At 49.1% G+C, this 69,460-nt stretch overlaps 3 protein-coding genes across 17 annotated transcripts in view; all 3 read left to right on the forward strand.

The window, feature by feature from the left end:
- The window catches only part of MOB3C (MOB kinase activator 3C), a 9,493-nt gene extending 8,421 nt beyond the window's left edge, over positions 1–1,072 (forward strand). For both annotated transcript variants that reach the window (XM_017881714.1, XM_017881715.1), the window contains one exon: positions 1–1,072. This exon is cut by the window's left edge and continues 872 nt beyond it. The gene's annotated coding sequence lies outside the window, so the exon portion shown is untranslated.
- Positions 1,073–4,144: 3,072 nt separating this feature from the next.
- MKNK1 (MAPK interacting serine/threonine kinase 1) lies at positions 4,145–51,054 on the forward strand. 13 transcript variants are annotated; one of them, XM_017881718.1, is made up of 16 exons: positions 4,152–4,546; positions 4,951–4,995; positions 14,480–14,646; positions 22,940–23,040; positions 24,074–24,421; positions 25,550–25,651; positions 28,261–28,358; positions 32,295–32,374; positions 33,935–34,008; positions 36,638–36,742; positions 40,324–40,379; positions 43,675–43,770; positions 45,635–45,829; positions 46,843–47,007; positions 48,177–48,220; positions 49,675–51,054. In XM_017881718.1, the coding sequence occupies exons 5-16, from the start codon at positions 24,322–24,324 to the stop codon at positions 49,898–49,900; spliced, it is 1,341 nt and encodes a 446-aa protein (XP_017737207.1). In that variant the 5' UTR covers positions 4,152–4,546; positions 4,951–4,995; positions 14,480–14,646; positions 22,940–23,040; positions 24,074–24,321; the 3' UTR covers positions 49,901–51,054. The 13 variants fall into 13 exon arrangements, with proteins under 13 accessions (XP_017737216.1, XP_017737207.1, XP_017737208.1 ...); XM_017881719.1 differs by lacking the exon at positions 4,951–4,995 and having other exon boundaries at positions 4,152–4,566; XM_017881716.1 differs by lacking the exon at positions 4,951–4,995.
- Positions 51,055–56,770: 5,716 nt separating this feature from the next.
- KNCN (kinocilin) lies at positions 56,771–62,785 on the forward strand. Of its 2 annotated transcripts, XM_017881698.1 has the most exons (4): positions 56,771–57,358; positions 58,403–58,471; positions 59,147–59,221; positions 60,594–62,785. In XM_017881698.1, the coding sequence occupies exons 1-4, from the start codon at positions 57,208–57,210 to the stop codon at positions 60,671–60,673; spliced, it is 375 nt and encodes a 124-aa protein (XP_017737187.1). In that variant the 5' UTR covers positions 56,771–57,207; the 3' UTR covers positions 60,674–62,785. The 2 variants fall into 2 exon arrangements, with proteins under 2 accessions (XP_017737187.1, XP_017737188.1); XM_017881699.1 differs by lacking the exon at positions 58,403–58,471 and having other exon boundaries at positions 57,208–57,358; positions 60,594–62,777.
- Positions 62,786–69,460: the final 6,675 nt, after the last annotated feature.

The following is a 69,460-nucleotide window of genomic DNA, read 5'->3' on the forward strand; positions in this document are numbered from 1 at the left end:
TTGGAGATGATCCCTCAAGTACACAAAGGTCCCCCCCTGGCCCTTCATCTGGGAATCATATACTCCAGTCTAGCTCCCAGAATCTACAGACCTGGCTCCTCAGATCTGAAGCCCAGCACAAAATAATCCCCCAGTCCAAGGAGCTTGTGGAACTTCAACTGGGAACTTTGGAGTCTTCTCTCCCATCCCGGGACATTGAGGATATAGTTGGTGAATGGACTCTTCCAGTATGGAGATCCTCCATCCTAAAACTACCTGCCTCCTTCCCAGCCATCCCTCAGGCATTCCAGACAGTTGGATCTCAGAGCACAGCTATCCACAGGGACTGGGATGTTCATTCAACACTCCATTACTCAGTACCTCCATACCCAGCCCTATGCTCAGACCCACAGGTGGGGAAACTGAGGCAGGAACAGGGTTCTGCCCTCCTAGAGCCTCCACTCTGGGAGGCCAGAATGGAAAGCCAGAAGGGACCTGAGAATCATCCAGTCTCACTGTCTCAATGTACCTACCAGGAAACTGAAGCCAGGAGAAGAAGAGGGAGAAACTGTCCAAGGCCTCACAGGGAGGCGTTCACAGAGCTGGAGAAACTAGGGATCCTGACCCATCTATTGCTACACAGAGATACACATAGAAAGAGGGTGTAACAGACCTTCTCTAGGACATAACTGTTTCTGCTTTGAGCAATAATTTCTAACCTGATGCCAACATGCCCCACTGCCCTGGGGTTGGCTGGGGTTGTTTCCTGAGCCAAGCATCCAATATCATGCCCCACTAAATAGCCTAGAAGCTGCCTGCACTTTGGGGAAACAGATGGAGCTCTTGGGGCCAGCCATCTGGGCCTGGGACTTCTGCCTCTGCCGCCCCCAGAGTGGCCCGGCAGCTTTGCCGGAGCTGTGGAGCGAGGGTAGTAGGAGATTTCCCCGGAGTGCTGTGACTTGCATGATGGATTCTAGGCTGTGGCAAGGGCTGATGTCTGGGATGGGGGGAGGGTGGGAAAATGTATTTTTATGAAACGGAGGGAAGACTTTATTGTTGTTATTTTTGGTAAAATAAAAGGCAAACTAAAGCAGCCACTGGTGGGAAGCAGTGATCTGGGTGCCACATGGCTCTTGGCAGACCATGGAAGGAACTGAGCCAGAATGGGGCTGGGAAGGCTTTTTGTCCTGAGATACTGGACCATGTGGAGGGCTGGCTGGTGTGGTCATGTCTGGCCCAGCTCTCTAGGGTGGGGACACCAAGATTCTCCTGGGGCTCTGGGAATTCTAGACCAGGCTAGACTGGGACACTTGGGGTGGAGAAGGCTGGCCCTTGCCTTCCAGGAACTCAGTCTGTAGGAATCGTTCCTTGTTTCATCTCAGGTTGCCTGGCATTGGCTATTCTCACTCCACTCCCTTAATCTGGGTGGTTTTTTGAGGTAGTAGATAAAAGGACAGAGTGGAAATACAATCCCAACACTAATTACAGGACAGGAGGCCATCCTGAAGAGGAAGATACTTGTTGCTGGCTGGAGCTACAGTTGTGGCAGGACACGGGCCTGACTCCTGAGCTTACTCCCCAGAACACACCTGCATCTATTTTCTCAGGTCTTGCTGTCATTCCACTGCCTCTAACCCACAAGCTGCCTGGACAGGAATTAAAAAGCAGCTTGGTTCTTAAGCATCAACAAAGGCCCACCTAGAGCTCTTGCCTCTTCCTGCAAAGGAGCCAGCCTGGCTTTGTGCAGAGGCTCTCCTGTGGAGGCAGAGGCGTAGGTTGTAGTCCCAGCCCAGCTCCTAAAGTTCCATTGCAAGCCCATTCCCCCTCTAGACCCCAATTCCCCATCTATTTTGTTATCAGTGATGGGAGTGAAGGACTGATTGATCTCAGCTCCTTCATTATATAGTCTATGAATCATTCACAGTCATCATAATAGCTAATGTTCATTATGTATAATGTACATTTCTAAGTGCTTGATATATAATAGCTTGTTGAATCAAGTGTGTCTTTGGCCAGCTGTCTTGCTTCCCTTCCAGCCTCCAATATCCCTCCCTTTATTCACTCTAGAATCTGGAAGGCCCTCCATTCTGCTGCCTCTTCCTCTGGCTCACCACAGGAGGCCCAATCCCAGCATTCTAAAAGGGTGCTGTTTGCACACCTCCTATGACAGATCGCTCACAACCTCCTCAGTCATTGGAGAGCTCAGATTGTTACAAGGCCCATGCTTTGGGTTCACAGTCATTTTGAAATATGACCATGGCAGTGAGAGTAGATTTATCTTAGAACTGTGTGACCCAAGACCTGCACCTTACATGGGAATATCTGTAAATACATCAGGAAGCTGACACAAAATTTCTTTGAGAGATTCACAGAAGAATGCTTAAAGAAGAATAGACAGAAAGGAAGAGAGGGAAAAGAAAGAGATGGGGCCTCAGCATTGCAGAGAAAAGAGCACACTCCCATGGGGCAAAACCTGGTAACAAAGGGTCCTGGGAGAGGTAACATATTGGGAGTGGCAGCTTGGTTGAGAAGTCAGGCTGGGCTTTGTTTTCCTGTTGGCTCAAGATCCATAACAAAGCTGGGCATAGTGGCTCTTGCCTGTAATCCCAGCACTTTGGGATGCCAAGGTGGGAGGATCATTGAGCTCAGGAGTGCGAGACCAGCCTGGGCAACATGGCAAAACCCTGCCTCAAAAAAAAAAAAAAATGCAAAAATTAGCCAGGCATGGTAGTGCATGCCTGTAGTCCCAGCTACTCGGGAGGCTGAAGCAGAAGGATCACTTGAGCCCAAGAAGCAGAGGTTGCAGTGAGCAAAGATGGTGCCACTGCACTCCAGCCTGGGGAACACAGCGAGACCCTGTCTCAAAAAAAAAAAAAAAAAAAAAAACCATAACAATATTTAGAGCAGGGACCTAGATAGTAAGCCATCCTCTCCAGCCTAGGGCAGAGCATCCACCTATTGAGTAAAGGATGCTGCATCACCCTCGGCTCCCATAAACACTGCAGCCTCTGAGGTTTCCTGTTGCTACTCTCCTCCCTACCCCACAGCAAGCTGTGGAATATGTGGTGAAATGAGCCACAGGCATGACTAGAGCTCCACCTGCTTTGGGAGAGCCCTCCTTCCTCTGAGCACCTCCAGAGTCCTCAAAGATGTTAACTGAACTTGGTTGCCATGTGAGGGACATAGCAACTTTGAGAACCTGGAACATAGGTCCTGAGTCTCTTGAGCTGTTGAGACAGGGAACAGGGAAGGGAACAGGCAAGCAGGGCCTCCGAAGACTTGAAACTTGGGTGGGCTTCCACGGAAGGTGATGACTGGGAGAAGTCAGGATACATAGGGGCTCTCAGGTTGGACCGCAGGATTCCAGAAGGGAATGAACACAGAAGCTTGATCTTCCCCCTCGCCAGCCTTCACCCAGATTGGGAAATGTAGCGAAGTCCTGAATGTTCGCTAATACTCCCAACTGGGACAGCCCTGACAAGAGAGGGAACAAATGTTTGTCAGGTGGATGATGGGAAGCAAGTCCTGGAGCTCTTTAACTAGCCTTGCTTACCAAATCCTCACAATAATCCTGAGACAGGCGGAGAAGGCATGTTTACCTCCATCACTCAGAGTCAGCACCTGAATTAAATCCCAGTCCACACTCTCATCCTTTCTCATCGCAGCTGCAGACTTGGGAAGGGGATGTGGGGAGGCTGGTTGAGGCATTAACCCATTTACAATTGTTTTTCTGAGACGGAGTCTGGCTCTGTCGCCCAGGCTGGAGTGCAGTGGCCGGATCTCAGCTCACTACAAGCTCCGCCTCCAGGCTTACGCCATTCTCCTGCCTCAGCCTCCCGAGTAGCTGGGACTACAGGTGCCCGCCACCTCGCCTGGCTAGTTTTTTGTATTTTTTTTTTTTTAGTAGAGACGGGATTTCAACGTGTTAGCCAGGATGGTCTCGATCTCCTGACCTCGTGATCCGCCCGTCTCGGCCTCCCAAAGTGCTGGGATTACAGGCTTGAGCCACCGCGCCCGGCCTATAAATGAACTTTTAAAAGTTTTAAAATTTTTGAACTACTGGGGATAATGTACTCAAGGAGAAACTCTTATGGTGAAATTCTAGGCACTCAGACCTTTAAAGAAATTGTACAGAATTGGCCCCCGTTTTAGAAAAGACTAGCAGCGTTTCCCCACATATAAAAGGCATTTTAAAATTCCTTCCTGGTCGGCAGAAGCGCTCAGTCCATGTTAATTACACCTGCCGCACGCGGCCTCCTCAGTTCCCTGGCTTCTCCACCCTCCATTCGGAAAAGAAAGCGCCAGAGGAGCTAAGCCCCACCCACTTGCGAGTAATCTCCCTTCTCCCCGCCTCTTGTCTGTCACGCCTGCGCAGTTCGCTCAACTCGAGCCCCCTTCCCCCAGGCCGCCCCGGGTAGCCATCAGGGGACAGGCGCAACTCCGCCCCCTCACGCCCCTCTCTGGTCGGGTCCACCCCCTGGATCTAGCACCGCCTCTTCCGCGTTCTCGGAGGAGCGAGCTGAAGGTAGGGGTGCGCGCGACCGCTCCCCGGCGGGAGCCAGCGAAGGTAAAAGCGAGACTTGCGAGGTATTCCTCCGAGCTAAGTGGGACCGGGGTCTGTGAGTTCGTGTGCCTGGAAGGGGGCAGTCAGGGCCTTCACGGCGGCCCGAGGTCACGACCCGATTCAGCTGCGGAGGGACAGCCTAAGGGGACGCTTTTCAGGACTGTCTCGAGCTGTCTACGACCTGTCGGGGCTCCGTCTGTGCCAGGGGTAGGGGCGCGGCCGGTGTCCGAGATGGCGCTTACTCTGTGGCCCGTTTGAGACTCAGTCTCTCCCAGGGATCAGGACCGAGGCTATGGCTGGGCACAGGGCTCAGGCAGTCCAGTGTCATGAATAGTTTTTCACATGAGGAATTTGAGAAATCTATGTACTGCGTTATTTTTAAATTAATTGTTTTCGTTTATTTTCAGTATGTGAAGGCTCCTGACTGTGTGGGTGGCTGTCCACAGGGAAAGGTAATAAGAGTGTCAGGTGCACCCTGTCTTCCTAGAGAGCTCCAAGCTCCCTGTCAGTGGCAGATCAGAGGCAGGCAGGCTCACAGGAATGAAGTGTTGTTAGAAGCGCTCAACTTCAGGGTCAGGGAGTCCTGAGTTCAGATCTCATCTCTTCCACCTCTTAGCTGTGTGTCCTGGGGCAAGTCCGCTTTCCCCTCACAGAGCTTCACTTTCTTCCCTAGGAAATGGCCATAATAGGGTCCATTGTGAAGGTTGAATAGGATTATATGGAAGTCACCGAGTATGGCACCTGTTATGTAATGGGTGCTGAATACATGGTAGCTGTGATTTCTAGGAGCTCGGTCATTTTGGATTGGGGTACTTTAGAAAGGCTCTGAGAGAAGAGTTGATGTGACCTGGGCCTTGAAGTCTCAGTGGGATTTACAGATGGAACTGACCCAGCAGAATGGGAAGGGCACCACTGCCCATGTGCCAGGCACATACTGGACAGTAGGTGTAGTGTCTCACTGGATCACCACCCATCAGCCGGGTGATTTCAGCCCACTCTCCTTAGCTTCAGCCCTTCATTAGAGGGCGGCTGGAAGTGATGTGAAGAGGAAATCTAGGGTTGGGTTTTATATGGAACTGAGCCAGCTAGAGGCTTTGGTGCCCCCTCTGCCCATCTGCTCCCACCTCAACGCTTCTCTGTCTGTAATCCAGAGAGTTGGTCAGGAGTTCTGTTACTCTGGTATTTTGCAGATATTGACAGTTGTGGGGGATGGCAGCTCAGATTGCATGAAACCAAGCCATGGGAGAGGGAAGCTCTGTGAGCAGGAGCTGTCAGAGCCCAGCACATGTTTAGGAAGTACATGTGGTCTCCTGTAATGTGGTCCCAGAGTAATTTAATTACTTGGTTCCTTTTGCATCATCTTCATGGGTGCCCCTGTGCTCTTCCTGAGACACTGCTCGGAAACCTTGGTGGGCGTCATTGCTTACTGTATAGAGCAGTGGTGTCCAATCTTTTGGCTTCCCTGGGCCACATTGGAAGAAGAAGAATTGTCTTGGGCCACACATAAAATACGCTAACACTAACAATAGCTGATGAGCTTTTTAAAAAATTGCAAAAAAAAAATCTCAGTGTTTTAAGAACATTTACGAATTTGTGTTGGACCACATTCAAAGCCATCCAGGGCCGTGGGTTGGACAAGCTTGATGTAGAGTTTGGACTCCAGCCTCAGACAAGTTCCTCCACCATTTGTCCCCAAACTTCTCCCCTCCCTGTTTCCCTTGGTTTTCCCAAACCTGCAACCTGTGGTCCAGTCAAAATAAACTACTTGTCTCTGTTTCTCCTTTTTTTGAGATAGAGTTTCACTTTGTCACCCAGGCTGGAGTGCAGCAGCATGATCTCGGCTCACTGCAACCTCTGCTTCCCAGGTTCAAGTGATTCTCCTGCCTCAGGCTCCTGAGTAGCTGGGATTACAGGCATGAACCACCACACCCGGCTAATTTTTGTATTTTTAGTAGAGATGGGGTTTTGCCATGTTGGCCAGGCTGGTTTCAAACTTCTGACCTCAGGTGATCTGCCTGCCTGTGCCTCCCAAAGTGCTGGGATTACAGGTGTGAGCGACCGTGCCCAGCCAAGTCTCTGCTTCTCAAACACTCCCTACATATTCCTACTCAAGCTTTTGCTTATATTCACTCTTCCTGGATTTCTCTCCTCCTCCTCATCTTTCAAGGTTTACCTCTCATGTGGCCTCCATGGTGAAGCTTTTCTGAGCCTTCTGCTGGATTACTTGTTCCCCTTTCTGTCTTCTGTAGCAGAGGCTGACCCTCTAATGTAACTCTCATCATAGTCTGCCCAGGGGTATGTACACTCCATATGTACTCTGAGTACGTAGGTGGCAAGGCACCATGTCTCTTTCCTTCCTCCTGTGTCCAGCATAGGGCCAGCACATAGTAGGCCTCTGCAGTGTTTGTGGATAAATGAGTCAGTGACATTTTTTATTTACTAGCTTTGGCCCTTGTTTTATGAGCTGTCAGGTTCAGAATGGGACTTTGTGTTTTTCCTCCTCTTTGGGCCTAAGGAGGGCCCTAGTTTAGATTGATGCCCTAATTACAGGCATCAAAAGCAGGAAAGTACAATAGTTCTGCACAAGCAAGGATTCTTCATGGCAGCCATTGTTTTCAGGCTCTTGTGTTGCCTTGACTGTGAGTTTTGTTGGAAGGTAGGTAATGCTCTGTTCAGAGACCTGCACTGGGTGTATTAATAGTACAGTTTAAACAGGGGAAAACTCACGGGTGGTTTTCTAATCAGTTACTCTGCCCTTGGCCTTGGGAAACAGTGGTTCCTCCCATCTGGGGACCAGCAGCTATAAATGCACATTTTCCTTGCCAACAGCCTCAGCATGTGGAAGAGAAAGTTATTTCTTGATCACAGAAAAAATATACATGGTTGAAGGTAGAAGGAGCTTGGGAACCAACCATCTGGTTCTGCCACTTTCATTTTATAGATGGGGAAAGGACTTGATCGAGATTGCACAAGGAGTCCAGGTGTGTGGCTCACACCTGTAATCCCAGCACTTTGGGAGGCCGAGGCAGGTGGATCACCTGAGGTCAGAAGTTCGAGACCAGCCTGACCAACATGGTGAAACCCCATCTCTACTAAAAATACAAAAATTAGCTGTGCATGGTGGCGGGCACCTGTAATCTCAACTATTTGGGAGGCTGAGGCAGGAGAATCGCTTGAACCCAGGAGGCAGAGGTTGCAGTGAGCTGAGATTGCACCATTGCACTCCAGCCTGGGCGACAGAGCAAGACTCCATCTCCGGGGGGGAAAAAAAAAAAAAGGAGATTGCACAAGGAATCCGTCAGTAGTGGAGATAGTTCTAGAAGTGAAATGTCATGACTGTTTTTTCCAGTCTACTTCGTCGTTAAAACAACATCTAACATTTATTGCACACTTGCTGTGTTCCAGACACTGTTTTAAGTGTTTTTAACTCTATGTTATAGCTTGGAAACTAAGGCAGATCATTCAGATCTATTTTCCAATTCCACAACTCTGGATTTTAGTATGGTTTTAATGGCAGTCACCTCCTACCCAGTGGGGTGGAGCAGTTCTCCAAGAGCTTGCTCCCAGATCTCCGTGAGTGAGAAATGGTGTCCCAGCAATGTCTCCTTGTATGTTGGAGAGAGATCCCAAGAAGAGTCCAGAGTGTATTGGAAGAATGGATGAAGGAATGAAACAAGCCCACATGAGTATTAGTGGATCTTAGTTTAGGAGTATTCATGTACTTCAAAAATTCCCTATTTATCAAGTCAGGCAGTAAATGCAGTTTTAGAATAAACTCAGTCCAGGATCTTTCTGTAAAGATTCCCAGTATAGGATGGAAAGATTCAATTCAATAAGCACATATTGAGCTCTTGCTACGTACAAGACCCTGGTATTGAGAAATACACACAGAGGAAAACAATACATTTCCTGCCCTCCTATAAATAATTGTCTTCTCAGAACCTTTTCCCTCCAGTATAGTTTGGAAGATAGATAAGTACATAAATAACTGAAATCAGACTGACTATGGTAAATGTAGTAAGGAATATAAACAAAGTGGGAGTCTGGGAGAAGGAGAAATCAATCCCAGCATGATCAGAGGATTCCTGAAGGTGGAGAATTTATGCTGGGCCTTGGAGGGAGTTTATTCCTGGGAGAAGGAACAGCTTGAGCAATGGTTGAGAGGCAGAAATGCACAGGTGTAGGGGTGTGTGTGTGTGTGTGTGTGTGTGTTGTGGGAAGGGAGAGGAGTTAGTGAGAAGAAGAAATAAGCCGAAGTGGCAGGTTTTGGCTAAAATGTAGAGAGCGGAGTAGGGAGCAGAACACTGGCATTTATCAAGTGTCTCCATTGCTTTGTGGCTTGCAGTATGCTGAATGCTTTACATACTATATTTAATTCTGTAATATAGGCCTATTTATCTCCAATCTAAAGATGAAGAAACCAGACCTCAGAAAGATTAAAGTGACTTCCCCAAGGTTAGATAGTTGGTAAGGGCACAGCTTGGTTCAAAACTAGCAGTGCTGAGTTCAAAGGCCCATGTTACCATCCTTACGCTATGAGACTCCAAATGCCCTGACTGGCGCTCCGTTTTCTCTGGCAGCTGGACGGAGGTTAGACTGGAGCAAAGATGGTCCCAGAATGGGGACATCAGTGAAGAGGCTTAAAACGGTGAATCACTGGCCTAGTTTGGAAGCTGCATGGACTAGGTCTGCTTGATGGGTTTAATAGGTGAGCATTTTGGCAGCACCCACAATGCCATAAATCAGTGCATTGCCATCCTTAGCTAGTAGAATCTTAGAACCAGTTTACAGAGGCTGCAGGACCCTGGTATTTCAGGCATGGGTTCTGATGGGAGATTGACAGTGCATTACAAAAGGGTCTGTTGCGGGAGGCAGCCCATTTGGCACATCCTGTCTCTTCATTTTCTCACCCTCAAATTCAACAAGAGTCTGTAAGTAGGAAAGAGCACTGATTTGGAGTCCAGAGGCTGGCGTTCAAGTCCTGCATCTGCTCATTTTCATCTGAGAGTCCTCAGTCTGCTTCTTTCCTTTGTTTTTGCTGTCAGATTATTCCCTCCTGCAGCCAGTTGTGGTTCACAGAGTGGTTGGGTTGCTTTCCAGAGCCACAGTTGATCGGGGGAAGCCATGTCAGAAGCTGGAATAACAGTTCCTAGTTATTGAGTGCCTACTGTATGCCAGGCACTGGTGCCATGAGCTCCATATACATTAGCTCACTTCATCCCCATGACAACTCTGTGATGTGGGTGTTATTGCCCCCATTTTATAGATGCTGATAATCAGAGGAGTATTTCGGTTCACTTCGGAAGCCTCAACTCTTGCTAATGTCCTGACTTGGGACTGTATGAGGAAGATCTGAGAGTATGAACAGGATTCACAGAGACTAAAGTTTATATTCCAGCATCTCATCCTTACAGGGAGACAGTAGTTAGGTTTATGGACACTAGAGTCAGACTACCTGGGTTTGAGTCCTGGCTCTGCCACTTGCTACCTGTGTGACTTGGGCAAGTTATTTAATCCTCCTGAGTTTCTGTTTCTTCATCTGTAAAATGAGAATACAAATATTACTTACCTCATGGGGTTGTTACGAGAATTGAGATAAAACAGCACAGTGCCTGGCACATAGTAGGTACTCAATGAATGTGAGCTTTAATTGTAATAATATTAACAAATATATGAATGCCCAGTTTGGTACTGTTTTTATAGAAAGTGTATTTATTAGGGCCATCTTCCCTTCCCCAGCATTGTTACCTTCTCTTTCTTTCCATTGCCCTATCAGGAACCTTTGAGATACTAGATTGTTCCAGCATATGGTTACAATGCATAACCTGGCAGAAAGTGCCTGTAGGAAATGGGTCAATAAAACTCAGTGCCTCTTTAGAAAATCTTACCTGACTTGTGTTTTCACCCACCTCTTTCCACAGTAAACGGGAACAGAGCAGCATATGTATTCCTTTTTGCACAGCCTTCAACAAAAGTGCCAAGCAAGACTCCTCCAATTCACTTGCCAAAGTTCAATAACAGTATCTCTGGAAAAGTGGTGCCTAATTTGGTTCTTCTTTCTGTCCAGCTTAAACCCTTTGGGCCTTAACTTAAGTCATTTCTTCTTGTTCCATTTTCCATAAATATGGAAAAGTTTCTTCTGATTATAAAGGGAGGATGAGATCAAGATTTTCTCATGAGAACCTTTTCTATACTTAAAGCCAGAATCCAGTTAGGCCTCCTCTTCTCTTCTCCTGGCTAAACAGCCTTGGTCTCTTTAACTTCACTCTTAAAACCTATTTTCCATTGCTTGGATCACATTGGTCATGCCTCTTTTCTTTCTCTTTGGTTTTTCTGCTTTGTGGCAGTGACCCAGACTGTACTCGGTCTTCTAATAAGAGTCCAGCTAAAACACCTTAAGGGAAGAATAACTTCAGCTGTTTCCATCCATTCATTAACAATTATGAATTGGTTGCCCCTTGTCAGAGCCTCTGCTAGGTGTAGGGGACCCAGAGATAAAGGAGACATAGTCTGTACCCTGTCCCTAGCTCACAGTCAAGGGGAAGATAGGTAATAAAATGTTACAGGTGATTTAATTATGCACAAGTATGGGAAGCTGGGAATTGGTTAGAGCAATCAGGTGGAAATTCAGTCCCTTTTGACTAGACTGCAGGTTAAGACTCCCATAGAGGGTTGGTCTGGGACAAGATGATGGAGGCCCTGAGTGACAGCACAGAAGCTTGGTTACTCCAGGGGCAGTGGACACCCATTAGAAGCTTTAGAGCAAAGAAGTGACAGGCCAAGATCTGGCTTTTTGGACCAAGGGTAGAGATGCCAAAATCTTAGCCTTACCTGTGCCTCCCTGATGTTTTCTTACTTGAGTAATGTGATGGATCTTTTGTTGGTATACATGGTGATTTTTTTTTCTTTGGCTCTAAAACTTTTGTAGAAAGTCTAGTTCTTAAGCACTGAAGAAATTTAATTCCCAGTACAGCAAGAAATTCATGAACAATTAAGAGAGAATTGGGTGCCTCACCAGGCCCAGCCTACTTAAGACCCAGCTGAAGGCCGATCAATCCGTGTAGGTTTGGTCTGACCATGGTCACCCTTCCCCACCGCAGCCCTATACCAGCAGAAGGTACAGGAATGAGGAGACCGCTGCAGGGTCCATCTGGGTAGTTGGTAAAGAATGCTAAGAATCTTTAAGGACTGTGAGAAGTAATTTTTGAGGAGGAAAAAGGGACTAGAGAAATTTTAAATGGTGCCAGAAGGAATTAGGGCTAACCAGGCACTTAGAATCCTGTGTCATGTTCCTGAAAACCTCCAAATTCTCTCTCTGCCTTTGTATTTGCTGTCAGTTTATTCCCTCCTGCGGCCAATTGTGGTTCACAGAGTGGCTGGGTTGCTTTCCAGAGCCGCAGTTGATCTGGGGAAGCCATGTCAGAAGCTGGAATAAGAGTTACTATTGAGTGCCTACTGTATGCCAGATACTGGTGCCATGAGCTCTATATATATTAGCTCACTTAATTGCCATGACAACTCTGTGTTTTAGGTGTTATTGCCCCCATTTTATAGATGATGGTAGTAAAGCTCAGAGAGGTTGAATTTTATGTGCAAGGCTGCCGGGATGGTAGATGGTAGGGCCAGAACTGGAACCTAGGACCTAATGCCCAAAAGCCCTGCGCTTTCTACTTCCCCAGCCTAAGGTGGCTCCATGTGGCGAAATACGCAAAGTCCGTAAGGAATTCTTAGGGTTTTTTTTTCTACTATAGGCCAAGGGTTGGCAAACTATGGCCACAGGCCATATTTGACTCACTGCCTATTTTTGTGTGGATGCAAACTAAGAGTACTTTTTACATTTTTACATGGTTGGGGAGAAATCAAGAAAAGATCAATATTTTATGACACATGAAAATCATATGAAATTTAAATTTCAGTGTCCAAAAATAAAGTTTTATTGACATATAGCTACAATCATTCATTTATATATTGTCTGCTGCTTTCTCTCTACAAATGCAAAATTGAGTCATAACAAAGACCATGTGACACACAAAGCTTAAAATATTTACCATCTGGCACTTTGCAGAAAAAAAACTGCCAACTCCTACCATAGGTAACAAGAAGGGACCGGGTGGGGATCTAAACCTATGACAAGACTAAAGACAGAATGAAAGCTCAAGACCAGGTGTGGTGGCTCATGCCCATAATCCTAGCACTTTGGGAGGCTGAGACAGGCAAATCGCTTGAGCTAAGGACCTCAAGACCAGCCTGGGCAACGTGGCAAGACCCTGTATCTACAAAAAATACAAAAATTAGACAGGCGTGGTGGCTCATGCCTGTAGTCTCAGCTACTTGGGAGACTGAGGTGGGAGGATCACTTGAGCCTGGCAGGTGGAGGCTGCAGTGAGCCAAGATCATGCCACTGCACTCCAGCCTGGCTAATAGAGCCAGATCCTGTCATTGAAAGGTGTTCAAGGCTGTCCCTGGAAGTGTGGTAGTAGAAATGAAGACAGGGAGCATACCCTGAGTTTCCTTAGGCCCTGGAAATAGTTCCATTGGGTTTCAGTTTTGTTTGGGAATGAAGAGCATAGTAAGAAGGACTATCCACTGTGCTAACATCTTTATTGGACAGTAAAGAGATATTTTGTGTGTGAAGTAATTCATTCAGATTCACTAGAGCCCATTTTTGCCAGATACTACGTTAGATGCTGGTAATGCAAAGATGAAAAAGATACGTGCTTGCCTTTGAGGAGTAACTGGCAGGATGACATGATCTGATAGGGAAGAAGAGAAATCAGAGGAAGGAGGCAGTGGGTGGGGGTTGGACACAAGTCCTGCTTGGGACATGTGGTTGAGGTCATGGTGAAACACACCCAACTTCCAGTTAGAAAGCCTTTTTAGAAATTTTGGCATAAAGGCTCAGAATTCAGAGTTAAGTTGCATTTTCAGGGCTTTCCCACTGAGAAAAGGGGAAATGCATATTTATTTCATAGGGAAGTTGACAAAGCAACTTTGACTTGTGATAGCTAGAGCCATGATATTAAAATAACAGTGAACATAGAGAAAATGAAGTCATCAGATTGAAAACTAGCAATAATTATGTATTCAACACAAAACCTTGTTCCCATTCATGCCACCTGCTGCTCTCAGTGTCTACTTTATCTTTTGGGCTCTGTTACCTCTTGCCTGTGAGACTTGGACTTGGCCACTAAGAGAGAGAGCCCAGCTCATTTCTCTAAAAATGTGGATAGCAAAGGAGTGCCTCACTCTATCACCCAGGCTGGAGTGCAGTGGCATGATCTTGGCTTATTGTAGCCTCGACCTCCTGGGCTCAAGCAATCCTCTTGCCTCAACCTCCCAAGCAGCTACAGGTGCGTGCCACCATGCCTGGCTAATTTTAGTATTTTTGTAGGGATGGGTTTCACCGTGTTGCCCAGGCTGGTCTCGAACTTCTGAGCTCAGTCAGTCCATCTGCCTCAGGCTCCCAAAGTGCTGGGATTACAGGCATGAGCCACCACGCCTGGCCTGTCAACTTTTGCCTTTTGCCTGAGACTCCTCAGAGCAGAGGTGTCTATTTCTATCACCCAGGTCCAGTTACATTTTTTTGAGTCTGGAATCCCATAATGGAAACAGAATCTGAAAAATTTCACTCAGACCTTTGTTAAATCTTCCAATGCTTAATGGTAGTAGGGATAGAGAGGAATTAGATGCTGCCCCTTCCCAAATAGTCATTGCTAATAATTTGGCCTGGCTGGGCAACATAACAAGACTCTATCTCTATAAAAAATTTAATTCAAATGTCTGATTTGAAAGATGAGAAATCTGTGATTGCCGTGTGTATATCTACTTGGTGGGGTGACTCATAGGTTTGGGGCACGTTCAGATTGATCTTTCTCTTTTCTGGTCCTTTTAAAGAAGTCAGCATTTTGATTTCCTTTCTATTTCTGCTTTTTCAAGGTTTCCATGTCAGAGGCCAGTGGAGAACTGAAGATTGCCAGCTACGTACAAAGGCCATTGAGACACTTCATGTAGCTGGAAGACACCAACTCCCTGACAGGGGCTTTATTTCATTTGGGATTTCAAGTTTACAGATGGTATCTTCCCAAAAGTTGGAAAACCTGTAGGTAAGATTGGGTGTACATTTCAGTTATCCTTTTAGATTACTTCAAATTGAAATGATCTGATACATCCAGAGGAAGGGGCAGGTAAGAGACCGTCTAGCAGATCCTGGTTTTCAGCACTTAGTTGGTTAGCTAGGATTAGCGGAGCTGCCCTGGTACAACTCAGATAACGCTTAGTAGGAGGAACACATTTCTACAGAATGACATGGCAGGGGTCATAAGGAAAACATGTAACTAAAACATATTTATTTACTTTTTTTTTTTTTTCCTGAGACAGCCTCCCTCTGTCACCCAGGCTGGAGTGCAGTGGTGCAATCTTGGCCCATGGCAACCTCTGCCTCCCAGGTTCAAGCGATTCTCCTGCCTCAGCTTCTTGAGTAGCTGGGATTACAGGCGTGCACCACCACACCCAGCTAATTTTTGTTTTTAGTAGAGATGGGGTTTCACCGTGTTAGCCAGGCTGGCCTCAAACTCCTGACCTCAAGTGATCTGCCTGCCTCAGCCTCTCAAAGTGCTGGGATTACAGGTGTGAGCCACTGCACCTGGCCAGATCTATTTAATTATGAAATTAAAACTACTTCATAACAAAACAAGCTAAAACAAAAAGAAGTATATGAAGCTCCGTCCTGCCTGGCTCCATACTAAGCAGTGGGGATAGACAGGAATTAGACGCTGTCCCTCCCCGAATAACCATTGCTAATAATTTGGCCAGCCTGGGCAACATAGCAAGACTGTCTCTATAAAGAATTTAAAAATTGGCCAAGCATGGTGGTACACGCCTGTAGTCCCAGCTACTTGGGAGGCTGAGGCAAGAGGATTGCTTGAACCTGGGAGGCGGAGGCTGCAGTGAGCCGAGATTGTGCCACTGTACTCCAGCCTGAGTGACAGAGCAAGACCCTAGCTCAAAAAATAACAATAATTTGAGATGTATCTTTTCAGGTTTTTTTTTTAACTTATATATGATATATATGATGACATTTTGAAGTGTTCTGTGTTACACTGTCACCAGAGGTTTGTCATGCCTGGGAGATTGTGAATAATGCCTCACTTGCAGATTTGGGTCAGACGAGGGCTGAGTGAGAGTGGTTGTAGCCTGATGGGTGAGTTTTCGTAGTCCCTGGTGTCTGTGTCACCCCTCTTCATCCGAAGCTCCCCGGTAGTGCCATTGTCTTTCCCTGCTCCCCATCCCCAGCCAGCTCCACTTCCTGAATTCTCCCCCTCTTTGATGGTCCTACTGTTCTTATGGTGACCTGACTTTGGTTAATAAACATGTAATCATAAGTATATGAGGCCCGCCTCTTCCTGACTGCATACTAGGCAGTGGGGATGGAGAGGAATTCGACACTGTCCCTTCCTTCAACGAGGACCATGGTCTTCACTCCCTTCACCTTCTTCAGTCATTTGGTAGGACTAGGACCAGTTCTGCCTCAATGGTTTCATTCCCTCACTGTTACACACCTCACCTCCTCTTCCTTACTCTCCCTGCTCTCCCTGCCTCCATTGTAGGCCTTTCTCGCCCTGCCCAGGACTGTTACAGCCGCCTCTTTCAGCCCTCACTCTCTAGCCTCCATTTTGTTCTTCGCATCACAGTCAATTCCGTGGTCCCCAGGCACAGCTCCAGTCACACCCAGTCCCTCCCCATCACCTAGGCCAGTGGTTCGCAGCATACACTGCAGACCATGGGGGGTCCCCAAAACTCTTCCAGGAATCTGTGCAGTCAAAATGATTTTTGTAATAGTACTAATATGTTATCTGTTGTTGCAGAGCAACAATGGGTAATACTATCGGTGCCTTGGTCAAGGTGGTGATGCTGAACTGTGCTAGTAGCCATTGTATTCTCCACGGCTCTGTACTCCCAGTTTTTTGTTTTTGTTTTTGTTTTGAGGTGGAGTTTCACTTTGTCACCCAGGCTGGAGGGCAGCAGCACAACTTCAGCTCACTGCAGCCTCCGCCTCCCAGGTTCAAGTGATTCTCCTGCCTNGACTGTTACAGCCGCCTCTTTCAGCCCTCACTCTCTAGCCTCCATTTTGTTCTTCGCATCACAGTCAATTCCGTGGTCCCCAGGCACAGCTCCAGTCACACCCAGTCCCTCCCCATCACCTAGGCCAGTGGTTCGCAGCATACACTGCAGACCATGGGGGGTCCCCAAAACTCTTCCAGGAATCTGTGCAGTCAAAATGATTTTGTAATAGTACTAATATGTTATCTGTTGTTGCAGAGCAACAATGGGTAATACTATCGGTGCCTTGGTCAAGGTGGTGATGCTGAACTGTGCTAGTAGCCATTGTATTCTCCACGGCTCTGTACTCCCAGTTTTTTGTTTTGTTTTGTTTTGAGGTGGAGTTTCACTTTGTCACCCAGGCTGGAGGGCAGCAGCACAACTTCAGCTCACTGCAGCCTCCGCCTCCCAGGTTCAAGTGATTCTCCTGCCTCAGCCTCCTGAGTAACCGAGATTAGAGACACCTGCCACCACACCTGGCTAATTTTTGTATTTTTAATAGAGACAGAGTTTTGCCATTTGGCCAGGCTGTTCTCCAACTCCTGACCTCAGGTGGTCTGCCCACCTCAGCCTCCCAAAGTGCTGGAATTATAGGCATGAGGGATTACCGCACCTGGCTTTTTTTTAAATGCCATTTTCACACAAGAATGTCCTTGATGAAGTAGCAAAAATTATCAGTTTTATTGAATTCCAACCCTGAGTATAGATCTCTTTAATATTCTGTGTAACAAAATTGAAATACTCATAAAGCACTTCTGCGGCAAACCAAAGTACAGCACTTGACTCAAGGAAAAGCACGTGTGAGATCCCTTGAATTGCCAGTGAAACTAGCCGCTAGTTTCATTTTTCCGTGAAACAGTGGCTGTGTTGGGTGCTGAGGCTGGAAGGTAGACAGGGGCTGGGGGTTGGAGAGCCTCGTGGACTGCGTTTGTGCCTGGGGGCCTGAGCGCAGCCCACCTTCGTCAGCTTTTTACATGCTGCTCCCCACTTGCATCCAGCCCTTTCCTCCTGCTTGCTGTTTCTTCAGCACACACTTCCTTCTCCCCTTCCATGTCCTTCCTCTTGCTGTTCCTTCCACCAGGAGATGCAGTGACAGCTCTGAAGGCTGCTTGTGATCCCAGAATCAGAACAGAGGAAGAAGATGGACTGGAGTTGTGACCTTTTGTCTCTGGGATTCTCAGGCCCCCAGTCCTGTCTGAGGCCTGTGGGGGATTCCTTGCTGGCACCCTAGCAGGCCTCACCTGCCAGTTTCATTGCAGCGAAGCGAGACGCTGCCACCTACATGCTGCAGCCCAGCCTCCCCTCACACCAGACTCTTGGGGAATACCTTAGCCCCTTGCAGTATCACTGTGAACAGACTGTCCTTTGATTGAGCTGACTTTACAAGTGACTCCTTTCATCCATCATGTGTTAAATCTGACTAGTGTTTGAGTGTACCCTCTCCTTGTCCCCGCATAATAATGATGCCACAAAACCAAATCTTCCCACTAATGGGTCAGACAGAAGAACGTAGCCTGTACCTGACACCAGAACTGCCATGAAATAACGTGGGTGGACTTTGGTTGGTAGCTCATCTTTCATAAGATGACAAAACACAAAATACAAGGCAAGCTCAGAACAAGAAGAAACTTCTGATGAATGAGGTTTTCGATGAATAGGATGATGATAATGTGGTAATAATGCCTTCATATTTCTGGAAGCTAGGGCAGTGCTGCCCAACCTTTTCACATCATAGCACACGCTGAAAATGATACTGTTCTGCACACCTGAGTAACAGCGAGTGACTGGAGGCCTGATGAGGGGATCAATATCTCATTCACAGCACATCAGCAGGGAAGCTCTGTGCTAAGGGTTATAAACAAAAGCATTCTCACTGGTGCCTGGCTACTTTTACTAGCTACCCCCTTCTGCCTTTCAGCATTAAAATTTAAATACAGTGTAATGGTTAAAAGCTTGAATTCTGAGCCAGACTATCGAGATTTAGATCTCAGCTCTGCCACTTACGATGTATGCGACCTTGAACAAATCATTTAATCTCTTTGTACTTCAGTTTCTTCATCTGTAAAATCTGGATCCTTAGCTCATAAAGTTGTGATAATTAAATAAGTTAGTATATGTAAAGTGTAGCATTGGTGAAGTGCTTAGAATGCTGCCTGGCCTACAATAAGCAGCATGTGTGTGTGTGTGAGTCATGTCACTACTAGGAGTAGTCATGTGGACTCTAACTCTAATACTGCTCCGGTTGCTACTTCAAAGAGGTAAGTGAGGGGGGCAGTCTCCCCAGGCACCCCCTCATTGCCTCCTCTGTCTCACATTTCTTGGTCTTGGCCACTTCCTTAGAGTGCCCATGACACTTCCTTTCGGCGTCCCTCAGTTCCTGATCATTTTCTGCATTCTCCATTTGTTGTGGAATGCTCAGCTAGCTGATGCCCGAGAAGGGTCGGTAATTACACTCCTCTGCTTGCTCTCACCACTATTTCTTCTCAAGAAAGCTCTTTAGGCTGAGGGAAATCGCTCTTAAAGGTTGGGGAGACCTTGAAAAGAATTCTGAAGTGCTTGGGAGAGGAGTGTGAGCTAAGTTTGCAGAGCTGAGCTAGCTAGCAAAGTCAGATTCTTAGTGGGGAGAGGATTGTCTCTGGTTTCACGCACAGATATGAAAACTGATGAGTTCTCTGCAGGCTCTTCAAAATTTGGAGTACAGATCTGGTTCCTTTGGGGACAGTGTGGCTTGTAAGATTGGAGAAGTAACACAGTTCTTTCAGAAGGTGGGCCTCGAGGTCACCTTCTGGGGCAGAACGGTGGATGGGTACCTGCATGTCAGGACTGTCTGTGCTGTAGTAGGCCTTCTAGGAAGCCTCCCCAAGCCTTCCTCATCTGCTCTGTGAGTTCTCTGTACCTCTCCCCTGCAGGAACCAGGATGATTCTTGGATCTGTATTCTTAACACTTAACATACTTTCAGTTCCATCAGTGCTTGTTCACTAACAGGTTTTACAAAGAAATGAAATATGCATTCCTATTTTAATGGAGAAAACAAGATAAACATATGCCTAGGAATGGAGACGTCATCGATGACGATAAGACTGCTCGTGAGCTAATGTCATCCCTCCTCCCGTGTGCTCTGTGCCCCTGCCAGCCAGAGCGATCACCAGTGGCCCCCACTGGCCCTCTGGCCCTCCTCCAGGAGGGCCTCAGCCTGACCAGCCCTTCCTTGGTCTGGGACACTCTCTACCAGGCCCCAGCCTGACCAGCCCACTCATCCCTCAGGTATTGAGGCTTAGCTGTCTTTTCCTCTAGTTACCCAACTGGGTTAGCTTCCTCTCGCCTGCTCCACAGCACCTGGAGCCTCCCTGTCCCAGCACTTGTCCTACTGTGTTGAAATTGTTTTCAGTGTCAGCAGCAGATTTAAATGCCCATCAGGAAAGAGACTGGGTCTTCTCTTGTACTCTCATTGTCTAGCAGCAGATGATCAGTAGGTGTCCAATAAATAGAGTATTACTGAAGAGTAAGTCAGTGGCGCTTTCACTTCTAGTCTCGTATTCGATCCTCACAGCAGCCTTGTGACATGGACAGCCCAGGCCTTCTGCTTACCTCATTTCGTATACAAGGAAACTGATCCTCAGAGAAGCTAAGCAGCTTGCTGCTGTTCGTGCGGTGGAGGAGAGCCATAGCTCTCAGGCTCCAGTGTTCAGCACATTTTTTCGTTTGTTTTTATAAACTATTTACTTTTAAGAAGTAACATTTTTTAAAAAATAACATTGGTTGTTTTGAATGATTGTGAAATTAGTATCTTCAAGGCACCTTTATTCCTAAAATGCTTCTTTCATCACTGAATGTTGAATTTTAATACAGAGAAATCCAGACACATTTTTAAAAACTAAAATCAGATACCAAATTCCAATATGTGTTAGAGAAAGATTATGGTGTACTTTATTTAAAAATAAAACGTGAGTTAAACAAGAATAGCATAAAAAATAAATTTCACTGTATACAAGTTAGAGAATATTGCAAATATAAAGAAGAAAATAAAAATCACCTCATCACATAGAGAAAACTATTATATATTAGAAATGGTCTGGACTTGAAAGAGCAGCATTGAGTTTGAATCCCACCCAGTTAAACCACTAACTAGATGTTTGGCATTGGGTAGGTTATTTAATCTACCAGCTGCCTGCTCTGAGCTTTCCTTACCTGAAATATGGCAAAAATATTTACCTTTTGAGATTATGATAAGAATTAGAGATAATGTGTACAAAATATCCACATAGTTGTCGCTTTTTAAAATTGTATGTGTATTAGCAGTTTTGTGTATTTCCGTCTAGTCTTTCTACTCTATTGGGTTCATATGTATGCATACATACCTCTGCATATGCATATGTTTTTGGAATCATATTTATATGAAGTATATCTTTGGGTATTTTTGTCGTTGTTGTTGTTGTTGTTGTTGTTGTTGTTGTTATTTGAGACAGAGTTTCCCTCTTGTTGCCCAGGCTGGAGTGCAAAGGCGCGATCTCGGTTCACCTCAACCTCCACCTCCTGGATTCAAGTGATTTTCCTGCCTCAGCCTCCCGAGTAGCTGGGATTACAGGCATGCACCACCATGCCTGGCTAATTTTATACTTTTAGTAGAGACGGGGTTTCTCCATATTGGTCAGGCTGGTCACGACCTCAGGTGATCCGCCTGCCTCGGCCTCCCAAAATGCTGGGATTACAGGTGTGAGCCACCGCACCTGGCCATCATTGGGTCTTTACAACAACCTGTGAGATAGACAGGGCGGGTGTGTTTTTAAACCTATTTGATAGATGAGGAAACTGAGACTCTTAAGAGGCACAGTAACTTGGCCTTGGTTCTGTTGTAATATCTGAACCAGGGCTTCTGCCTTGCTTGCCTGATGCCAAGCCTGTGTGCCTTCCCTGTCAGCAAGCAGCCTGCTGCTTCTTCAGTTCCACTTCCACCTCCACTAATAGACACGTGGTGGACCGCTGAGCCATTCCCAAGAGGAAGGCAAGGGCTGGAGGCAGCGGAAGTGCTGGGAGCCTCCAGACCAGCTGGGATCTGCCTGAAAACTGAAAAGTGCTCACTTCCTCCTCTATAATAACAGACACATTGCTCAATCCTATAGCAAGAACCAGGCTTCTGTTTAGAAAGTGAAGGACCTGGCCGGGTGTGGTGGCTCACGTCTGTGATCACAGTACTTTGGGAGACCAAGGCGGGTGGATCACCTGAGGTCAGGAGTTCAAGACCAGCCTGGGCAACATGGCGAAACCCCATCTGTACTAAAAAATACAAAAAATTAGACAGGCATGGTGGCACGTGCCTGTAGTCCCAGCTACTTGGGAGGCTGAGGCAGGAGAATCGCTTGAACCCGGGAGGTGGAGGTTGCAGTAAGTCAAAATCATGCCACTGCACTCCAGCCTGGATAACAGAGCAAGATTCTATCTCAAAAAAAAAAAAAAAGAAAAGAAAGTGAAGGACCTTTTGTGTCCTAGACCCTTTTTTGAAAGGGGGTTCATCCAGGAATTAGTAGAATTCCTGAACTGGATTCATAGAACTAAGTAGCCTTACTCTGCATTGTCTGCAGGGCAAAGTTGTACCCATGTTTCTTTCAGGATGTGCACTTGGTACCTGAAGGGCCAGTGTGACATACCCTGCACCTAACAGTGTGCATGTCATTTCATATCATTTCCATTTCAGTGCAATTTCTGATGGCTGCTATGTGTCTGACACTGTGCCACGATCTGTAGGAGAAACAAGTGAACAGGGGACAATCTCGGCCTTTAGGAACACAGGAGCACTCAAGGCCAAATAAAATCAGTGCCCTCATGGAGCTTCTCGCAGGGTATTTGGGAGCAGAGGATGGAGCACCAACTACTAGTTCTGCTCAGTAACACCCTCCATTTGCATAGCCCCTAACAGACTTCCAAAGTCTTTGTAGAAACCTTAACTCATCTGGGGTTATCAGGGAGCTTGCAAAAGGGTGGGGACTATTGAGCCGGGTTTTGATGACCAAGAAGAATTCCTAGGCCAAGGGAAGCAGGTGAGCTGAGGTGCAGCTTTACTGTAGGGGGGTCCCACTCCCTGAGGCAGCATTTATCCCGTGAGTGTGTGCCTGATGAATTAAGGCCCCACAAACCTGCTAGTGGACTCTGTGATGAAAACTGTGTGTGGCCAGGCTCCACATGGGCAACTAGCAACCCTTTGGTGAGATTATGACACCTCTCTCTTCCCCCTTTGTAACCAGGGAAACTAAGCATGTTTCTTTCACTTCACCCATCTTCCTACATTTTTTCCTTCCTAGTTTCAGAAACAACTCTCCAAGTTCCGTTTCCAAGGAAAGTCTTAACCATTTGTCCCTTCTGGCGTACCCTCTTTCATTGAAATCCATGCAGAATATACCAGGTATTCTATCTTTGTGTGTGTGTGAAGCCATAAAATCTAATATTACGTGTGTGGCAGTGCTCTGAGGGATGCTTCTCGCACAAGAGGCTCCCTCAGCCCTGCTGTGGCAAAGACCAAGTATAAATTGTCGCTAACAGGGTTTTCTCATTAAAGTCATGTGCCTGAGTGTCCCCTGTGAATTATAATGCCTCCAGTCCTCTTGCTGCTCCTCTGCTCTGCCTGCCTTTCGGCTGTTTTGCTTGTCCTGGGGCCCTCCATCAGAGTGTGGACAGGGGAAGGAGAAAGCTGAAACCCAAATCTGTTTCCTCTGCACTGGGCCCGCGGTGCTGATGAGAAAATAGGTGCAGACACGGGTTGCCTCTGGACTACACTCAAGGTCAGGGCAAGAGAGACAGTGGTTCCTCCTTCTCAGCCTGCTGCCCCAGTGGCCAGCACCCCCTCCCTGAGCTCCTGAAGATAAGTGTACCCTGCGTTTTATTTCTGCTGAATTTCCCACTGTGTCATACATTTGGGCAGCTTTTTTCGTTTTAATTTACCTTGGTGAGGGTGGCTGTTGAGGTGCTGATTTTTTTCTTTTTTTTTTGAGACGGAATCTCGCTCTGTCACCCAGGCTGGGGTGCAATGGTGTGATCTTGGCTCACTGCAACCTCCGCCTCCCAGATTCAAGCGATTCTCCTGCCTCACCCTCCCAAGTAGCTGGCACTGTACAGGCATCTGCCACCACGGCTGGCTAATTTTTGTATTTTTAGTAGAGACAGGGTTTCATCATGTTGGCCAAGATGGTTTCGAACTTCTGACCTCAAGTGATCTGCCCGCCTCGGCCTCCCAAAGTGCTGGGATTATAGGCGTGAGCCACGGTGCCCAGCCAGATGTTTAATTCTTGGAATTCATAGGGTGTTGCCGTCCCCAGATATATCTTGGTGTTTGAAGCTCTTGGCTACAGTTGTATTTTGAGATCCTCTGTGGATTTCTTTTATCCATGTGTTTATCTGTTCCCCATTCTAAACTATAATTAAAAATGTGCTGTCATCAGATCCCCAAAATGGATGGAAGAATGCGCCTAAATTGAGCTATCAGACACTTGGCTGCGTAACCGTGCTGTCTGGATTGTGGTGTTGAAAGTTGCGTCCTGTGTGCTTTCTCCTGATGGCTGTCATGTACTTGCCTCTGAGAACAGTGTATGGACCTGCCTGGGCACTAACCAGTCTTCCTAGCAGAATTGCTCTTTCTCTGGTCGTATACCACCGGATCCTCTGAGAAGAGAGTGGGCCTTTCCCCTCAATGGGCGAAGAGCCAGCTTCCATTTTAAAAGCTCTCAGAAAAAAAAAGAAGGGGAAAAAAAAAAACAACACCAACAACCGAGAGCCTGTGTTTATTGAAGGTTGGTCTAAAAGTCTCTCACGTCGTATACCCCATCAGCACTCGAGTGCCTCTATTTTAGAAGGATGTAAAGGTTTAATCACCCTGGTGGGGATTTAGACCCAGAGACTTCAGAGAAATCTTATTATTTCTAACTGCAGGCAAAGAGTATTAAGGCTCCACTCTGGATCAGGGGCATGACATGTTCTATAAGTAATTTATCTTTAACAGGGAAAGGCCCATACTAGAGTGTCTTAGAAACAGGACTGTGATTGGGCACTGGTTCACTGTTCCTCCTTTTCTCTTTCCCATCTCAGTGTCCTGCTTATTCTTTCCATCCGACCTTTTTCTGCCCAATCTGTGCAGTGTCTGAATGCCTGCCTGACAAATCCTCCCTTTAAGATGGGGAGCCAGGTGCTTGCCAATGAGAGATAATAAGGTTTTTTGCAATAAGTGACCTCATCCAGCAGCCTAGCGCAGACCTGTCAACTGCTGACTTCTGAATGGGCCTTACCTGCAGCCCTTCCGGTGGAGGAGCTATGGGAGGAGAGGGTGCCGTAGGCTCCATAGGCACTCAAGTCCGTGCTCTTGGACATGAAGTAATTTGGGGCCATTTTGAACCCCAGCCCTATTGCTACCTTCACAGAGGCTGCCTCCACTCCAGGCCATTTGTGCCCTGTGCGCATCCATAGCGATGTTGCTGAGCCTGTGACTCATCTGCATGGTCCCCCGCTCCCAACCCCCTTCTTGCCTAGCTCCCTCGGTTTGGCCTTTCTGATGCTGAGGCTGGAGGATGTCACAGGTGGGGTTCTGCCTATGGAGTCATCGTTCTGTTTGGAGAATATGGTTTGACCGTTGGCAGATCTAAATCCATGCACTAATGAGCTTGGTTAAAGCAGGCTTCCGCTGGCTTCTTTTAATCTAGCCTGCCTGTCTGAGCTCCTTTCCACAGTTAATGATCTCCCATAATGGCTTTGCCTTTAGTTTTTCCTCCTAGGTCAAAACAAATCAATAGTCTTCACAGATATTTAAAAAACCATCAGTGTAAGCCTCCTGGGTCCTCCCCCCACTACCTTTTTTTTCCTTCTGGGTAAATTTACAGCTTGACCAGTACAGTGATGTTTCCCTTCCTTCTCCTCATATCTCCCAGAGATGGGCAGCAGTGAACCCCTTCCCATCACAGATGGTGACAGGAGGAGGAAGAAGAAGCGGAGGGCCCGGACCACTGACTCCTTGCCAGGAAAGTTTGAAGGTTGGTCACACAACTCCCCTGTATCTGGGCCTGCAGCTCCCCAAGTATGGGAGGAGCATTCCAGGAGCCACAGATCCAGATCACAGAATGTGTCAAGTTAGAGCTGGCTGGTGGTTATCTGTGTGGTAGGGAGATAAGATGGGGATGAGGGAGTTTACGCAGGGCATTACAGAAAGAGAGCGGGGATGGAAAAAGCTCTCGGATGATGCACTGGCCTCCTGTGAATGGCTCAGGTACTGCTTCCTTTTCAGGGAACAGGAACACCTACCTATCAGTGATGTTGCCTGGGGTCTTCCACCCTTTTTTCAGGTGTGATTCTTCCCTCAGCTATTCCTGGAGGGGCTGCTGAGAGATAGAACCATGTCAGAGGAAGAGAGAAATACCAAAGGCCATGGCCGCAAATGAAACTTGAGTCTCCTATAAGCAGAGAGTTTGTCTCTCAGATTGTAGCTACTTATGCTGTATGTGTTTGACTACATTTTATAGAGTACATGTTGTGCTCAGTAGACACGATACTGGGTCATCAGACATTTTTTGACACTCTCTATGTGCAAGGCACTAGGCTCAGTGTGGGTCCTGTTATCACTGGGCATGTGATGGGGTGATTGGACACTTGTGCAGAGCACCAAAAGCATCAGTAGCTACTCCTAGGAGTAACATGCCCCGCTTCATCTGTTTTGTTTTCTTTCATTGTGAGGTCTGAAGTAGCTTCCCCTCATGGTCCCTCCTTCCAGCCTTCCAGACACACTAGTGAATTGGCTGTTCTGTAGAGTGGTTCCAATAACAAGCACTTTATGGGTTGGGAATATGGGACCTCCAGTCACCCCCTTATCCTGATATGTGTAAAGGGCTAATGCCAACGTGTCCATTGTGAGAAGCACGTCATTTAAAACACGAATAACAGTGTGCCATCGGCTCTTATAAACAACTGAAAGACCAAACTAGGATGGAACCAAGAAGGTACTTTCAGCGGGGTTTTTTTGTTTGCCTTTAACTCAAACAGCAGGTGTGTGTGTGTGTGTGTGTGTGTGTGTGTGTGTGTGTGTGTGTCAGGGGATGGGGATGGGGAGAGACAAAGATCCCAAGGGTTTTCAAATAGTTTCCTAATCAACGGCTCTTTTGCTCTTGCAGTTAACACAAGAGAGTACTTCCTGTTTTTTAAGGACGGTTTGTGCAATGACAGGACTTCTCCTGACTGAAAGTGATAAAATCTAATTCATGGGTGAAATGTCTTCAGCTGTGGCTGTGGTTTCAATGCTAGGTGCCTCAAGAGGAAAAGGCTGAAGAATGGAGGCTGAGTGGGGATGAGGTCAGGCAGCTAGTGCTGTGATGGAGATGCGGCGTCCTTTGGAAGGGGCTCAAAGAGCTGTGCCCTTTGTGAGCTTGGGCAGGTCACCTAGATGTTCCTTTAACCCAGATCTATTACTCTGTTAGAACAGCTATGACTCAGTACCCTAAAAACCTCAAGGCATCCTTTGCATCCTACTTCTATTTCCTGTGGGTGACTTCTGGAGACTTCTCAGAAGCCTCCAATGACTTCCATTGTATGGGGTATAAAATAGAACAGTGTTTTATTCTCCTTTGTATAGCCAGTGCTTACACAGAGCTCGGCACATAATAGGTGGTCAGTAAATGAGTACATGAATATTCATTCAAATCATAGCCCTTCTCTGAGGATCCTCCAGATTCTCTGAACAAATTTTTTTTTTTTTTTGAGATGGAGTCTCACTCTGTCGCCAGGCTGGAGTGCAGTGGCACTAACTTGGCTCACTACAACCTCCACCTCTCAGGTTCAAGTGATTCTCCTGCCTCAGCCCCCCCAAGTAGCTGGGACTTTAGGCGTGTGCCACTACACCCAGCTAATTTTTGTATTTTTAGTAGAGACAGGGTTTCACCACATTAGCCAGGATGGTCTCGATCTCGTCACCTCTTGATCCGCCCACCTTGGCCTCCCAAAGTGCTGGGATTACAGGTGTGAGCCACCGTGCCCAGCCTCTCTGAACATATTTAACCCTTTCTTCTCCCAACTTTTTTTTTTTTTTTTTTTTACTGTACCTTGTCCCTCTGTGATAGTGTTTACCAATGCCTGGTTTATTCTGGGGTCACCATTGTATGTGTCTGTCTTCCCCACTGGACCGCAACCCTTAGAGGAGAGGGATCATAAATATATATATATTAGAGATGGGGTCTTGCTATGTTTGGCCAGATTGGTTCTGAGCTCCTGGCCTCAAGCAATCCTCCTGCCTTGACCTCCCAAAACGCTAAGATTACAGGTATAAGCCCCTGCACCTGGCCTTTATTTTATTCCTTACTCTGTTATGCTGTCTGGCACATAGTAGATGTTCAGGAAGTATGTGCTGAATTGAGACCCTTTTGCTGACCTCATTTCTAAAATGAGGAACAGGATGCCTTGTACATGCTCTTGTTGTTGAGAAAATGGGTCCTGAGGTGGTTGGGAAAGCTACTTGTCTTCCTTGTCACTGAGTGCTAGAGTCATCGGGTGCCTGTGTCGTCTGATCAGGGAAGCTGAGCCACAGAAGTTCTTCCCATCTGAGCTTGCAGTAGGGTGACTCATCTTGTTATTTTCCTCTCATCCATTTCACCTCTAGATATGTACAAGCTGACCTCTGAATTGCTTGGAGAGGGAGCCTATGCCAAAGTTCAAGGTGCCGTGAGCCTACAGAATGGCAAAGAGTATGCCGTCAAAGTGAGTGTCTCAGCTAAATGCCAGGCTTTACTTTGCAAATAGTCATTTCTAGCTCATCCTGAACCAAATAAATGTTATTTTCCATAAGAATGGGGGCTCTAAAGCTGTATTCACTGGATTCAAATCTTGGTTTCTCTACTTACTTACTGTGTTACCTTGGGCAAGTTACTTAACCTCTGTGTCCTTCAGTTTTCTCATCTGTAAAATGGGTGTAACACTAGAACCTATGTAGAATTGTTGTGAGGATTAAATAAGTTAATACAGGTAAAGTCCTTAGCACAATGCTTGGCTCATAGTAAGTTTCTCATTATTCTGACAAATGAAGTCAACTTCAGGGAGTGGACAACCAGATTTGGAATTAGAAGGCCTACCTGAATTTCTGTTTTGACAAACTATAACTGTTTGACTTTGGGTAAGTCATCAAATGTCTGTAAGCCTCAGTTCCTACATCTCTAAATGATGATACCTTCCCTTCTGTCTCCTGAGGCAGTTATGAAGGTGAAAATTAAAATATCCTGGGAGAGGTGGAAACACTTTACACGTCACAAAATGCTATACAAGTATTAGATGTTAGCATGATAGTGAGAATTAAAAACTAAGGTGACTGATTTGGTAACATCTGAATGTTATCTCAGAAAAAATAATGAAAAGAAAAAAAAACTAAAGTGACTGATCGCTCAGTTTTGGGGCAGGAGAAGTGGCTTCTGGCCTCATTGCTGCCTTTAATTAGCTGCAAGGCCTTGGAGTGGCTCGTGTCACTCATCTGTGCCTCCACTTGCCCTCTCCACATGGAAGAACAGCTGGATCTTGAGCAGTGGTTCTCAAAATGTGTGCCCTGGACCAGCCTCAGCATCACTTGGGAACTTGTTAGAAATAGAAGCTACCTGGCCCTACCTGAGAAGTACCAACTCAGAAACAGGAGTGGGCCCAGCAATAAAAATGTTAACAAACTCCCCTAGTGACTCTGACACTCACTAACCCTTGAGGACTACTGATGTAGGAAGGGCAGCTGTGAACGCTACTGTGTATTAGAAGCCCTTACAGCTCTAACAAAGCACACAGATATCCAGGTTTCCAGATGTAGGACAGGGCCTGGATCTCTGTGGTTTGACCAGGTTCCCCATGTGAGTCTCATAGCCACCAAAGTTTGAGGATTACTCACCTAGAGAAAGGGTCTTTTTAAATCCAAGCTGATTTCAAATCACCCACCTGAGCCACCAGGTCAAGTGCCACCTCACACTGGCAATCCCAGCCCAATGGGATCCTGAAGGAAATGTTTTCTTTTCTTTGAACCAACTTTCCGCAGTCCCAGCTGTGGGTTAGAAGGGTGAGCAAGTCTGCTAAGCCACGTTCCTTTCAGCTGGAGTATTGTTTCACATGGTAACAAGAGCACTATCTCAATTTCTTTTGGAAAACAGATCAGTATAAATTACAAGTGATTTTTAAAACATATGCCTAAGTGTAAATAGAAAAATTAGGACAGGCGTGGTGGCTCCACCTGTAATCCCAGCACTTTGGGAGGCTGAGGTAGGCTGATCACCTGAGGTCAGGAGTTCAAGACCAGCCTGGCCAACATGGTGAAACCCATCTCTACTAAAAATACAAAAAATTAGCCGGGCATGGTGCACGCCTGTAATCCCAGCTACTCGGGAGGCTGAGGCAGGAGAATCCCATGAACCCAGGAGGTGGAGGTTGCACAGTGAGCCAAGATCACACCACTGCCCTCCAGCCTGGGCGACAGAGCAAGACTCGGTCTCAAAAAAAAAAAAAAATATAATATAAGGACTATATATATACGCACTGGGTTATATAGATATTAGCTAGTATCTTAATTAGCTGGGTGTTGTGGCATGTGCTTCTAATTCCAGCTACCTGGGAGGCTGAGGTGGGAGAATCACTTGAGCCCAGGAGGCAAAGGTGAGCCAGGATCACACCACTGCACTCCACCCTGGACAACAGAGGGAGACTCTGTCTCAAAAAAAAAAAAATTGATATATCTGTCTAAATGTGGTAAAAACCACAAACATAAACCGATTTTCAAAGGTTTAAATACATTTATGGATGAGAGGTTTATTTCTTCAAGGTTGGATAATGGAAGGAAAACCTGGCCCTTCCTCCACATCCCCCCTGGCATCTTTGGGGCAAACACTGGACTCTGGCTTGGCAATTCCTTGGTTTCAGCAGTTCTGCCCATGTTTCTTCTCTCCCCTACTCTTTCAAAGCTCCCTAGAGATGGGCTACTTCTCCCAACATGACTCTACAATACTTAGCTTATTACAGCTTTTCCTATAGGCACCCAGCTGATCCTAGAGTCTCAAGATGGGAATGGAATTTCAAGATAACCTAACCCTGAATTTCCTCTATGGCTGCCCAGATAGTTGTGCATGTTCCATTCCCCCATCTCTAGTAGCAAGAGCCCGTTACCTCCTCAGAGAAGACTGTGCTGTGGAAAACTTGCCTGCTAGAAAGTTCTTCATGACTTTGATCTGAAATGCTTGGGGAATGAAGTTGAATCACTTCTGTTCCCCAGCACTACACCTCTCTACTCAGAAAATGGGCCCACTGTGGTTTACAGTCAAAGACTTTTTTAGAAAACTACAGTTGATCATGGATGTCTGTGCCACATTGTATTGGAGAAGTCTGAAGTCTCAAGGAAGAGGATGTCATTGTGCTGCCCACTGTGCACGTTGGAGCTGTAAGGCAGGGCTAGGCTCTGCAGATTTGCCCACATGCTCAGTGTGCAGTGGTTTGAGGCTCCAGATGGGTCCAGAGAGCTTTGCAGAGGCAGCCAGTCCCTTTGGAAACCACCCTCCCATCTGTTGGCTTATCTGTTCCTTCAGTCAGCATTTGCCAAGCATCTCAGGTAAAGGTGTGGAGGGGGAGCAGCCCACAGTATCACAGAAGAGACAAAGCCTCCAGGTCCTCGAAGAAGTTAGAGCATCTGAGCAGGTGTGGGATAGCAAGGGCTTCGGAGTCAGCTCTGGACTGAGGGCAAATGTTTCATACCTCCCTGTCTTTCGATGTTGTCATAAAGGTCAACCGAGATTGTGTAAATGAATTATTATTATTGTTTGTTTGTTTGTTTATTATTTATTTATTTATTTATTTATTTTGAGATGGAGTCTCACTGTTACTCAGGCTGGAGTGCAATGGCACAATCTCGGCTCACTGCAACTTCCACCGCCCTAGTTCAAGTGATTCTCCTGCCTCAGCCTCCTGAGTAACTGGGATTACAAGCGCCCACCACCATGTCCGGCTAATTTTTTTTGTATTTTTAGTAGAGACGGAGTTTCGCCGTGTTGGCCAGGCTGGTCTAGAACTCCTGACCTCAGGTGATCCACCCACCTCAGCCTCCCAAAGTGCTGGGATTACAGGCGTGAGCCTCTGCACCCTGCCATAAATAAATCATTTAACACAGTGTCTGCCAAAGAGTAAGTTCTCAGAAGAGGAAGAGCCTACTTCTGCCAGGGGGATCATGGAGGCAGCCTCTGAGCTGGGTGTCAAAGCTTTAGCTCCGCCCCACGGTGTCCTCCATCAACCTTTCTCCCTCCAGCATGAGAAGATCCTTCAGTAGACGCAGTAAATGCTTACCCTTAAGGCGGATAAGAGATGCCCACAGGAGGAGGAGCTGAGTAAGGTAGCTCTGTCTAGTCGGCTGCCTCAGTCTCTCCTGGGCAGCTGGGGGCAGCAGCCTCATTCACTTCCTTGGTGTTGTGCTTGGCCAGAGTGGAACGGGCTCAGCTGGGCTGGAAAGCCCTGAGGCCAGTCTGCTGCTTTGCCAACAGAGCCACAGTGCTGGTGTCACCAAGGCCTAGGCCAGACTTCTCGACACTGGATTTGGACTGAGTATGGCCTTGCATTCTCCCAGAGGGCTCCTGCCAAGGGGCTGTTTTGAGGTCAGGTGGGTGTACATGACAGATTTTATTCTTCCCACAGATCATCGAAAAACAAGCAGGGCACAGTCGGAGTAGGGTGTTTCGAGAGGTGGAGACGCTGTATCAGTGTCAGGGAAACAAGTGAGTATCATGTGATTCTCGCTGCTTCTCTGGGGGGGGCGCTTGGCCACAGAAGAGGAGGCTATTTCTTACTATCTCCTGACCCCAGCATTTAGCTCTCACTCCTGTCCCCACAAGGCAGGTACCTCCTTCCACTTTTCAGTATTAGGGAGAGAAAGGAAAAGCAGCAGTAACAGCAAAGGAGCTATTGTGTCTTCTGAAATACTGTAAATATCAGCAGTTCGGGCAAGTTAGAAGAATAAACCATCTGAATCAGTGGTTGTTGGGGGGAAATGGGGTTTTATTTCTTTTGGTACCTGTGGAAACTAGGTTGACTGAGTGTTGCCTGGTAGAAATCTTTAAGGACTTGCCCTTAATACCAAGATGAGGAGAACTGTTAAGAATATTTGCTGCTGTTTCTGCTCCTAGAATATTTACATATGTGCAGATACCACTAAGATTCTGGAACTTTGTCTAGCACTCCTTCTAGATAGCTGGGTCCAGGTCATCTCTAGCCTCAGTTCATTCTGCCCACCACCAGCTCCAAATGAGCAGCTCTTCCAGCGTGGTTATAAATCAGGGTCACCTCTAAGACTCCACTTCCCGCTCTCTCCCTCCATGGCAGGGTCAGCAGGGAGCCAGTGGCCTGGTATTGATGGCTTTGTCATTAAGCTTCGAGGATGGGGGCTGCTGTTGATTTAACTCCAGGCACTGCCTCCACAATCTTCTTTCAAATGAGGCCATTTTGCCCATCTTATTTGGACGCCTTCACACTAGTAAAAGCCTGGTATCTCCCAAAGTAGTCAGCATTTTTTTTATGAGGGACAGATTTTTATTTTCAGTCCTGCAGCTTCTTAGTTCAGCATTAGAGACTCTACTTCGTTTATTTTATTCTTTAAAAGAAAAAAAGCCCCCAACACCTCCAATATCCAGGCTGGTGGCTTCCCTACTGAGTTACAAGACGACCTTGTTGGCGGAGCACTGAAATACTCAGGCAGTCAGAGAGTGCTCACCGGGGAAGGCCACAAGTGCTACGGTGGCCAGGAACGCGGCCGTTTCATTAAGCAGCGCTTAGCAGTTAGGGTCTAGCGGTGCCCACGTTAGGCCCCAAGTCTATTTGACAGATGTTTCCATTTTCTCCAGGCAATGTAAATACTGCCCTGTGATTTATGGGCAAGAGGGAGGGCAAGTAATTATTTGCTGCTTGCCTCCAGGACACACACCTACTATTCAGTGTTATTAGCCGCAATTGCTTCCAGTCGGCTGCAGATTTTATTCAGTTTAATGTGACCGGGACTTTTTTATAACTCTACCTAGTGGGTTTTAGGGCTGGGGTTTGACAGCACAGACTTGGTGAAAACACCAGAGACTAAACATTATGGAAAGATAAGGTGACCTGAATCTTGCTAACACCATTGGCTGCTTCCACACACGGGTCTTTAATAAGCATTCTGATTTCAAGTTGATTTCTGCCCCACTGCCAGGTGTTGTATATTTTTTTCATTGTGTATTTGTAAGTAGACTTGAATATATAATACCATTTCCCCCCTTTTCCCTCTCCTCCTATTTTCCCTATTTAAGGAACATTTTGGAGCTGATTGAGTTCTTTGAAGATGACACAAGGTTTTACTTGGTCTTTGAGAAATTGCAAGGAGGTACTTACCGTTGAGTATGTGTGTGGACTTCTGATTAAGACCCAGGGTGGTGATCATCCATCATGAATCCCAGAGACTTCCAAAACGAGTCAAGCTAATAAAAAGGATGAAGGACTTAAAAACTGCCCTTGATTTGGGAGAAGGGAGGCCGGAGGGAAGGATGATAATTAGCATTTTGCAGAGCTTAGAATGTCACCTGTGTGGGTATTTTATAAATGCCTTTTCATTATAATAGGAGTCATATATAGATACACTTAGTCATCGATTTATCAATCCCATTTTGACATGTTCACTATTTAAGTACATTAATTTTGGGGTGGAAGCTCTCAAATACATTGTGAAGTCTAGAAAGGCTAAAACAGAGGAGAGGAAGGTCCTATTGTTTGGGACACAGACCCAGGACAGAGGGGAAGCCTGAGAATGTGCCATCCTTCAGATGGAAAGATGCCATCACCCACACACACAATCACTGGGGTGTATACTTAAGTTGCTTTTCTGACATAGTGAGGTGGGACGGAGAAGCCCTTTCCCTTCCCAGCACTCCCCCAATCTTGGGGCACACTTGCAAGGATGTCTGGAGCTGCATGGAGGGCCACATGGAGGGGCTTGGTGGCTGAGGGAGCGTGCTTTAGAAACCAACACAACTACGGCTTAACTCTCGCTCCATCACTTACCCGCCATGTGATTCTGGGCAAGTCACTTAACCTTTTCCAAACAATATCCCCTTCTATAAAATAGAGATATTGATAGCACCTACCTCACTAGGCTGCTGTGAATAGTAAATGAGATAATTCATGTGAAATGCTTAGCACAGTGTCTGGTAGGCACCAAGGGCCCAATAAATGTTGGCTGCTAATATTATTAAAACAATTTGGTATGCTAGAGGCTGTCTTAGAAGTATGTAGAGTAGACCAGGTGCAGTGGCTCACACCTATAATCCCAGCACCTTGGGATGCCAAGGCGGGCAGATCACTTGAGGTCAGGAGTTCAAGACCAGCCTGGCCAACATGGTGAAACCTGTCTCTACTAAAAATACAAAAATTAGCTGGGCGTGCTGGCGCATGCCTATAATCCCAGCTACTCAGGAGGCTGAGGCAGGAGAATCGCTTGAACCTGGGAGGCAGAGGTTGCAGTGAGCCAAGATCACACCGCTGCACTCCAACCTGGGCAACAGAGCGAGACTCCGTCTGAAAAAAAAGAAAAAAAATGTAGAGCATTACTCTCTGCTTTTCCTTTTAGCAGATTTGAAAACGAGGCTCACTATAGCAGAGCAAGCTAAGACCTAGTCAGGAGCCGGTTTTCTGGGAATGTTCCCTACCATATTGGGATCCATTGTTTAATCTGGCAAATGAACAGTCTTTGGCAGTTCTTCCCCTTCTCTCATGCTCTCCCCATCCCCCCCCAAAAAAACAGTAGACATGTGCCATTTTTAGGACACAGAGATAATACCTGCAGCCCAGAAATACTGGCTTCTAGTAGTAAACGTAGACCACATGAAACCAAGTCACATGTTCCTGCCTGTGTCTGCCCCTGCACCACCCAACAACACATGACTGACTGTTAAGTACATGTTTGAAATGCTACATGCAGATGGGATCCTCCGTTGCCATATCAGCAAACTTAATGTAGCTTATTGAGGCCAGACCCAGTGTGGTTGGCTCAAGAGAGTCCATCCCTGCAGCAGTCAGACCACAAGTCCTGCTGGGGCATATCTGCACAGACTCTGAAGCCTAACTGCCCTGGGCCTAAGTCCTGGTGTCACCCCTTACTGATGCGTAATCTTGGGCAAGTTCCTCGACCGTTTTTCTTTTTGGCTTCAGGATCCCCCTCTGTAAAACGAGGATAAGTATACTGCCCATTTTGTCCAGCTGTGGTGAGAGTAAGACAGTTTATTTCAAGAGTATTCCATAGCACATGGCACTAGTCACTACTCAGTAAATGTTAGCCATTGCCAACAAAACAATGATAAATGGGAACATTCAGGAGGAAAACCCATTTTTTCCCCCTTTTCCCAGGCCTTTACATGCCTGGCAAGGGTGTGGCATTTCCATTTGAAAGTTTGTGCTCTTGTTTGGATCAGAGATCAGATGCAGGGGAGAAAATGTTGCTACAGAAAGTCCCCTCAGCTCCAAGCGCCTTCAGTTTCATTCCTTTTGATTGCAGAAGCCAAATCAGCCCCAGCATTGTTAATATTTTTTGGCTCTATTAATAGTTGTTCTCTCTCGTTTCTGAGCTCCTCATAGACAGGTACAGAAGAGAGCAGTCCAGTTTTGTTTAATAGACATACAAGCTGGTACCTCCTCTGTGCCAGGCCCCACACTTGGAGCTGGACAGGTAGTGATGAATAAGCAATGAATCCCCCTGTCCCCACCCCAAGTTTTCAAAACTTGGGAAAACTTGGCCTCTAAGAAGTTAAACGGCCAGGTGCGGTGGCTCACGCCTGTAATCCCAGCAGTTTGGGAGGCTGAGGCGGGTGGATCACTTGGTCAGGAGTTCGAGAGTGAGCCGAGATTGCACCACTGCACTCCAGCCTGGGTGACAGAGCGAGACTTCGTCTCAAAAAAAAAAAAAGAAGTTATACTTACTGGAGCCCAAAATGGCATTATTCTGTGTCCCCTCTGCTCCCCAGGTTCTATCTTAGCCCACATCCAGAAGCAAAAGCACTTCAATGAGCGAGAAGCCAGCCGAGTGGTGCGGGACGTTGCTGCTGCCCTTGACTTCCTGCATACCAAAGGTGAACCCAGCCTTTGCCTTGGTGGGTGGGTTGGGCTGGCCAGCCTCTGGGTACCGAGGGAGGTGGTAGGCCAGGCAGAGGGCTGGTGCAGGAGATGGTGTGGCTGGAAGACAGCTTGAGGTTTGAACATGCTCACCCATGGGAGTTGGGCGAGAAACAGTCCAGGATGGCTCCGAGGCTTATGCTGCCAACGGTGGGTGGGTGGTGGAGCTGCTGAGCAGCATAGGGATACAGGAGAAAGAGCAGGGAGGAGAAAGAATAAATTTCACATTGAACAGGGTATGTGTGACTGTGTGTGGATGATGTTTCTTTTCTTAGATTATTATCGTGTGAGGAATATAAAGCTCATACACAATATGACCTTCTTAATGTGAATATCTTGGTGTTATTCTTTCTAGTCTTTTAAAATACATCACCTCTGTCTCTTTTCAAAATTGTCATGATAGGATATACATAGTTTAATATATCTTGTTCACAGTAAATGAAAATATATTTTCTTTTCCTTTTTTTTCTTTTTTAGACAAGGTCTCAGTCTGTCACCTAGGCTGGAGTGCAGTGGCACCTTCAGGGCTCACTGCAGCCCCAACCTCCCTGGGCTCCAGTAATCCTCCCACCTCAGCCTCCCTAGTAGCTGGGACTACAGGTGTGTGCCACCACGACCAGCTAATTTTTGTATTTTTTTGTAGAGATGGAGTTTCCCTATGTTGCCCAGGCTGGTCTCAAACTCCTGGGCTCAAGCGATCCTCCAACCTCAACCTCCCAAATTGCTGGGATTACAGGTGTGAGTCACGGTGCCTATCTTATACTTTTCTATTAACAGGTACATTTGAGGTATCTGTTGAAGAGCACATTGGTAACTCACAGGTTACTAGATTTGATTTACACTTCAGGTTACAGTCCCTTTCCTATGACTGATTATTTAGGAACTTTTGTAGTGATTTAAATCTTTCCACACATTGTTTTTACATTTCCATAAATCCGTTTGACTATTCTATACTTTTTTTTTTTAAATTTGCCTAACAGCAGTACCCTGGAAAAAATGAATCCTGGTTTCACATGTCTTCTAGCTATGTGTTCTATCAGTAATAATGCCTACCCTATGGTGAGAATTTGAGATAATAGCATCATAGACTGTAGTTAACACTGTATAGCACTTGGTATGTGCTAGGCACTATTCTAAGCCTTTTATAGATGAAAAATGTGTATCTTGTGTTTGTATTGTATATGTGCAGCATAGATGGAGTATAGTTCCTGGTATGTCATAGTTCTTCAATAAATACGATTTATTTCCTCCATCCTCCACCCCCCCCCCCCACCAGGAAGAAAGCATTTTATTCCTAATATTCCCTTAAAGCATTCTGCCTGGTGGGGGTGGGAATGAAGTGAATAACTTGTGACTTAGGTCTGCCCCCTCTCTGTTGTGGATGTTGGCCAGCCACATTGGTTGTGGGTGCCTGGGACCAGTGGTAGGCATGCTACTCACACATCCCACCTGGTGCCCACAATCCAGTGCAGGCGAGTGTGGCATGTGTCCAGGAGGTTCAGGTTCATTGAGCCCATCTCCCTCCTCCAGTGGCTGAAAGAGGTCTGCATACCAACAGTGCCCATGTTGGGGCCCTGACTTGCACCTAGGATGAAAACTAGAAGGGGGTGTCTGTGCCTTCCGCAGCATGATGAATAGCAGCAGCTCTGTTTCTGAAAGCTGGGATGCATAGAGGTAACACCTGCCTGACAAAGATTTACAACTGCTCCCCAAGCTGCCTCTGTAGACTGCAAAACTGGGTCATGCTTTTTACAAGATCCACCCCTTGGAGGGGTTGGTAAAGGCAGGTTTTATTATTTATTTATTTATTTATTTATTTACAAGAATGCACTGAAGGGAACAGAGGCCGGTGGTGTCTTTGGAGTTCTGAGGCGCTTGTTAACATGTAGCTGGCCAGCTGCCCATGTGACTAGAAGTTGGAGGGGATGAAAAACGATTTCCAGCTGAACTTGGCTGTTTGCTAAATAACTTCACACGGGGAAGATGAATTGGGCAAGAATGGGTCAGCCCTGAAACAAGTTCCATACTTTTAAATACTGGACACATTGCAGCTCAACCTCTGGGAAATGAACCGGAGCAGCTCGATGGCTGCTGTGTGAGCACAGCAGCCCCATTATTACAGCCTGGCTCTCTGAGTTCTCAGGCTGAGGGACGACTGGGCCATGGGTGCCTATTTGGAGAGTAAGGCTCCATGTGCGACTCGTGATCCTTCTGTGGGAGCACTTGCTGTAATGGAAAATATCTTTCACTTTTAGTGCAGCGAGCTGCAGAGCAGTGCTACTCAATTTGTGCAGCCTGGACTGAGTTGCTCTGGGTTCTCGTTCAATTAGGTGACTGATGAAGTTACTGAGCTTGCTGGAGCTCAGGTTTTTCTTCTTTAGTGAAGTGCCTCCCGTGGCCTGGGCCAGCAGGCCTTTGCCTTCTAGTCGGGAATTGGAGGACTGCTGAAAAAGTTGATCACTGAGGGAGTTTAGTGAAGTAGATTTTGCTTTTCCCATCACCCCGAGAATCCGCTGCTGCTTTCCAGTACTTCCAAGCTATAGCTCTGACTCTTGCTGAGCCTTCCAGCCCTGTATCTGTGCTGCATGTGCTGTGGAAGGAAAGAGGAAAGGGAGGTTTCTGTGTCCTCCACCAAAACACCATGGCCCTGAGTTAGTTCTTCGTCCCTTTCTTTGGTTGGAAGAGGACTCTCCCCCAGGTGCCTTCTTGGCCAGGTCAGCAGGTTAACCCCTCATGGAACTAAGCTCCTATCTCCAGTCTCCTTCAGGAGTCCTGGCCAAAGTGCAGGGGTTTTCTCTTAAAAACAGCAACCCCGGTGGGCCCGGCGTGGCGGCTCACACCTGTAATCCCCATGCTTAGGGAGGCCAAGGCAGGAGGATTGCTTGAGGCCAGGATTTCAAGAACAGCCTGGGCTATAGCGAGACCCCATCTCTATTTTAAAAAACAAAAATAACAGCATCCTGGGGGCAAAGCAGTCTTTGCTGTGCTGCTGGCAGGGCTCCCTTGGACATGCAAAGCAGGGGAGAAGGGAATCGGTCACTTTGGGAGATTTGGTAACTAACACTTGCTCCTCTGAACATTCAGAGACTCGCACTGAAGGAATTTTTTTTTTTTTAATTGCCCACACAAGAAGAAATGAGGTAGAGCAGTTAAGCCCCTGAGATGCTCTTAAACAAGGCACTAATTATTTCTGCATTGCTGTTCCAAGCATTGCCGTTTGCAGAGCTCTCTGCTCTGCATTAGGCCTTCTTCTTGGTGGTCATTGTGGTGCTGAGGGGTAGGCTGGCTGGGATTCATTTAGCCCTTCTTATCCCTGCCAGACTTCTAAACCCTCCTCTTCAAAAGAACCTGCAGAATCAACTGTGCTTTTGGTTTGTGTCTCTGGTTACTTCTGCCTCCTGCAGCTCGTTGATTTTTTAATGTACCATAATTGGGAATTAATCTGCGAACAACAGCATTTGGAAAAAATTAATTGTGTGTGGAATGTTGGATAATTATGTGCATATGTTAACCATTTTTTTGCTCTTTGTCATGTCAGGCATTGCTCATCGTGATCTGAAACCAGAAAATATATTGTGTGAATCTCCAGAAAAGGTACTTTGGGCCTGATTTGGAATGTTATAGTTTATACCTACCGAGGAAGCCATCCTTGCTTTCCGGATGGATTGTTAGCAGTTCCATTGGCCTCAGACACCAACTTGAACTGATCATCTTGGACATGTGAGAATGTTACACTTACTGTGTGATGTTTCTGCCCATCCTCATCCTTTCTTCGCTCTTGATCATCAGTGTGATTGATGTAAGCCTGAGAGTTTGGAAAATATATGAGACCTACACAAAATTAATATTTTCTAGTCCAGTACACCTACCTTTATTCAGTTGATGTAAGTCGTGAAGACCTTTGTTTTGTTTTGTTTTGAGATGGGGTCTCACTTTGTCACCCAGGCTGGAATGCAGCAGCATGATCACAGCTCACTGCAGCCTCGACTTCCCGAGCTCAAGTGGTCCTCCCACCTCCGCTTCCCAAGTAGCTGAGACAACAGGCATGTGCCACCACACCTGGCTAATTTTTGTATTTTTAGTAGAGACAGGGGTTTCACCATGTTGGCCAAGCTGGTCTCAAACTCCTGAGCTCAAGCAGTCCACCTGCCTCGGCTTTCCAGAGTACTGGGATTACAAATGTGAGCCAACACGCCCAGCCAAACAACTTAATCTTATATGAAGCAGATCTCTTTAAGTAAACGGAAGTGTATGGTTTGACAAATTCTGTGTTTATTAGGAGAGATTTAGGCCCTGGTGGTGCTGGGGCCCATGTTCACAGCTCTGTGTGTATATACATATGTGTATTCAAGAGCATATATATTGTGGTCTGGATGAAGCCCGTAGCTCGTAAATAAGAGATGGCCTTGAATGAATGAGTCAGTCTGCTACTCACAACTCTTTTATGGGGAATAATAATGGATTTGCTCAAATAAGATCTTGTGACTTCCTGTCATTGGTTCTGTCATAGACCTTTATAATTTATTATTATGATGATTACTACTGATAATTACAGTGAACACTTCTTGACTGTTTACATTGTGCCAGGCACTTATATTTATTTAGTGTTTATAAAATATCATGGGTAGATACTATTATTACCTTCATTTTATGGACAAGGAAACTGAAACTCAAGTTAGGAAACATGTATAGCCAGTGAGCCATGATCACACCACTGCACTCCAGCCTGTACAGCAGAGACCCTGTCTCAAAACAAGAAAGTGAGGAAAGGAAAGGCAAAAGGGGGGAAGGAGAAAGAGAGGAATAATTGGGGCCAGGCAGTGGCTCACACCTGTAATCCCAACACTTTGGGAGGCTGAGGTGGGAGGATCACTTGAGGCCAGGAGCTTAAGAACAGCCTGGGCAACAAAGCGAGACCCCATCTCCACAAAAAATTAAAAAATTAGCTGATCACAGTGGTTGCATGCCTGTAGTCCCAGCTACTCAGGAGGCTGAGGTAGGAGAATTGCTTGAGCCTGGAGTTTGAGGCCAGCCTGGGTGATATAGTGAGACCCCTGTCTCTTAAGAAAAAGAGAGGTTAAGTTTCAAAGGACATTATCTATCAAGAAAGTGAAAAGACAATCTACAGAATGCGAGAAAATATTTGCAGATCATATATCTGGTCGAGGTTTAATATCCAAAATATATAAAGGATTCCTAAAACTCTACAACAAAAAGACAAACCAATTTAGAAATGGACACGGGACTTGAACAGACATTTCTCCAAATAAGGTGCACAAATGTCCAACAAGTACATGAAAAGATGCTCAACATCCTTAGTCATTAGGGAAATGCGAGTCAAAACCACAATGAGATACTACCACATACTACTAGGTAGGCTGTAATTTAAAAAATGGAAAATAGTTAAGTGTTGTTGAGGATATGGAAAAGTTGTTACCCTTATACATTGCTGGTGAGATTATATACTGGTGCAACTTCTGTGGAAAAGTTTGGCGGTTCCTCAAAGGCTAAACACAGAATTACCATATGACCCAGCAATTCCACTCCTAGGTATTACCCAAAACAATTGAAAACAGATACTTGTATACCAGTATTCGTTACAGTATTATTCACAACAGCCAAAAGGTAGAAACAACTCAAGTGGTTATCAGCAGCTGAACAGATAAACAAAATGTGGTACATACATTCAATGGAATACTAGTCAGCCATAAAATGGAATGAGGTTTTGATACATGAATGAACCTTGAAAACATTATGCTAAGTGAAATAAGCCAAACATAAAAGGACAAATATTGTGTAAATCTACTTATATGAAATATCTTGAATTGGCAAATTAATAAAGTCTTTATTAATTAATAAAATCAGATTGGAAGTTACCCAGGGCTAGGGGAAGAAAGAATGGGAGTTATGGCTTAATGCGTATAGAGTTTCTGTTTGGAGTGATGGAAAAGTTTTAGAAACAGATCGTGGTGATGGTTGCACAACTGTGTGAATGTATGTAGTTAATGCCACTAAACTGTCTACTTAAAAATGGCTAAAATCTCATATTTTATACTTTATATTTTACCACTAATGAGAAAGAAGCTAAATGAAAAGAAAAGAAGAAAAATAGAGAAAAGGAGAGGGAGGAAGGAAGGAGAGAAAGAAGTTGAGGGACTTGCCCAGGCTTCCCGGCAAGGACATGGGTCTCAGAGAACCAGCATTTAGTTCACTCGCTGTGCTGCTTACACACCACGTAGACCATTCTCATCCATTCTCGTGTGCACCCAAACTGCCCTCCTGGTTGGCTCCAGAGATGAGGCACCTGTCTGTGGTCTCAGGCACAGCATCCAGTTCTGGTGGACTTGGTTACTGTGTTGATGCCACCTACGGTGACCAACCATCCGTTTTCCCAGGTTTGAGGGGTTTCCTGGAACACAGGACTTTCTGTGTTTAAACTGATCAAGTCCCAAGCAAGCCACCCAAGACAAGTTGGTCACCCTAAGCCACCTGAGGCGGTCAGGGGTTTTACTGCAAGCTCCTTTGCACTCCACTGAATGGGCTGCAAGAAGTCTGTCTCTCAGGAGTACGTAGTAACTTCCCTAGCTGCTGTGCTGCAACCTTTGCCAGCAAGAGTTCCATACTTACTTTGGTCTGAGTTCACAATAATCTGACACCAAATAGTTCACCCATTTTTCCCTTAGTTGGGAAATAAGAGAGCACAGGGAATAAGACACTTGGGAAGAAATCCTCAGGGGACTTCTTGTTAACCTCCGGAGAGCAAACATGACCTAATAAAACCAGCTGCGGTGTGACAGCCACTCAGCCATGCACCCATGCAGCCATGCCTGGCTCCTCTTGCCCTGTAGTTTCTTATGTCTGTGACCCTGGCTTCTGTTTTCCTTTTCAGGTGTCTCCAGTGAAAATCTGTGACTTTGACTTGGGCAGTGGGGTGAAACTGAACAACTCCTGCACCCCCATAACCACACCGGAGCTGACCACCCCAGTATGTATGCTTCCTCTGGGCTCCTAAGTATTTGGAGTGTTTCCCTGACCCAGAGCTGGGAGGTCCAGAACAGAGGGTTAAGGATGGAAAACCAACTGGACCTATCTTCCTGCTGCCTGAGTGGTCATTTTGCTTACTGCTCTGTGTTCGTGGCTCTCAAGCCTCCCCTGACCCCTTAGTTGCTAATGAAACTGACACTTGGACTGTTAGTTTGGGCTGGGTCCTCTCTGCTGATGAAGAGACAAATTATATCTATAAGCACAGGCTGGCCGTTTGCAGTGGCTCATGCCTGTAATCCTAGCACTTTGGGAGGCTGAGGTGGGCGGATCACCTGAGGTCGGGAGTTTGAGACCAGCCTGACCAACATGGGGAAACCTCGTTTCTACTAAAAATGCAAAATTAGCCAGGCGTGGTGGTGCATACCTGTAATACCAGCTACTTGGGCAGCTGAGGCAGGAGAATCGCTTGAACCCGAGGGGCGGAGGTTGCGGTGAGCTGAAATTGCACCATTGCACTCCAGCCTGGGCAACAAGAGCGAAACTCTGTCTCAAAAAAAAAAAAAAGCACAGGCTGAACCGTGACTCCTGACCCAGGTGAAGACAGACCCTACTCCCAGGCCAGCCCTTTTGCATATGAGCATTTGGTAGTTCTGTAAGCCCCATTCCCACTGCTGAAGGCACAGCGCAGCCCCCTTGTGATGTGGGATGGAGAGCTGTCCTCCCTGGCTGGAGAGGATAGTCTGTCTGTGGTGGGAACTGTGAGGTCTCAGTCTGTATGCACGTGGGATCGCTTGGCCAAGTTAGCCTGTTTACTTCTCTGATTTCACATTTCATGACCAGATGGTGCTGCTTAGAGCTACTTCTTCCTAACACATCTCTTGTACAACTAATAGAGTATAATTCTGATTCTTTTGAGATTTGTATGCTTCAGAAGTAAATTTTCCTAATAACCCTTTTAAGACATGCCCTTAATATGCCTGTGTTGTATCTTATTCTAAACAACATTATCAGGAATGTTTATTAGCTTCTAACACACCAGGCTACCTTGTTTTCAAAGTCATTAACTCTAAATGCCAATAACAAAGAAAATATCCTTTCTTGAGAACACTTACCGTCTTTCAGTCAAATTAGTTTTGCAGGGTGTGTGGAGCGGGGAGGTGGTTGTTTCTTGGTGAGCCTGAAATAGTGAAGAGTGGAGCAAAAAGAATGTGTTTGATTCCTATCAGCCGTTTTCTACACAAGTGTGAGAGAAAGGAATATTGGATTCTGGTCCTAGGTGTGCCATTGATGTGCTCAGACAAATCCCTGTCCTGTTCTTGGCCTTGCCTTTGCCATCTATAAATGGGAGGGGTGGGACGGTTGGATTTGTTCTAAGAGCTTTTCTAGCTTTGATGGTCTCTTAATTCTAAATTCTTACACTTCCTGCTCTGAGCTAGCAGGGGAGCTTGACAGGATTCACTTTAAGAAATCTTGCTGTGTGGAACTGGATCTCCCTCCCAGAGCCATATTCTTGGTGCATTTAAGTACCTGTACATGAAATATCTGTTTATAGGAAGCTGAGGCAGGGAGAGATTCCTGGAACTTCTTGGCCAAAGGTCTTTGCCTACTGGAGGAGGAGCTGGAAGGATAAGGTGACCAGAACTGCTCCTCTGGATACTGGGGAATGATGGGGCTCAGTCTGCAGGTGCCTTGGTGGCATCAGGCGGCTCACTGGCTGGCCTTCCTGATGACTTCCTGCTCTGTCTCCCATCCTTCCAGCCTCCTGCTCCAGTCCCATCACAGTCTGCTCTCTGCCATCCCCTCTGCTGTAACTAAGCCTCTCTGTTCTCTGCCATCTCCCCCTCCCCCAACCCTGGCCCCCACAGTGTGGCTCAGCAGAATACATGGCCCCTGAGGTGGTGGAGGTCTTCACGGACCAGGCCACATTCTACGACAAGCGCTGCGACCTGTGGAGCCTGGGCGTGGTCCTCTACATCATGCTGAGCGGCTACCCGCCCTTCGTGGGCCACTGCGGGGCTGACTGTGGCTGGGATCGGGGCGAGGTCTGCAGGGTGTGCCAGGTGAGTGCGGCCCCAGGAAGCACTGCGTATGCGTAGACCCTGGCTTTGGGGTCAGTGTGGTTGGGGGATGCCAAGCAGGACTGGCTGGGAGAGCGTTCCCTGACCAGGATGGGGGCTCATAGTGCCCTCTCCCCATCTTGTCAGGGTGGCCACAAGGTAAAATAGAGATAATCAGACACTGTGCCCAGCTGGGAGCTCAGGGCAGGATTGTTAGAGAAGATCATGCCTGAACTGACTCTTTTTTTTTTTTTTTTTTTTTCTGAGACGGAGTCTCACTCTGTTGCCCAGGCTGGAGTGCAATGGCATGATCTTGCCTCACTGCAACCTCTGCCTCCTGGGTTCAAGCAATTCTCCTGTCTCAGCCTCCTGAGTAGCTGGTACTACAGGTGTCTGCCACCACATCTGGCTAATTTTTGGTATTTTCAGTAGAGACAGGGTTTCACTGTGTTAGCCAGGATGGTCTCAATCTCCTGACCTTGTGATCCGCCTGCCTCGGCCTCCCAAAGTGCTGGCATTACAGGCGTGAGCCACTGCACCCAGCCTTGAACTGACTCTTAATGGGTGCATCCTGCCCTGGGGAAGAGGGACAAGAATCACAAGTAGAAGGAACAGCACAGGCACAGACGTGGACACATGAAATAGCTGGAGTGTCTAGGAAGGAAAAGTGGAGTAGTAGGTTGGTGATAGTGGGAGATGAGGCCTGAGAGGTTCACAGAGAGTCCTCTAGGAAGAGCCAAGGAATTTGGGCTTTGTTCTGTGGGCGATCTCCACTCATCACCCATCCAGCCCACCAAGGGCATAGCCATCCTGGCCTGCCAAGGGCATTCTATATAGTTTGCTCATCTAGGGGATAGTGCGGGGTGAGTCTGGGAAGAGGCCCCAGTCTGTGGCATCCCCAAGCCATGAGCTGCAGCTACAGCTGAGATCAATTGAAGCTGGTTGATCAAAACAATGACAGGCACATCCTGCCCATCCCTGGCAGTGTGGCCTCAGGAGGAATCTTTTGTACCTAGAACAAGCTGTTTGAAAGCATCCAGGAAGGCAAGTATGAGTTTCCTGACAAGGACTGGGCACACATCTCCAGTGAGGCCAAAGACCTCATCTCCAAGCTCCTGGTGCGAGATGCGAAGCAGAGACTTAGCGCAGCCCAAGTTCTGCAGCACCCATGGGTGCAGGGGGTGAGTGACTCCAGGGAGGGGTGTTTTCCACCATTCCAGGCCTGTGCCATGGCCACAAGGAAGCTGTCATGCCAGTGAGTGCTGAGCACCAGCCTTGTGTCTGGCACAGCTGAAGCAGACAGTGTCTATCCCTGTGTGTGTAGAGCGAATCAACTCCTCCTGTTACCCCAGACTGAGCCCCTTATAGGCCGTAGACTTGGCTCTAACCTTGGCCACAGACTGAGCCCCAACAGAGTCCTCTGGGGATTTGTTACCCGCAAGCATCCTGTTGTCATTTGAAGTCTGTAGCATCCTCCCCTTATATAGAAGCATCATTAGCTGAGAGCACCCAGAATTGAGCAAGGCCTTGCTGCGCTGATTGGTGTGTGGCCGAGTTGGGGCACATAGGTTCTCCTCATGGTCTGGGAGTCTGGGTACAGCTGGCCTGAAAGGCAAATGATGGTAATTTTTCCCTAAGTTTAAAATTCATGTTTTCACTAGAAAACATTTTTTAGAATCCTCCTTGGAGGGCAGAAACCTCTGCCCTCCAAGGGGTCTGCCGCATGCTCCCATGACTTACTGGTCTCCTTGGTGTGCCAGGCCCTGGCCAGCCTCAGCTACCCTACCAGTGGAAAGAGGCAAGCATTGGCAACCTGTGTTACAGTCAGGGACCCAGTTTGAGTGTCTAAGTGACTCATTCCCAGACCCGTAAGTGAGCACCTACCACATGCCAGAGGGACAAGTGAGATCCAGTCCCTGTGTCGACGCTCTAGTGGAGAGAATAGACAAGGGGATAAGTTACAGAGCTTCTAAAAAGTGCTAGGGGCACAAAGGGAGCAGGACCCCACTCCCCACCCCGGGCCTGAGACTGAGGCAGGAAGGTGGCAGGGAAGGGGAAATGTGCGTCACAGGTGAAGTGACCCTTGAGCTGGGTCCTGGGGGATGATTAGGACTTTGCCAGACAAAGGTAAAGAGGGGCTTTCCATGCAGAAGCAGCTGTGTTGGGGGCTATGACTGCAGATTGTACCTTCCTTGCTCTGCTTGGAAGGCCTGACCCTGCAAGCAAGCAGAGCCGAGTCCCTGTGCTGGGCCAGCAGCCTATAGTCACCTACCCACTGCAGGCTTGGGCGGGGCAGCCCTTGGAAGGAGGGAGCAGTGCTTTACCTACACATCTGTCCTTCCCATTCTAGCAAGCTCCAGAAAAGGGACTCCCCACGCCGCAAGTCCTCCAGAGGTAAATGCTCTGACCACCCCCACGCCCTGCTCTTTCTCAAGCTCTCAGCCACCATGGGGGTGGAGGTGGGGCCTGGGGAGCCCATCTCTAGGCTCAAGTAGCCTTCTCCAAAGGGGCTCCCTGCCCATTTCCCCTCCTCACTCTCTTTTCCTCTACTCTGGATCTATCTCCCACCCTTCCCTGCCTTCACCTAGATTGCTTCCTCTGCCCTCCAGCACCTTAAAGGCCCCTCCTAGCACTGTTGGCAGGAAAAAAAAAAAAACAAAAAACAAAATCTGTTTTTCCCATTGAAACGTAACTTACAGCCCAAAGACAGACCTTACCCGTGGGTTATTCACACGCGGCTTCCCTCTGCCCTTGCATGTGGTGAAAGGAGCAGGAGTGAGGGGCACGTACAGTACTAGACGGACGGTGATAATAGTGGCCACCAGGATTAAGGCCTTACCATGGCCAGGCATGGTGGCAGTGCCTGTAATGCCACCTACTTGGGAGGCTGAGGCAGGAGAATCGCTTGAACCCAGGAGGCGGAGGTTGCAGTGAGCCGCGATCGCGCCACTGCACTCCAGCCTGGGCAACAGAGCAAGAATCCGTCTCAAAAAAATAGTAAGTCCTTACCACATGTCAGACGTGGTGCTAAGGGCTGGATATAATTATATCCATAATCTTCACATGAATTTAAGAGAGGTGTTCTAGATGAGAGAGGTGAGGAGTGGCAATCAAGTTAACTTGCTTAAGGCCACACAGCAGCCCTGGGCTGTTTGACTCTGGAGCCCTTGCAGAGCTGGATTGCCCTGTTCCCAAAGAGCCAGGGCTAAGCAGTGTGGGCAACCGTTTTGGCACCAGCCTCATGGCCAGCTTTGAGGAGCTACACAAGGAAGTTGTACACCTCCGTAATCTCAATTCGTGTGACCCAGTTGCTATTGCCCAATTTGAGTTCCTACCTGACTCTCTAGAGCAGCCTTCAGATGCCTTTAGGTGCCAAACCTCAGATCCACCTTAGAAGATTTATTCTGCAAACCTGAAGTGCCTGTCCATGCTAGTCCTGAGCTAGGTGCTGGGGATGTGGCATAAGCGGTGCAGGCCTTGCTCTGGGAGCTTTATCCCCACCCGGGCCGGGAGAGGGAGGGACAGGCGCATTTAACGTGCCCGGTCTCTGCCTCTGGTAGACTTGTATGTAGAGTGGTGGGAGCTCAGAGGAGGGTGCCCTGAGGAGAAGAGGGAGCTTGCCCTTACCATCAAGTCCAGGGATGGTACTTGGGGCTCAAATTACAATCCCTCAGTCAAGCAAGATTCCAAACCTAGGCAAGAACTACTTTGGAGAGAGCAGCCCGTCCCGGCTCTGGGAAATCTGGTGGGAGTGTAGCGCCACAGCAGCGAGTGGGAGTGTCCCAGAGCTGGCCTGGCTGACCCTAGAGTCCTGATCCTCTTTTCTGTGCTTTCCCCCGACCCTGCAGGAACAGCAGCACAATGGACCTGACGCTCTTTGCAGCTGAGGCCATCGCCCTTAACCGCCAGCTATCTCAGCACGAAGAGAATGAACTAGCAGAGGAGCCAGAGGCACTGGCCGATGGCCTCTGCTCCATGAAGCTTTCCCCTCCCTGCAAGTCACGCCTGGCCCGGAGGCGGGCCCAGGCCCAGGCAGGCCGTGGTGAAGACAGGAGCCCGCCCACAGCACTCTGAAATGCTCCAGTCACACCTTATAGACCCTAGGCCTGGCCAGGCATTGTCCCCCTGGAAACCTGTGTGGCGAAAGTCTGCTGAGCAGGTGACAGCATCTGCTCTGTGGCTCCACTCAGGCTTTTTCATCTAGGAAGGCCCTAAAGTTCCCACCAACCCCTATTTCCCTAGGGTCCTGGAGGAAAAAGCTTTTTCCAAAGGGGTTGTCTTTGAAAAGGAAAGCAATCACTTGTCACTTTGCATAATTGCCTGCAGCAGGAACAGCTCTTCGCTGGGCTCCACCTGCTCACCGCCTGCAGATCTGGGATCCGGCCTCCTCTCACCGCTGTAGCTGCGGCTGCGGCTGCAGCCTGCAGGGAGAAGCAAGAAGCATCAGTTGACAGAGGCTGCCGACACGTGCCTCTTCCCTCTCAGCTCTGTCACCCTCCTCTGGCGGTCCTTCCACCTTCCTCTGTCCTCCGGATGTCCTCTTTGCCCGTCTTCTCCCTTGGCTGAGCAAAGCCATCCCCTCAATTCAGGGAAGGGCAAGTAGCCTTCCTCATTCAGGAAATCAGATCAGTCTTCCGGTCTGCAGCACGGAGAAGCACATAATCTTTCTTTGCCGTGACTGAAATGTGTCCCTCATTTATCATCCCCTTTGATTGTGATTGCTGCTAAAGTCAGTTGTATTTTGTTTTTTTAAAAAAAAAAGTTTGGTTTTTTTTTTAACCATGCTGTTCCAGCAAAGATGGGACCTTAATCTCCCACTGCAAGCCCATGAACTTCCCAGAGAGTGTAACGGCTTGCTCTTTCTGGAATGTCCATGCATTTGGCTTTTAATCAGCAGTGCCCTATTCTAACTGATTTTAAGCTGTTCCTATGACAAACTTAGAGACAGCGTCGGTGTCTGCTGCTGTGTCCCCAGGTCTTGTGTGGGTGGCACAGGTCTGGGCAGTTAGATGGAGCTCTGTGCCTGGGGTGAAGCCTCACTGCCCCTGTGTGATCGATGCAGTGCCTGCTGCCCGAGTTCGTGAAGGTACAGCCATTCAGATAAGCTGAACTGTTGAGTTACATAAAGAAAATAGATTTGCATTTGTCAGGCAGACGTTTATACAACACCATGGTGCTTTTATACATTGTGCTTATTTTAATAAAACTGAAATTCTAGCTGTGGCCTATTTGGTGGTCCTTTTTTTACCTGCAGACCTGAGAAGGAGACTGGCCTTCTAAACTGGGGCTAAGTCCAGCCAGGTGGGGAGAAGGTATCTCTTATCAGGACCCCTGAATAAAAACCACATTTGACCCAAAAAACAAGGTGAAGAAGAAATTGCTTTTTTTTTTTTTCTAGGTGAGGAAATGAAATTCATCGAACATTTATCAATTGCTTCTTCTGTGCCAGGACCCAGAAATGAGTAAGAAACCGCCTCTGCTTTCTAGGAGCTCCCCATCAAGTGGTAGAGGTGGTGTCAGCGACCATGACACAGGAGACTTCAGAATGTACTTTGATAGATGTCCTCTGTGCCCAGCAGCCCATAAGCAGGAAACAAATTTCCCCTCTGTCTAAAGCATTACTAAGCCTTTATCAAGGGGGTGTCATGTGCCCGGGACTATGCAACAAAGAAAAATGGCACCTCCCATCCACAGCCCTCATGTACATCATGCAAAGGACTTTGGTGTCCATTGTCCCAGGCGATCCTCAGAGCCAGACAGGAGAGGACTGGGGTGGAAAGGACCTTTATAAGTTCCCAAGGAGGTGGCAAGGGAGGTCTGAGTGTCTGGGCAGTGGACTGGGTGCTGGTGACAGCTGCTTTCCCTCGGGAGTTCAGAGAGGGGAGATGGGATTAGGGCTCTTCACTTGGGACAGGTGACGGGCCAGGCTCCCAGCTGTCCTGTGCCATGAATGCCTCCCCGTTGACAATACATACTGTTTATTGACAGTCTTCGCTTGACAGTAACCCTGACACCTTCACATCCCTTTTTCATCTACCTGGAGTGGGCTTGGTGAGGAAAACAGACCTGCAAAATCTGACCCTTTTGGCCCACAGACTCCCAGTCCCTGGAGACCCAGAACCAGGATATGAGTTCTATCCCTGAACTGCAGCCCGGCCTAGTGGGAGGCCCAAGAGGAATGTGACTTCAAGGGGGCTTCCTAGGTCAAGCACTCTCCACCCCTGGCCCACACCCTGCCCAGCTGCAAATCCCCCAGACTCTCAGGCCTCTGTGCCTTGGCTCAAGCTGTGCCCTGTCCCAGCCCACCTCCCCAGCCTGGCCCACCTGGCAAGGCCCCTCTCATCCTGCATGGCTCTGCTTAAACGCCGTGACCTTGGTTTTGGCTGACCTTGGTTTTGCCAGCATTGTCATCCACTTACTAAGTAACAGGTACTTTCTAAGAAGTTTACGGGCATTAGCATTTAATTCTCAGCAGTCCTATGAGGTAGGCACTATTATTTTATCCCACTTGACATGAAAAACCAAGCAGAGAAAGGAAGAATAGCTTGCCCAGGGCTATACAGCTAGGAATGGTGGAACTGGAATTCCCTCCAGGAAGGCTTGGGACCCAGCGCTGTGCTGTCTGCATTCAAATCCCTGCTCTGCCACTTACTAGCTCTGGGGCTTGGGCCAGTTACTTAATCTCTGAGAGTTTCTTCAACTATAAATGGGGATGATAGTGCTTACTTCATAGTACTGTTGTGAAAGTTACAAATTAATAAATGCGAAGTGTTGAGAGCAGTTCCAGGCCCACATAGTGAGTGCTCCATAAATGTTAGCTATTATAGTTTTAGCTAATCAAGTAGTCCCCATTGATCCACAGTTTCACTTAATTCCATAATTTCAGTTACCTGTGGTCAAAATAGGTGAGTACGACACAATAGGGTATTTTGAGAGAGAGACCACATCCATATAACTTTTATTACAATTGTTCTATTTTGTTAATCTCTTCCTATACCTAATTTAGAAATTAAACTTTATCACAGATATGTATGTATAGGAAAAATCGTAATATATAGAGTTTGGTACTGTCCATGGTTTGAGACATCCACCAAGGGTCTTAGAACGTGTCCCCTAGGGATAATGGGGGACTCCTGTATTTACTGTTGTCTACCAGGGCAGAATTACACAACTCACGGTCCCAGTGCTGGAGACGAGCCCTCCCTGGTCCTTGGCTCCGGGAGCACTCTACAGAAGCACTGTGTGCTGTGGAGATAGATCTGGGCCTCTTCAGATGAGCCAGGCCTCTGTCCCTCTGTGGGATCCTCCTGCGGACAGGCTGCTCCATCCCTCCGGGATGCAGTCCCTAGCCCAGAGGGGCAGCTGTGGCACAAGGGGAAGAGCCTGACGTGAGGACCGGAGCCCTGGGTTCCAGTACTGCCACTATTCACTGGTGACCTTGGAAGTCCTGGCTCTGCTGGACAGAGGCAGATCCAGCAGACGCACTGAGGCGGCTCTGAGACCGCAGAGCCCCTTCCAGGCATGGGATCTGTGATGATGGAAGGCAGCTCCCCAGCTCCAGAGCTCTCGCGTGGGCGGGGCCTAGAAGGAGAGAGCTGGTCCCAGCCAGTTGGAGCGTCTCAAGCCTCAGACCTCTCTTCTAAAACCTAATGATCAGGCCTTGGCCCCAGCCCCAGCCCTGATTCAGCTGAACCCTGAGGACTCCTGTCTGAGGGCCTCTGGGCACAGGGACTGTCCAGTCTTTGTCCCTTCTGTGTGTCTACCTGCCTGGGCTGTGGGGGCCCCTCCTCCCTCCTGGCCGACTGCCCCTCCCGGCCGACTGCCCCTCCCAGACCCAGCTCCATGAACAGTGGTGCCTTGGTCCCATGCCAGCACTCCAGCTGCTTCAGGTCTGGAGGGGGCCGAGGAGCAAGGTCCCCCCAAGGCTGGCACTCTTGTTGCCATGGTAGCTGTTGCCTTGGAAGCCGCTTCCCGGACTTCAGCTTCCAAATGGTCCAAGAAAGCTACCCGTCCTCTGGGGTATTGGTGAATTAATCACGCTCTTTTCCAGGGTTCTCACCCCTCAAGGAAAATAAACAGAACCAAACCAGACTGGGACCTTTTCGCCCACTGTTCCTCCCCACCCCCACGCCACACTTGGACTTGGTGCACTGAGAAGGAAGGAGCATGGGCAGACGCTCTCCAGCCCTTGCCTCAGCAGGAGACAGAAGAGACCGGGTGATGGAATTCAGCAATGTGCCCGTGGCCTTGCCATGCCTGAGAACTGTGGCCTCCAAGAGCACCCAGTTTCAGTGGGGAGGCTCCAATGCTTGGGAGGGGTGGAGGGTTGGTGGGGAGATGGAGCCCTGGTGCCTTGGGCCTCCCTCTCAGCATGACTCACAGAGAGGTTCCTGAACTCATTTACCTATTGCTGTGAGCACATCACTCAAGGACACACATACCTTTTCTTTTTCAGAGCCCAAATTGAGGGAAGAATTGGCAGGCCTCCCTCTCTACATCACAACTGTTTTGGAAGCCTTTAATGACGCACTCCTGGTCCTGAGGAAAAGAGGCAGGCCTTGACTGATTTTCGTTGTTTTGTTTTGTTTTTTGTTTGTTTTGAGACTGGATTTCACACCCATCGCCCAGGCTGGAGTGCAGTGGTGTGATCTCGACTCACTGCAACCTCCTCCTCAAGCGATCCTGCCACCTCAGCCTTGAGCCTCCCACCTCAACCTCCCATGTAGCTGGGACTACAAGCATGCACCACTGTGCCCGGATAATTTTTGTTTTTGTAGAGACAGGGTTTTGCCATGTTGCCCAGGCTGGTCTTACACTCCTGGCCTCAAGCACTGCCTCAGCCTCCCAAAGTGCTGGGATTGTAATCCCACCATGCCTGGTCCCTTGACTAATTTTTTAACACAATGTCTCCCTCTGAAGGTGGGGCTGCCAATTCCTCCCACCTCAACTAAAACAGTGTTGAAATTCAGGGGCAGATAGGCCAGAGTACTTCCCAGCGGGGCAGGATCCATGAGGACTCTGGGGCAATTCTCCTGTCTCCCCATGTCTTGGATTCCCCACCTCTTTTATAAAGAGCTGGGACGGCCCTGGTTCTGTGATCTTGGAACTGATAAAGGCTTAACGTGCCTCTCCTTAAGCAGTTCACAGGTGCCTCTGCCACCCCCATCCCCATCACCAGACAAGGCAGTGGGCTCAGGGAAGTGGAATGGCTGGCCCGAGCCCCATAGTGCAAGGTGGAAAACACGGCCCCAGGAGCTTCTGTCTTGGTGAGGGTGTGAGAGAGTCGCCCTCAGCCTTAGACTTTGAGAGGAGCCAGGAACACGTTTCATGGACAATTATTTTGGAGGCTCCTTCTAAAACTAAGTCAGTGGGGGATCAATTATGTGTGACAGAGACATGGGCTATGATTTGATGCCTAATTAGAGGAATAATCAGATCTCATCCAGGCAGGAGGCACAGTGGATGCTGGCAGCAGCGCTGTGGCTGGGGAGTGCCCAGCTCCAAGGGCTTTCCCTCTGTGGGGGCCGGGAACACAGTCCAGGGCCCATCTTTGTGCTGCAGTCACCCCTCTCTACAGACTCATTGTGAGCCGAAGCTCTGCTTAGGTGACCCTGGGCCTTCTCAGGCCCCCTTCTCCACATACAAGGTATGCCTCTTGTTAGAGACAGAGGTTCTTGTGTGTCCACAGCCCTCCTGTTTGATGACTGGAGGTGGTCGTGCAGTCCAAGCCCTCTCCCTGAACTCTGTCCTTGTGTCCAGAAGACTAGCTCAGGTCCCTCCTAGCCACAGCATTCTGGGGAGCTCAGTCCTGGAACCTGCCCTCAAGGGGCTGTCAGTCTACAGAAGAGAGAGAACAAGAACAGGGCAGCCATGGAGGCAGGTGGAGGGATGAGAAGCTGAGCCTGGTGACATGAGACTACATATGCGGTGCAGAGAGGGGGCATCCAAAGAGAGGCCAGGGAGGCGGCGACGGGACTCTGAGCAGGATTATGGGACCCTAGGAATTGTGCCCAGGTGCAGGGCCAGGCCGGGGCCATATTGCGGGATTGGGAAGGCCCCGATCCATAAAGAGTCAAATTATGCAATGAATGATGAAGGCTAGAACTAGGGGCTGGGGCAGGTCTCAGGGCTGGGCTGGGTTGGTGACCACTGCCCAGCCTTGGGTTGGGGGATCCTGCAAGTAGCTCAGACGGGCTGGATGCAGGTGCTCATTTCAGCGGGTGGGAAGGCACCAACCATGACCCAGCCCCTACCAAGTCCTCTTCCCTACCCTACCCCTTAGGTGTTTTCCTCCTGCCCACACCAGTGCCACCACTGCTCTTCCCTGTCACTCCCAGTCGGGGATCCCCAAGGTGGCTAGAAGTGTTCACCCTCCATTCCACTGGCCACTAAAAGGGAGGTGGGTACCAAGCCCACACCTGAGGACAAGGAAGTCCCGTGAGATCAAGCTTCAAAGTAGGATGCCCTCAGCCCTGCCTGGGAGCCCAGAGGTGAACAGGATAGGGATGTGATGGGTAGGGGTAGGGAGCAGACTTGGAGAGATGCCTCTCCCTGCCTGCTTTCTGTCCCAGGTGCAGTTCCTGTCTCTTGAGCCTCCTGCCGTGTGTCTATCTCAGACTCCAAGCAGAGACCCCAGGTGCACCTCCAGGTCAAAGGGCAGAGCACAGCAGAGTGGGCCCTGAGTATGTGACCAGGAGTCTCCTCACATCCCTGGCTTCTGAATGACATGCAAAGCCACCAGCTCATTCTTCTCCCTCAGGAACCAGCAGTGGAACCTGGGCTGACTGCCTGCTGGGCCCCGGGACCCAGACAGCGGCTCACATTGCAACCTCATGAATAACTCAGCACCTCCCTGCTGCCTACATCTCTGAGGAGCCTGTGGCCCCTGGACCAACTCCCCCTTCACCCCGCCTCTCATTGCTTTAAATTTTCATAGGCTGAGGCTCAGTGGCAAGTGAGTGGCTCTAGGAAGATGGGGCAGGATGTCCTGGGCAGGGGAGCTTGAACTCTCCTGGGTGGAAGCTGGCAGGGGATCCTATGGAGCAGGCCCAGCTCCCTAGAGCTCTGGCAGCCAAAGCAGAAATGTAGCCAGACAGGAGTCCCAAGGGTGGGCTGCAGCTTCAGAGGGCTTTAAGAGAGGAAGAGTAAGCTGGGTGACCTGGTACAGATCCCTGGTCAAGGTGGGACTGGCGGGCCCCTAGTGGAGCAGTGGGATAGGACTTCAGATAAATCCCAGGGTTCCCCGCCCGTAATCTTACTGCCCAGAAACTCCCACCCTGAAGTTGGAGCACCAACAAGGGGACATCCAAGAACCCAGAAACTTTCAGGATTTTTCTGGGTCCAGACTGCACCAGCTGGAGGCAGTGCCCGTGTGGGCCTGCATGGACATCCCCATCAGCAGCAGAGATTTCCACTGCCTGCAGCTGGCCTGCGTGGCTCTCGGGCTGGTGGCTGGCAGCGTCATCATCGGCATCTCCGTATCCAAGGCTGCAGCTGCCATGGGCGGTGTCTTTATCGGCGCTGCTGTTCTGGGTGAGCAGGGGCTGGGCTGGGATAGGGAGGGAAGATTCTGGAGGTGGGGGCAGGGGCATGGTCAGGTAAACAAGGAACAGGGAAGGGCTGGGTCAGCAGGAATCAGTTGGGGAGAATGGAAGCTAGAGGTGTGAGCAAGACCGCCATCAGGGGCACAGGTGGGAGAGGAGGGATGCGCTGGGGTTCCTTCCAGCTACGGGGAGGAGAAAAGAAGGGGAGCTGGCTGTCACACTCCTTTCTGGCTGCTCCCACTGGCTCTCCAGCCCCAAGTTCTAGGCTCTTGGGTTTGTGGTGGGATTCATCAGCCTATCTGGGCAGAACAGGGGGTTGATGGCGGCAGGTAAAAGGACAGAGCTCCTGAGGACTCTGAGCCAAGACAGGGTCCAGCCCAGAAAAAGAGTTTCCTCTTCTTTCCCTGTTTGCCTCCACAGCAGCTGTGTCCATCTATCTGTCTGTGTGGGCGAGGCACACTGATGGCCCCTCAGTGACGCTGAATGCCATCCCTTACCCCACCCCACCCTCCCAGGCCAAAAGCAGGACCAGAAGCACCAGGCTAGGGGACTTTGGGTGTTTACACCTGCAGGTTCTGGCACAGATGCTCATTGGGGGATGGAGTCAGGGCAGGCAAGGCAGGACTGGCTCTGCTGCTCCTGCTCCCCAGGTCTGGGTGGAGAGGAGCATGCTGAGGACAAGTGCCCAGTCTGGCCCTGGGGGCCCTGGGGGAGCGTGGGGACAGCAGAGAGGCAGCGGTGCTGTCAGCCAGGCTCATTCCAGCAACCTACTCTTCACCTAGGCATGGTGGAGCCAGGCAGCTGGGGCCTTCACAGACTGTAGCCCCTTCCCCAGACAGGCACCGCCCCCCACAATCCACATGCACACACCCACGGGCTCACATTTACACACTCACAGTCCCAACTCTGCACACTGTGCTCCTCCCATGCACACCCATATCTCATAAACCACCCCTCAGGCTCCCAGCCCACCCACAGCCTCAACATTCACCAGGCCCCTCCCCATCACAGAACCCCCTGTGTCTCTTCTCAGGGTTCCTCATCTTGGCCTACCCCTTCCTGAAGGCTCGGTTCAACCTGGACCATATCCTGCCTACCATAGGTGAGGCCTCTCCCTGACCCCAGCAGACCCCTCTGCCAAGGACTGTTCCAGACCCTTTGTGTGTTCGTCTGTGATCCACTGTGCGGCTGGGCTGAGCCCATGTATGAGACCGCTCTAGTTGTCTGTGTTAGAGCTGCTGTGTGTGTGTGTGTTGTGCAGGCGTTGCCATGACTACAGCACAGCAGAATCCAGCCCGGTGCCTGCAACAAAGGTGCCTGAACCAGCTCAGAGCTGGGAAGTCCATCTCCCTTGAGAGATTTTATGACTTCCCAAAGCATCCAACATCTCTAAATAACTCCCTCTTCATCCCTGAGCCCCCATGAAAGATCCTCTATTTCCCCTAAGACCCCATGGCCTCTGCATAGCTCCCACCTCATTTCAGCTCCCCAAATACAGGCTGCCATCTCCACCAATCCTATGGGGATTTCCATGGCCCCAGTTCTCCCCAGGACCTCACTTCCCTAAAAGATCTGCCATTTTCTCCTTCAAGGGCCCAGTTCTTTTTCTCCTGCCCAAATCAGCCCAGATCATGTGAGACCTAAAGGAATGTAGTGCAGCAAAGACAGCATCAGGGATGGAAACTAGACAGCAAGAAGGACTTCCCTTCCCAACCTGGGCTTGATTTGGAGAATGGCTCGGTAACCAGCGGGGGCTTGGGGTGTTCTCATCCCGCAGGAAGCCTAAGAATCCATCCCCATCCAGGGCCAGACCATGGAGAAGGAAGACCCAGCACCAATGGCAACAAGGAAGGTAAGTTCCAGAAATTCCCAAGTCCATCTTTCTTTTTTGAGACAGAGTCTTGCTCTTGTTGCCCAGGCTGGAGTGCAATGTCACAATCTCTGCTCACTGCAACCTCCGCCTCCCAGGTTCAAGCGATTCTCTTGCCTCAGCCTCCCGAGTAGCTGTGATTACAGGCATGTGCCACCACACCTGGCTAATTTTTGTATTTTTAGTAGAGACGGGGTTTCTCCATGTTGGTCAGGCTGGTCTTGAACTCCCGACCTCAGGTGATCCACCCGCCTCAGCCTCCTAAAGTGCTGGGATTACAGGCGTGAGCAACCGCGCCCAGCCTGAGTCTGTCTTTCATCTCCCCTCCCTTACTGAGCAGCTCTGTGGGGCCTGGGAGCCTTGAGCGGCATCCCAGAGGGGCTTCCTCAGTGCAGGGGGATGGTACTGCTGGCAGTTCCCCCATGTGCGCAGTCAGACCCTTGCTGCTCCAAGCTGAACTGATCTTCTCTTGCTTATCCTGAGAGCTTCTGTCTTGCCTAGCACGGACACTGGGATGAAGGCACCTCCCTGCTTCTTCCCCTCCCTCCCCTCCCCCTTCCCCAGGTCCCATGCCTCAGTTGATTTTCCCACTCCCCTCTCCCATCTCCCCCAGGGTCAGAGGAACTCAAGGGGACCCAAGGCTGGGGTGTCCAGTGCCCAGGGCAGAGCTGGGATAGAATGGGGAGGGGTGGATGTGCCAGGGGACAGTTTCAGCCCAGTTTAAAGAGGCACCCATGCATACCAGCTTTGGGTACTAGTTTTAACTACCCCAGTTTAAAGTTCGTACCCCAAACTGGGCATCTCCTTGTTCCTCCACTCCACACCTGGAAAAATTCCAGGGCAGGAGTTTCTCAAAGATGGCCCCAGCCCAGTCTCTGCCACCAGTGGTAGGATGGCTAATACTCAGCAAAAGGCCCCATTCCAGACACTGTTCTGAGCCATGTTCATCTATTATTCACTCTTTTAAGTCTCACAACAACCACGTGAGGGCGGTACTGTCATTAGTTTCATTTTACATATGGGGTAACCGAGGCACAGGGAGATTAAATGACATGCCCAAGACCACACAGCCAGGAAGTTCTGCAGCCAAAGCTCAAACCAGGCAGCGGGCTCCAGGGTCCTGCCTCTACCCCCAGCCCATGCTGCTGTCCTCTTGAAAGCCATCCTGACTGGAGGTACCTCTTTAAACTGGGCTGAAACTGTCACCTGGGATGTTCCCCTCTCTCATTCTATCCCAGTTTTGCCTAGGTTCACCGGGCACCCCGGCCTTGGGTCCCTTCGAGTTCCTCTGACCCTGACAACTCCATGGGGACCTGCCTACTGAGGCAGTTCTTGTCCCTTGTCTCTCCCCCAGGAGCCCGCAGCAGCCTGTCCACCGTGAGCAGGACCCTGGAAAAGCTGAAGCCAGGGGCCCAGGGGACTGAGGAATGCTGAGGCAAAGTCTGAGGGGCTGCCCCTTCCCTGCCCTCCCGTCCTGCCTGCTGCCCCTATCTCAGTGCCCTCCTGGGTTAGAAAACCCGAACCGGAGACAAGCCAGGCCCTGCAGACCCCAGAGCAGCTGGGAACAGCGTCTGGAATGGAGCCTTTTGCACTCGCCCAGCCAAGGCTCTCAAAAATGGATTCCGCTGGTGTGGGCTGAGGCCTGGAGCAAGGTGTTGCTGGACGCCCCCACAGCGTTCCCGTGTTTCAGGCTCCTGCCCTGACCTTTCTTTCTGGACTACAGCTCAGCTTTGTTGCCTGTTCGATCTACTGATTGGTTTCTCTGGAATTTGGGGTCCAAGGCCCTGACTATGACCAGGATGCCCCAGTCCCTTGCTCTAACCTGGCTTCAGAAGTGAACCACAGGCCCAGAAGAACCACTGACAGGGACCCTCCACCCCCACGGTCAGCCCAGGAGCTCTAGAGCTCACGAGCCCAATAGAAGGGCTAGACAAGATCCTTTTTCAAATATCAAAACTCCTGGCAGTTCCTCAGGGACAGGCTCTGAGCAGCAGTAAATCAGATGGGGGATTCTGGGGGGCTCACAAAGGGACAGGTACAAACAACCTTGCCTGGGGGTCAGAGGAGGCGACTTCTCAGCTGAGCCCGGCCCTGTGACCCCTGGTGTCTAACTCCACCACTCAAGGCTTTTTGTGATCTGACTTCTCTCTTCCCCCGATCTTCTCACTGCTCCCTGAAGAAGCGAAACATATTCCCGTCTCCAAGCTTTGCCCTGTGTTCTCCAGGGCCCTCCCTGCTTCTCTCTGCCTATCAAACTCCCCACTTTTAAAGGCCCCATTCAAAAAATCTCCTACCCACGTGCTCTCCTCATTCTCTTCTGCCAATCTCTGTCTTGCTGACACCTTTCAGGCAGGGTTGAAGTCTTCCTTTTCACAAAACAACTGTTAAGCCAACTTAAGTCTACTGAACATTGCCCCTGCTCTAGTGCCTAGCACCAGACCAGTAGGTGCTTAATAAATGCCAATGCCTTCAATTTAATGTAAAAACAATTCCCTAGGCTTTCCCCGGGAAACCACTTTAAAGTCCCATCTACCGTGGGTAGAGCAAGTTTGGAGCAAGGAGGCCCAGGTGTGGCCTCACAGAAAACATTGCTACTCCCTCCACACCCGCACCCTCCAGGCAGAGTTGTTTGACCTCTACAGAGATACACTGTCCATATGGCCTCTGGCCTGGTTTAGTGAGCAGAAGACAAGCTAGAAATAGTATCCTTCTTCCAGGATCAGTGGAGATGGCACTTCCTCTTAGACGCCTCCCCTGACTTTACTGTGCTTCCCAGCCCCAGGGTTTCCCTCCTTCACAGCCCAATCACTCTGAGTGGCCTTTGTCTATTTCCCCTCCTGAGAGTGGGAGCAGAGGGCCAGGCACCCAGAAGACACCCCAGTGGATGTGGGAAAACCGAAGTTTTCTGAAGCAGCAGAGTCCATCTCAGATGGGAAAGCTGAGGCCCCACTGGAAAAAGGACTCATCGAGTCCCATGGTGAAAGGTCACGGAGCCAGGCCTGCAGCCAGGTCTCCTGTCTCTCCCTATCCAAGGCTCTATCTTCTGCTGTCCTCTGCACGGGCGGCAGGGATCAGCTCTCTGACCACAGCGTGAGAGACCTCCATGAAGGGGCTGCCTTCCACAAATGCTGGCCAGGTGTAGAGACTTCGGTTCCTTCAGCTGAGAGAAGCAACTTTCTCTCCTTGAATTTCCCTCCTCTCCACCCGACTGCTGCCTATTCCCTGCCCCTTCTCTTTTCCTTCATTATCATCAACAATAGCTCAGGCTGCGGTCCCTCCTCAATCAATGAGGAGGTGACCCTTCCTCCTATCCATCTTTTCGATCCTCACCTCAGTGCCCTAAAGATGCCCCAGGGTGGAGGGGATGGGAGTGGGAGATGTGGAGCCTGAGCTGTGGAGAGGGTGGTTCCCTAACCCCTGTCCATCAACCCCTCTCAGCCAAGCTCTCCCCAGGATGGGGCTACGGAATCCCCAGTGCCTGGCGGGGCCAGGCACAGAGAGATGCTGGGGGCCAGGTGCAATAAATCAAGGAATGAAAACATACAACAGCAAGAGCTATGTCCACTGGGGAAGAACTGGGTGAGGCTTCAAAGGACCCTTAAACTGAGTGGAAATTCTTGAGCCTGGTCCTCTAGTTCCTCTTTTTCCTTGCTGTGGGCTTCCTGAAACATGTTCCCTCCAGCCCAGGTGAATGTCCCAATACATCTTCCTCAAGTACATCCCCAGCCTCAACCTCCTCACTCCCATGGTCACAGGAGTAGTCAATGTGGAGACATGAGGCTTCTCCCCCTCACACTTCGAGAAAAGGTGAGGTCAGGCCCAGCTGGCATGGGTAGTACGGTAGGTAGCATTAGGGAGAAGTAGAACCCTCCAATATTTCAGCATGGGACAGGGGCGTGGACAGGGACAGGTCTTTGAACCAAGCTCTTCCAGTAGTCTGTTCAAGAAATGAAATTGGTTCTTTCCAATAGCCATTCTCACACCAGGACTGTGACTATGACTGTGCCTGGCCTTGGGCTGGGCGCTGAGAACACACAAGTGACCCAAAGGTGGGGAGTGCTTGGTCCAAGCAGCTTCCTTGAAGTTGCATGCCTGCTGGGTCAACCTGGAAGAGGACTGCCTAGACTGGGGCTGGAGTTTGGAGATAAGACTCACATCCTGGTTCCCAGGGGCTGGGGCAAGAGGCTGTGGGGCCTTGAGCCCGGCTTTCCCCAGATGCAAAGGGAGGATATGGTAGCCCTTCCCCACAGGGCCACTGTCAGCATGAAGGCTGCAGTAGGGTTTATGAATGGATGAGTGAATGAATGAAGGCAGAGGTTGGAGAGATGTTCTTTCAGCTGAACTCCTCCAGAGTCTGAAAAGTCAGCACCTCAGTCTTCCCTCCCACACAGCCCAGACTGGAGGTGGGCCTGCTGCCCAGCACTCCCTCCCCAGCCCTCATCCCAAAAAGCTCCTACACACACCACCGGGAGATAGAGTCACCCCCTAGACAGGCTCGTGGCCACACCCCTTTCTAGGGTGCAGGATTGGTGGTTGATTGGAAGGGATGCTGAAAACAAGCCCATCCCTGGAAAATTCCCCTCTCCCCGCCCCACAGCTCCAGCCCTGCTCCTGAAAAGGTGGAGAATCCATTTGAAGTTGAAGGCAGAGCCACTTCGACTTGTACCCGTACCCTAGAGTGAGTTGCAATATATCTGTGCCTGGCTCTCGGAAAGTGCGGACGAGACGGTGTGGGTGGGCTAGGAGTTATTTGCAAGGGTGCTTGCAGACCTCGAAGCCTGGAGGAGAAGGGGAGAAGGACGGAACAGAGCGGAGAGGGGAGGTGTATGGTAAGAACCCCACTCGCCCAGGGTTGAAGGGGAGCTGAGGGTCGGCGGCCAACGCTTGGAGGAGAGGGGCTCCGGGTGGCGGGAGGCGGCTGGGGACCCGCGCAGGCCAGCGGCTGGCCCCTCCCAGTACGCCGCCGCCGCTGCGGGGACTGCTCCAGGGGAGCCGAGCCCAGTGGGAGCGGGTCTGCGCGTCTCTGCCCTGCGCGCAGCGGCTGGGGGTCCAGGACGGGGTGCCCTCTCCCACCCACCTGCTGATCTAGAGTCTCCAAGCTGCTCGGTCCAGGACCACCCCCCCGACCCGCCCGGAAACCCAGCCGCGTGGGAGAGGGCGACCCCACCTCCAACCCCAGTGCTGTTCGCCGGCCCAGGCCCTAGAAGCCAGCGGACGGAGGAGGGGGTGGCCCGGCCTCTCTCCTGGCTGTCCTGCGCTCGAGGGATCCTTCCTTCCTGCTGACCCAGGGTGCTCAGGGGTCAGCCGGGTCAGGCCCGCAGGGGAGTGTCCACGGACCGGCTCAGGCAAGTGAAGGAGCTGTGGGAGGCTGGCGGGAGGGGGCTGAGGAGGGGACACTTACTGGAACGGGGAAGAGACTCCATCCAGCCTGAGCTCCATGGGATAGGAGTAGTGCCCAGAGAAGCGGTCAAAAACCTGTAGCCGTGAGAGGACAGGGGTGAGAAAGACAGAAAGGGATGCAGGAGAAGGGGAGACACTCCGCAGGCATTGGCGGCTCGGGGGCTTCCTCTGCTCCACTCTGACCCCACCCTGCTCTGAACTGGGTAGGACTCTGCCCTAGAATCTCACCTGTCCCCTCCATGTCCTCCCCAAAGCCCAAAGTGAGGAGGGGATGGGAGAGAAGAGAGGACAGAGCAACTTCAAATCCAAGAGACAGGGGAAGCCAGGAGGGGAGAAAATGAGCCCCTCTGACCAATGTCTCCCCCCACCATTTATTTAACCAATATTCACTGGGCCATTTATCTAACCAATATTCACCTGGGGAGAGGCAGGCACCCAAACAAGGTGGACATAATCTTGGCCCTCAAGGAAGATGGCTAGGGCCTGCAGACCTGGATACAGGAGTCATGGCACCGTGAGGATATCAGGAATTTAGGAGCCCTGATTTGCAGAGTTTCGGAAATCTGAAAGGAGGAAGGAAGGAAGCAGCGTCCCAGCTGCACTCTGAAGGTAGAGCTGAGGTCAGCCAAGGGAAGAGAAAGTAGGCTTACGGCTCAGGCACAGGGGGCTCACACACCTGGTGAGGTCAGCCCGCAAGAGCAAAATCAAGGCAGGGATGAGGAGAGTAGCAGGGCTGGGCAGCAGCTGTGAGGATCCTAGGAGGAGAGATGGGGCAGTGATGAGACTAGAGAGGAAGGGATGGATTCCAGGACGCTTGGAGGGGAGAGTCTGCAGGGCTTAGTGATAGATGGCAAATGTGTGGAGGGAAGCCTGGGGAGAGAGGAGCTGGGGAAGAAGCCCAGATTTTCTGGCTGGGTCTGTGGGCTCTGTAGGTGAAGATGAAACTGAGGGAACTGTATCCCAGGGGAAGAGTATGTTTCCAGGAGGGAGACTTCAGTAGGTCCCAAGCTCTGGAGACGTCAAGTTAGCTAAGAGTTGAACAGTGTTCATGGAATTCAGGCAAAAGGAGTCAGCTGGTGGCCTTGGTGAAAGCAGAGTCTGTGGTGTGATGGGGCATAAACCAGACTGGAGTGGACTGGCTCTTGACAAGGAGGTGAGATATATACTGTAGACAGTGCTTTCAAGAAAGGGACAGAGTGTTAGCTGGAGGCAGATGTGGGGTTGAAGGAGGGTTTTGTTTCAAGATGGGAGAGGCCTTCTTAGATGCATCCAGTGGGAGGTACAGTCCAGTGACGGGTTGATGAGCTCAGACTAGGAAGTGGGAGGTTTCCCGGTATGCTTAAGGATCACAGTGATGCCAGGGATGTGGATATACAAACAGCCCATGCCACCCAGCTGTGGTTTTTTCACCTACAAGGCTTAGCAGTTTAGGCATAGACTTGAGGTGGCAGAAAGTCAGACTGTTGCAATTGAGGCTTTGCTGGCAGCTTTGGCAGAAGGACAAAGGGACAAGTTGCAAGAGAGTAATGGAAATAAGTCAGTTTGGGTTCTTGGGTAGATGCAGACAGAAGTGGAAGCAAGAGGATCATGGAGAAAAATGCAGAGGTCCGGGGATTGCATGAGATCAAAGAACAGTTACAGCCAGAGGCAGTGTGGAGTTATGAAAGGCACAGATTTAGGAGACACACAGCCTAGGTTTGAATCACAGCTATGCCATATATTACCATGATGTCTGTGACCTTAGGTGATTCTTCTAACCTCTCAGGCCTCTGTTTCCCAATCCATAAATTAGTGGCAGCAGTAGTGCTACCTAAGTGTTGTCATGGCACTTAAATGAGTTAATATATATAAAGGGCGGCCGGGCGTGGTGGCTCATGCTTGTAATTCCAGCACTTTGGGAGGCTGAGGCAAGCAGATCATGAGGTCAGGAGATTGAAACCATCCTGGCCAACATAGTGAAACCCAGTCTCTATTAAAAATACAAAAATTAGCCAGGTGTGGTGGTGCGCACCTGTAGTCTCAGGTACTTATGAGGCTGAGGTAGGATAATCGCTTGAACCTGGGAGGCGGAGGTTGCAGTCAGCCAAGATTGCACCACTGTGCTCCAGCTTGGGCAACAGAACAAGACTCCATCTCAAAAATATATATATACACACACACACGCATATATGGCTTAGAACAGTGTGCTGTACCCATGTTTGTATGGCGGTAGCAGTGGAGTTACAGTCGAGAGTAGGGCGTCAGGGTTTCTCAGAGGTGGAATGGTTCAGGGTGATGACAAGGGTGATAAAGCCCTGAAGGTGATGAGGATGAGGTATGAGGAAGTGTAGCTGAGGTGGAATGAAGGAATTGAGCATTGGAGATGAGAAGTCAGGAAACTAAGAAGGCAGAGGGGTTGGGTGGTTGGGCAAAAGATGCTGAAGTTCCTCAGGCTGGGGAGGAAAGTGGAGCTAGTTTCAGAGCCTTGGAGGGAAGGAGACAGATAGGAAGGGCAGTTCCACTCCTGCCAGTCTGAAGTCCTCTCTCTCCACCCCTCCAGCTGGCTCCAGGCAGCTGAGTTGCTTAGGGTAGAGGCAGAGGCCCAGACTGAGGTTAGAGATCCCAGTCTGGCCACCTATATAACCCCTGCTGGGGACTGTGGCCTGAGGATTCTGTTGGGGAAGTGCAAGAGCACTAGGAAGGACTGGAAGGGAGCATCTTTGCCTGGATTGTTACAAAGGCTCGGTCTAACCAACACAGACCTGTGATTGCTCAAAGAAGCTTTCGGAGTCTTGTGCCACTGGGGCCTCTCAGCTGTGCTGGAAGCCAGCTAGACCATCTAGACCATCTAGATCAATCTCACACTTTACCAATGGCAAAGCTGAGCCCCAGTGAGGGGAATGGTGAGTGCTTGCCTTTTGCCAGCATGGAGACCCATTGTGAATGGGTAGGCACCATCAGAGCAGCCAGAATGGAACTCCTATCCACCCATCACCTCTCCCAGGGCGCTCCTGCTCTCAACCACCCTCCCTCCACCATCACACTTCCAGGCAAGGAGAAGTCTCCAGGACAGCAGCTCATCTCCATCAGATAGGCAGGCAACTGACAGTGTGTCATATGTTGGCCTGTGTCTGCAACTCTGTGTGTGTAACGCATCTATGCATCTGTGTTTGGATTTCTGGATATGTCCAGTCACTGCGTGTGTGTCTGTAGTGTGTGTGTGTGTTCGTGCATGCACATGGGCTCAGGGAGGAAGACAATAGATCCCAGGAATCAGACACAGGAGCTAGAAAGCCACACCTTCAGGCTTCATCCTCAAACCTTATTTCCAGCTTGGAGACTCTGTGCGTGTGTGTGTGTGCGCACGCGCGTACACACGCACATGCACACATGTGAGTATGCATGTATATGCATGTGTCTATGGTGAGGACAGGCCCATGGATTGGCTAGGGTGAGGGTGATGGTAGCTCTTTGGGCTCTGGGTTTGCAGAATTCAGTTGGCAGAAGCTGAGAGTTCCCAAGGTAGTGAATAAGCCCCAGCTGGCAATGAGTAAGAGTGATGTGGGAGGTTCCTAAGGATGTAGGTGCTGGGAAGAGGGCTGGCCCAGATTTCCAGGGACTGAGAGGGAACACAAGGGCTAAGACTAAAAGGAACAGAGGAGTTCATAGTGAGCAGTAAAGAGTTCAGACTGAGCAAGTGAGGGGCTCAGCCTCCCCTGGAGGACAGGGGGCTGGGGCGAGTGGCTGAAGTCTGGACTGAAGTCCCTACGCCCAGAGGCTCTTGGGCCTTTGGACCAGGAATCTGGAGCCAGGAGGCCTGGCAGCTACCTCTAGTCAAGTAACTGCTCTTATGCAACACAAACATCCCAGAACCATGGGTTGGGGGCACAGGGGATGCGCAGGCTGACCTGCTGACCTGAAGGGACTTCGGACAGAGACTCTCTCTCCAGGATCTCTTGCCTTCACCAACTGAGGACCACCCCCTTGAGTCCAAATTTTTTTAATAAGCAAACATCTCTATACCTTTCAGTAAACAGCAATTCTAATGAGCCAAAAACATGAGCTTTTCAATCTGACAAAACTGGGTTTGAATCCCAGCTTTCCCTATTGCAGCTGAATAAACCGAAGTAAGTCCGTTCACCTCTTTGAGCCTCAGTGTCCTCACTGTGAACTAGGAGCAGGACTGCAACAGCTCACAGGGTTGTAGTGAAGGTTAAATGTGCGAATGTAGGGAAAGTGCTTAGCACAGAGTTGCTGCTCAATATGAGTGTCCCTCCCCCTCAACCAGAAGCCCTGTGTGGCAGCTGACTTCCCAGGGAAATAACGGAATCCCAGCCTAAAGCAAATAATCTGGTACAATGAGCAGGTGCAGCCATATACATTTATATGTATACATATACATAAATGTTGATTTTATGAGAACTTTTGATACACTGACAGTAATTTCTGAACAGGTCCTCATTTCCACCTTTACAAACCTCAAGTAGTTGAGGGTGTGGCAGCAGATTGATTGACGAGGGACCTCAGTTTGGGGACAATAACCTCATTATACTCCTCCCTTCACATCCAGACAGCTAAGGCCCAGAGAGGGACCCCAGCTCTCCCAGGCTGCCCAACCAGTGTCTGCTCCTCCCCCAAACTGCTTGTGGACTGGATTCCCCACGTAGAGACCATGAGGCCTCCCTAGCCAGAGGCAGGGCAGTAGGGAGGGTGAATTGCTTGGCCAGGGTCGTGGGCAGCTGAATGGCAGTGTTCAGAGCCCTCACTAGATGGGAAAGGGCTTGGTTCTGGTCTGGCTTGGCCACAGACCTCCTCTACTCCAAGCCTCAGTTTCCTGCTTCT

Source organism: Rhinopithecus bieti, unplaced genomic scaffold, assembly GCF_001698545.2.
Source record: "Rhinopithecus bieti isolate Rb0 unplaced genomic scaffold, ASM169854v2 scaffold_12155, whole genome shotgun sequence".
NCBI lineage: Eukaryota > Metazoa > Chordata > Mammalia > Primates > Cercopithecidae > Rhinopithecus > Rhinopithecus bieti.

Excerpts from the sequence above, each read along its gene's own strand:
- KNCN (XM_017881698.1), top strand. The coding sequence starts at position 57,208 with ATGGACATCCCCATCAGCAGCAGAGATTTCCACTGCCTGCAGCTGGCC. Across the intron at positions 57,359-58,402 it reads TATCGGCGCTGCTGTTCTGG|GGTTCCTCATCTTGGCCTAC; the intron begins GTGAGCAGGGGC and ends GTCTCTTCTCAG. Across the intron at positions 59,222-60,593 it reads CACCAATGGCAACAAGGAAG|GAGCCCGCAGCAGCCTGTCC; the intron begins GTAAGTTCCAGA and ends TCTCTCCCCCAG.
- MKNK1 (XM_017881719.1), top strand. The coding sequence starts at position 24,322 with ATGGGCGAAGAGCCAGCTTCCATTTTAAAAGCTCTCAGAAAAAAAAAG. Across the intron at positions 25,652-28,260 it reads CTTGCCAGGAAAGTTTGAAG|ATATGTACAAGCTGACCTCT; the intron begins GTTGGTCACACA and ends TTTCACCTCTAG. Across the intron at positions 47,008-48,176 it reads AGCACCCATGGGTGCAGGGG|CAAGCTCCAGAAAAGGGACT; the intron begins GTGAGTGACTCC and ends TTCCCATTCTAG.